A 54,869-nucleotide genomic window follows, 5' to 3' on the forward strand; every position below is an offset into this window, starting at 1 on the left:
GAAATATCCTACTGATGGGGAAGAATAATCTTCAGAAGCTTTCCTGCAAATTACACTTGGTTGAAAAACTACAAAATCGAATGTTTTTGATCGCTGTGTTATATGGTTAGAAAACATTAAAATAAACTCTTTCACATGAATGTATTTTTAAATTCCCAGAGGAACTGGCAGATTATTTTCCAGAAATGATTAGATCTTTCCGGAACTTTCGCGATGCTGAATGGCATCCAAACGGAAAGAATTCCGCGCGCGTATGTGTGTTTGTTTGTGGCATCACTCTCCTCCTGATGGATTCCCTTCTGGCCTAGGGTGCACAAACAGGCTCTTGGTGACACCGTTCATCCGCGCTTCCATGATGAACGAAGAGCTTCACCACAACAGCGACAACATGCTCCAATCGCTGTTCAATTAGAACTGAGTGGATTTCCGAGCGGCGCTCGCTTATATACCGATTGGTGATTTCAATAGCCTGTTTTGAAAGCAATTTTAAGACTATTGAAACAAGTTTTTGGATCAAAAAGTAACAAGTATAGAACGCGTAGACATTTTATCTTTCGAATGAAGTGTTTATCATACCATTTCGTTCAGTTGTTTAGGAGCTATTAACGCTCAAAATCTCGGTCTCCGGCGTAACGCTTGCGTTTTCGAAACTTTGATTTTACACCCCGGTATAGAAAATAATAACATTTTTCGCTCGGAGGTTTCAATATCAATCTAAAATCACATAACAACAGTTACGATTGGTTTTGCGGAGTTATTATTGACTGCTAGTGGTAAAAGTAGTGATGAAGATCGATTCCTTTTGAAACAATTCGCGGAACAATGTTCCGATCTTCAACTTCGTTTTTCTCGAGTTGATGTGAATGTTACATAGGACCTTTTCAAAAATTACGCGAGAAATGTCTGCCTCAAAAGAACATGCTGAAGAAAATTTGAAGAAATTCACTCCAGAAATGCTCGAAATGGCCCGACAGAGGCTTCGTGAGGGAGTCTCGAAGCGTCGGATTGCGACAGAGAAAGAAAAATAAACAATTGCTTAAAAATAATTCAAAATGAATTTCAAATAAAAAATATTTATTTTATTTTCACCATACATTCAATTCAATAACGGTTTTATAACGGTCGTTTATGTTTACGCAATATTTTGGTTTAGAGTTCTTTGGAAGTTGAGATATCTGACGTATGAAATTTCATACGCTGAGCCGATACAGTATCAAAAATGGAAATCATTTGAATATCGAACAAAATGGTTTTATTTCATAAAATTCAACTTCAACAACCATTTTCATGGTTTATTAACACTTTCGTGTGCTGCCGTTCTACGCATAATTGTCTCACGGTTCATAGGGATTGCATAGAACATAGTACAGTTATGCGTAGAACGGTAGTGTATCGGATTTAGTATTACTGAGTATGGTACCGGAAAAAGCACTCCGAAGGGTGCAAACCCACATCACTCTTCAAGCAAATATACGTCGTACATCGGTTGCAATACGCACACCATGAAATGATTTATTCCGTCAAACCTAACTTCCGATGACTTCGAGTGTTTAGGCTTGATCTGCATGAACTCGATCCTTGCTGGATTTATGTCACTTAGAATTCCTTCACAGATAGCTCTAACGAAATTAATCAAAGGTCCATTTCCATGATTCTTTCTGTAGATATGCCAAGATTGCTCTCGACATTCACTTGTTTGCCAAAACCGGAAGATCCGTCCTTCGAGTCACTATCTCTAGCATCCACATCGCTGTCTCCAGCGCTTGGGGGCACGATGACAAAGTCAATATCTTTTGTTGACACTAGATTTTCGAGAGCGTCTTCGTCCAAATCGATCAGATAATTGTACAGCTCCTCCGGATTATCGGCAAGCTTGTTACGAAATCTCCTCTACACATGTGCTTGTTGCCATCATGTGAGATGTTTCGTTCCTCACTTCTCACTCACATCATTCTGCCAGCTCGCAAGCCGCCATCATGCCGTAAAACATTCCGACGTATGTATTAAAATTACAAAAATGACACGCACACATGCACACTCTCTCACGCTCGCACTCACCTTTGTTAATGGTTGCTTAGTGGCTCCTCTCCAGTGGCTGGTGTGCCATCGGTCCCGCCGGTCTTCTCTTTCTATCCTATTCCAACTCCTGCTGCCGTACTCCTTTTCCTTCTTCGTTCTCTCCAAGACTCCTCGAGCTCTCCCACACAATTTCTCTTTCCGTTCACTTTCTCCTTTCCTTAACTTTCTCTTCTCACCGGAAACTGTCCGGCTCCGCACTACTTTTCTTCGCTCGCTCAGCGAGTGCCCACCATCTTGAATTCAATTAATTTTTCTTTTTCGCACTATTTCCTTTTTTTCTTTTTACACTTCTCTCATGCTTTTCACACCGGAAATTGCCAGTCACACTCGGCTCGGCGAGCCTACGCAATTTCGATGCTTTTTCCCGCACCGCATGTGCAGAAAGAAAAAAAACTTCCGGCGAATCACACCGCCAGCGGCACCTCTGCACAAAATTTTTCCCACAGAGAAGCGCACTAAAGCCCGTGGCTAACTAACATGCCTGCAACGCAGGCAGGGCTCAATCACCACAATTAACTGCACAATTCTGCTAAAGTCTTGTCCAGTTAGAATCCGTACGCGTTGCACATTTTACAGCGGCACAGTCAGTGGCCGCTGCAAGAAAGTTTTTACAGCGGTTTGTTTACAAATGTTTCCTCTTCTGGTGGTAAAAGTTTCAAATTTTTTCGTGCCGTAAGTCCGGAGTTATTCCACATGGAAGACAGAAGAAGAAAATTAATCTTGCACACCCACGTTGACAATCCAACGTGGTCGGGTGCGAAGATCGCGAAACAGTTGGATATCGCTAAAACTACCGTATGTGATGTGCTCAGACGATTCCGCGAGCGGAACAGCGTGGACCGGGCGGTTCAAAAGAAGCGTCGAAGCGGAACCTACGATCGTCAGCTGAATTGGAAGGTGTTGAGAACCGTCAGAGCAAACCCTGGACTTTCCGAACATGATATCGCTCAGAAATACGGTGCCGCTCGTAGTACCGTTCGACGAATCATTCACCGAGCTGGACTTCATTCCTACAAAGCAATCAAGCAAACAAATAGGACGATGAAGCAGAGTCTAGTGACGAAAACTCGCGCTCGTAAGTTGTATTATCAGGTACTAACGAAGTACCATGGATGCCTGCTCCAGGATGACGAAACTTATGTAAAAATGGACTTCGGCCAACTTCCGGGACAAAAATTTTATCTTTCCACGGCACGAGGCGATGTCCCCGCCAAATTCAAGTTCATGTTCATGGACAAATTTGCCAAGAAGATGATGATCTGGCAGGGTATATGCACCTGTGGTGCGAAGACGCCGGTTTTCATCACTACAAAGACCATGGATTCGAAATTGTACAAGGAAGAGTGCCTGAAGGAGCGTGTGTTGCCTTTCATAAAGGCACACAATGGTCCCGTTAAGTTTTGGCCTGACTTAGCGAGTTGCCACTATAGCCGGGAGGTTCTCCAGTGGTACCGCGACAACGGGGTGGATTTTATCGAGAAGGAGTTCAACCCACCAAACTGCCCCCAATTCCGCCCAATTGAAAAATATTGGGCGATTATGAAGCGGAAGCTAAAGAAGACCGGAAAAATGGCTCGGGACGCTGCAGGGATGACCAGATTCTGGAAAAAACTGGCCACAGAGGTCGACACTGCCGCTGTGCAACGTTTGATGGGAGGAATCACCAGAAAAGTGAGAAGTTTCATCAGAAATGAAGAAAAATAATTTTAAGGACATTTTTTTGTAAAAGTGCAAGAATATATCTTTCTTTTGGTTGATCACTCTTTTTTGTATGTCATTCTATCTCCGAGATATAAATGATTTCTTCCGTACGGATTCTAACTGGACAAGACTTTAATTCTTAGCGCAGAACACGCCCGCCATGAAAGCAGGGCCCATTCACCATACCGGATTCCGCACTAGAAACGTTCTCCCGACTCGGAGAAAAAAAACCAACTGCCAACAAAAAGCCCGTCCTTACGCGTCGATGGTAACTGTGCGAAGCCCCCGTTCTCGTCGAGCACGGCGCCGTGCCGTAGCAGCGGCACTTACGTTTTCGTTGTGTTGGTGCGAACGATGAATTCCTTTCTCGCTTATTTCGTCGTGTTCCTAAGCTTGTCTCGCCAGCGTGGTGCGGTTGGCGCATGAGAGATTTATCGAAAATGTTGCGTGCTTTTGCGTGTGACATTATGTATTGCAACAAAGTTGGCTAATAATGCTATCCTATTGAGAAAAAAATATACCTTAGTTGCACAGCGTAAGAAATTTCATACGCCCAAAAGTAAACATAGATTTTTTAATAATTTTCTTCGGATTTTTTGCTAGATATCATTTTTTACACTCGTCTAGTAGTGTTGTGTCACAGATTTGAGTAATTTAGAATCCTTTAAGAGGTAAAACTTTGATAAATATATGTTTACTTTTGCGACTCCATTAAACTCGAACTTTGCAAGCTTCAATACAGAACAAAACAACAAAAATGACAGATAAAATCACACTGACACAAAAAACACTCTTAAATTGTTATGTGGTATCATTTAGGGCGATTACACATTATCCGGTTTCTGCCGGACCGGTTTCAAAAAGCGCCGCTAGGTTTGGACGGATAACCGGATAACAATGTGAAAGACACTTCTCACTACACAAAACCGTACATCTCTCACAAACACATACATGCTTTTATTTATATAGTGGATTGACAGGTAAACATTGCTGCAAATATTCCTGCTACATGCAAGCTGTTTTCGATTTTGATTTTTGTTCTGAATATACAATCGTTCTAGGAAAAAGATTTATCCAAGAATAAGATTTGGAAGCGCAGGGATCAAAATGGGCGCAGAGTATGTACTAGGGGTACATGGGAACTGCTCACACGACAAGGTTCTGGTGGAGCTAACGGGAAAGGAGTAAACCGTTGTAACACCATAATAATTCCGCGCAGACTTCTCGCCAAACATTTTTTGTGGCACTCTTGGAGAAATTCAGCCATATACCGGGCGTGTTGACGAAACAATATCTTTTTTTTGATCTAATCTTTCCGTGGGATGTAAATTTGCAATGATAACCAAATATAAAAAACTTACTTAACAGAAAAACTTGGTTGTCGTAAACAGTATTATAAAAACTAACTCCAGTCCAGTTGCACTGTACTCATCCATATGCCAAATTATTTTATTCCCAAACATACACAAATATCATGATTCATTTCAAACGCTCTGATGCCATATATTTTTACAATAGATTTTTTGCCTACGATAGAATGTGTGCCCATTCATTTATTTTTGAGTGAATTTTTATTTCACTATTGCAGTAATAATCTAAACTAAACTAAAATTAACATCTAAATTTTCCTTCAAACACTATCTCATACTTCCGCAAATCCTCGTCCAGAAACGCGCTTAGCATAAGCCGCAATTTCTCGAGCACGTACTCCCGGGGCAAAAGTCGCTTTGTCAAGCGCATTTCACATGAACGCACAGCTGTTAATATGCAGATCCTGAGCGGAGAATGTCGAATGAGATATGCCAACCGCTGGATGGTTTCGCTCTGACAGAGCCGATGTTTCGGCGTCGGACAGGGAAACTTCTTGATGACTGAGCACAGATCGGATAGTTTGGGCTCGAGTTCCTCGGGTCGAGCCTCGGCCACATCGTCGTCGATAGCATCCCGGGTCAGATCAAACTGTGTGGAGATCCGAATAAAAATATTAGTAGAGAGAGCTATTTTTGGTGTGTCAAATCAACAAAAACTAACCTTCACATTCAGCTCGATAGTCGCTCAAAATCTGCCCTTTGATGAACTTTTTGAAGATTTGAAGTCATTCAGTAGCGATTCCAAATAAGGGAAGTTGACTGTGAACAAAGCATATCAATATGTCGAAAGACACCACCCACCGTTGATAACACAATCTGTGGCAATATGCTCCATGATGACCTCGTACGCCTGTGACCATTGATTCACTTTGAGCAGAAACTTGCATCGCTGAATTTGTTCCACAGCAGCGAAATAAAGAAGCAAAATTTCGGCATCCATTTCACATCCGACTTCTGAATTGATTTCAAAAACAACAAACAAACGTCAATAGCTCACACATATTAATCCATGGGACGATAAATTTTCTGAATTGTACTCATACTAACACACATGACAAACAACTGTCTATTCGAGTTGATGGTATGGAGCTTCGTGCTCCGCTTTTGGGAAATGATAATGATGATGGATTTTCAGGTGCAGTAAACTCGTATACAAAATAAAAATTATGAATGAAAATAAACATTTTCTTCAACAAATATGTTTTTATATAATAGAGCAATACGTTCTTCCGCAAGTAGTGAAAAAACCCTGAACAAGAATTGTGAGTGATAGCGATTTCAAATTATAATGATGAGTTTTGGTGAAAATATCAGGAAAGTTATACAAAAATAATTAAGTAAGTGTCAGTTCTACGTGTTTTGAGTAATCACATAATACGAAGTAAAAATTTTCATTCAAAGTTTGAACAACTTAAAACTGTCTCATGGTCTGAGAATGTTATAGATAATGGTTTGCTTTCCCAAACTGATGTCTCCAACAGATGTCGATACAATACTACTGTCATCGCGTATAATGTTTGTCCGGTCACCGGACATTGCAGTCGCAGTAGACAGCTGCATCACGACTCCGTAAAGAGATTGGTACGGTCGAAATTTGCCATTTGGGTTTCAAACCGGTCCGGCGGAAACCGGATAATGTGTAATCGGCCTTAGGCCATGTTCTCACTGCGGCGGGGCGTCAACGTGGCGTGAGCGGGGCGTGTTCACTTCTCGCCCCCTATATTATAATTCACTCACATTGCACCGTGTCTTTGGCGTATTTTATACAAATTGACAATGTGTGTTTTTGAATGAAAGAATGAAAATTGGTTTATTTTTAAATATTCCAACATCGTTGGACGTATCCGGGACAAAAATCGGACGGTGAAAAACGTAAAAATTTGAAAAACGCAAAAAAATTGAAATTATGTCACTACTACAAACAAACATATGTGTGTGGCATGAGCCACGCTATCGGATAATTGTACAGCATGTATAAGTCTAATGTGTGAGAGACAGCACACCATCCACTCAGCACTCAACCGTCGGTTTACTGCTCGGATTATAATGAACTCACTTCGTTGCTATATATCGCTCGGACTCGGGGCGACAACGATCGAGTGCAGCCATCATTCGAGTAGGTATCGTTTACGAGGCAAGTCGTGTGTGTCGTATTGCTGTATGTTGGGTGATTCCCAATAAATGGCTAGCACGCACAATATGCAAGAGAGAAGCGGAGAAGTACAAATATCGCCGGCGTGAAGTGTTTTCGTTTGCACGCCAGCCACACGTCAGCCTGGTGTAAACACATCGGTAAGAACACACACGATCAATCGTAAGGCCTTCAAATACGCATAACACTTGAGTTTCATCAAAAACAGTTTTTCAAGAACGGGCATATTTGCGTATTAAATTTCATACGCTGGGCACTAATGGGTTAACGAGAACGTTCGATAACTCTGCATGGATTGTCATAGGGCCCTATTCCAGAAGACGAGTGCTCATCTAGTTTATTTTCATATTCCAGAAGCCGAGCTAATGAATCAACCGAGTCGTCTAGTTTGTTTGGCTGTGTTTGTTCACCTTGTTGATTGAAAGCATCGGTATACCTTTGTTCCACTTTCATCTTCAGAAATTGTTATACGATTAAACTAGAATTGCATATACAATGTATGTTTTTAACTGCAACCATTAAATTTATAACATATTGAACAAAACAGAATGATTCTAAACTCATTTTCTGAGCAATTTTTGATAAAACATTGTTTTCCACTGATTTATATTATTACTAGCTGACCCGGCGAACTTTGTCCCGCCCAGAATTGATTTTTTATGAAAACATCCACGTTTTCTTACTAAGCGAACGTTTGAGGGTCCAATCGCAAAACTCTTTATTGATTGATTACCCTTTGCAAGGAGAAAAGAGTCTTGTTTGAGTTTGCTCGACTCGTCAGTGACTGAAGCCGAGACGAGACGAATTGTTCGTCTCGTGATTTAGAACAGGGCCCATAATTAGTTCTGCGATCCATCCAATCACTGTTCAGTCTTAAGGATGGGCCAACCTGTAGGTAAGAGATTCAGGATACTCAAGGGCCAGTTTTGATCACGTCAGGTATTTTCGTCCATCTTCTATGCTCCAGACCGCTTTTCTTAGTCTTAGTTAGCATCACTCCAATAATAGCATCGCAGGCCAGCCGTTGGGATTTAAATGACTTTTAAACACCCCTATTCCGGAACCCGATCGGGTTTAAAATTAGCACGATGTTGCATTCTGTAAACCGAACGAGATCGATTTGTAAACATTTTAAAATTCATCTGAGATATAAACCCAATCGATATATGCAAAATTGGCTCCATTGCCTTGAGATGATGCAAAATTATATCTGATAGTGATTTTATATTATTGAGAAGTTCTAGCGGAAATGTTAAAATAGTTAAAAATAGTTAAGTTAGGGTGAGAAATACGTGTACAAAGTCTTGGAATAATAGCAAATAATAATTTTCATTCATTTCATTCATATATAAAAAAATAAAACAAAATACGGATGAATTATTTTGACGTTTGTTTCACGTCAAGGCAATGCTGCCACTTTTTCATGTGTCGATTGGGTTTGAATCTCGGACGGATTTCAGAATGCAGGAGTAGTAGACTCCTTAGCATCCGGCCACGATACCAATAAGCAGTCTTCGGAAAGCAACGCGGTGCTGATGTGCAACTTTTTGTTTTGCACCCAGTTGAACTCTCACTCCTTGCGCACACCAGCGCCCGGAAGAATCAACGCGCACCGAAACAAAGTTGAAATGTTTAGTTTCAACACCGTTCGCTTTAAAGTTCGAACATCCTTTCTGCACCGTATCCTTACACCGGTGTATATGCCCAATTTTAAACCGCGCTCGAATCTTGTTTGTCTGCTTTGCTTTCTCTGTTGAGGCGGTGCGTATGGGGACGCGCTGAACGAACGAAGACAAAGCGGGCGCTAGAATTTGATGTGTATGTGTGTATATATAGAATGAGACGCGCATCACACAAGTGAGAAGAAATGTTTAGTATCTGAGTTCTGCGCCGGGTACATTTGGCGCTGTCCTGCTTATGAATTTTGTGCTCTTCGCACCAAGTGCACCAGCTTTCTGTCATGCATCGGTACGGATGGCAACACCTTGTTATTGGGGTTGCCTTTAGCAGTTGTAGAAAGCGTGAGCCTATTCACTCAAACGTTGCCTATTCATCCGGACTTACGAGCGGCAATAGGCCTGTAAGGTCAATCGAAAGGTTGAATAAAATAACGGATTCGGCTCGAAGCTCAAACACAGATGGGAGAAAACTTTAGTAACGCCTTAATAGATATGCACCCTCATCCTTGTATTCGAACACAAGCAAAACGTTCGGAAGTATGCCTCATTCTCATTCTTGGTTTTGTGCGAAACAAACCTGTCCATTCGAATTTTCGAACATCGTCCGATCCTCGTGTTTCTCATCTGTCTGTGAAATGCACCTGTTGAATTGATAATCAAATCAAGCGTAGCAGAATATTCAATCAAGGTTAATTTTTTGACATTCGCGCGATGAGCTGTGTGTACGAGTGATTACGAGAGTACGTGAAATGTTCTCAAAAAGTCCTGGTTTAGGTAGCTTACCATCAACACGAATGAACAGTCAGAAGTTCAATAAAGTACTTCAAAATCATTTACTTTTGTTTTTGCATCTAAAACACCGTGATAATTGGGTAATTTGGCATCAATTCATAAAATCCGGAAAGTCATGGCAGGGTTTAATAAATAAGGGCTTCAGATTCTGGGCTGTTCAGCTTGGTAACCAGATCAAAACCCTATCAAGAACTTATGAGGAGTGATCGTACGAATATTAGATGCAGCTTACAAGCAATATGAGTGATTTGAAGAGCTTAAACCAGAACTGCAATTTGTCACAGTCACTGCATATATTTGGGCTATTATGACGACCATTGCAACATTACCACCAAACGACGTGCAACAAAATATAAACTGACAAAACAAATTCCTCACTCTTTGATGCTAAATAGTTTGTCAGAGTGTTTTGTCCATCAAAGCATATCGCAAGTCAGCGCACTATGATCGTCATGACAAGAAATACCATGTCACCTGAGGTAATGGAAGTTTACACGTTTGCCAGGATGCATTTGTTCACGTTGCTACCTGAATACCATTCTTATATAAAATTTTAAAACTTCGAGGAGAACAAATGATATAAATGAGTCTAAACGGACTATCAAATGCGTGAATTTCGATACTTTACGTAAAACTTTACTTTACGGGCAGAAATTTCAACGAAAAGAGAACTTCTTCATTATTCCAGCATGTGGAGATTGTTCAAGCTTTGTTCAATTATATATTCCGTTGCCTAAATGGTTTGCAATCGCTCACACGTTATCGCGTGTTCGACATAGTCGACGGACGGAATGAAAACCGAAGCTTCCCAGCAAACATTAAATCGCATAACAAACGTATATATAACATCATATGCCCTAAAATTTGGTTGGCATATAATGCGCCTAACTGGCTTATGCATGCAAAAGTGAAGGCCATATACATACATGGCAAATGCTTACCGAATTTGTTTGGATGAATATGCAACTTTGACCGGCTATAATAGCGATTATGTTGAAATTGAATTGCGATCTAATATGAATATATTCATGAATTGTCAAAGCACCAAATACACAGGGGACTTCGACAAGACGACGGGCTCTCCTGTCTGCTCTTTAAACTGGTGCTGAAAAGTGTTGTGCGGAGAGTGGGCTTCAGCATGCTGGATTCGAACAAGTCCAGTCAGTTTATTTGCTTCTTCGGTGGCGTGGACGCTATCGGAAGAACACATGCGGCTGAAACACGCAGTATGACTAGTTGGGCTAATTGAGCGTCTAATACTTATGACAGACATACAGCTGTACTTGCGCTGTACTTCGAAAAATGTATGTCTGTCACCATGTACAGCGCTAGAACCATGCAAGCATCTCGGTACAATCGCTGTATCTGTACCGACCTGTTTCACCGTTGTACATGACTACAGTTGTACTGTGCGCAGCGCCACAAACGGTTAGTGGTGGGTGGCATGAACAAACTGAATCAAAACACTTGGTAAATATTCTTTTCATTGACTTTCTCTTGAGTTAATAACTCAGATTGGAAACTTGTTTGTTGTGTTTGATGGTTCAGACGCTAAATAACAAACTTTTTCATCGAAGCATGTGGTGAAAATTGATCGAATTTTTGATTGTCAGTTTGACATGCGGTGCAATGTACAGCCAAAGTATGTCTGTCATGCTTCGATGGTACCTGTACAACGCTGTACACGTACAACGCTAGTACAGCTGTATGTCTGTCCCTGGTATAAGACAAAATACATGTTAGCAGAAGGGGCTGATCCTTACAGAATCCTTCTTGGTAATAATGTTGTAATGGACAGCAACGAGCTCGAGGCTGTCGACGTGTGTATCTACCTTGGCTCATTGATAAAAACTTACGGCAACAATAGCCGTGAAATTCGAATACGCATAGTCAACTGATTCATTCGAGTCTCGCGGGAGCTTCGACAAGGTGATGGTCTCTCTTACCTACTGTTCAACATTGCGCTAGAGGGTGTTATGAGACGAGCGGCGTTTAACCTGCGTGGTACGATTTTCAATAGATCCAGTCAATTCATCTGTTTCGCTGATGACGCAGACAGTGTCGGCAAAACATTTGAGACGGTAGCTGAACATTACACCAGACTTAAGCACGAAGCAGATAGAATTGGACTGAAAATCAGTGCGTCTAAAACCAAATACATGCTGGCTTCCGGATCCGAACACGACAGGACCCGATTAGGTAGTAGCGTAACGATCGCCGGCGATGAGTTTGAGGTAGTGGATCAATTTGTCTACCTTGGCTCAATGGTAACGTCTGACAATGAAACCAGCCGCGAAATCCGGAGACGCATCATCAATGGGAGTCGTACCTACTATGGTCTCCACAAACACTTAAGGTCAAACAGACAGCAGTCGTGCGGAATGTTCTCTATACAAAACGCTCATAAGACCGGTTGTCCTCTACGGGCACGAAACATGGACAATACTCGAAGAGGACCTGCGAGCACTCGGAGTCTTTGAACAACGAGTGTTTTGGAATATGGGAGTGAGCCAAAGACCGAACTACTTCGTGTGACGGTTGTAACCAGAAAGAAAGAATTTATTCATTGTATTCTACAAGAGGTGTGTCAAGGTGACTGTGTATTCTACAAGGGGTGAGTAAAAGTGACATTACACACTGCTCGATATGTCGCATGTCCCTTCACTCCTGCTCGACCTTATTCGGCAGTAACCCTAATTGTTCTCTCAGAATTCTAATTCTACATTGCTGTAATGGTTTCGTTAGAATGGCTGCGAGCATTTCTTTTTTTTTTTTTTTTTTGTCTGTATTATAGTGACTTTCAACTCATTTGGCTGGTTCGTCACTTTTACTTCCATTTTTGGAAGAATGTCGGGAGTGAGAATTGAACTCGTGACCTTTAGCGTGAGAGGCATGGATGTTACCACTACGCCTGATCGGCTCCACGCGAGCATTTCTTCGGTTGGACAGTATTTTAACAAAATTTGTTTCTTCTCCTGGAGATCCCTAACATAGAAATATTTGGTCTCAATATGCTTCGAGCGCTTTTCGATCCTATCACTGTTGATGAGCTTGATGCAACTCTGGTTGTCTTCAAAGGTTGGTACCGGCTCCGAGACATCCACACCGAAATCAGTTAACAGCTTCTTCACCCAAGTCAGCTCTTGGCATGCTTCTGCCAACGACACGAATTCCGCCTCAGTGAAAGATAAAGCGACGCAGCTTTGCTTCCTGGATGCCCAGCTTGTGACGCCACCACCAAAACGAATCAGGAATCCTGTGTTTGACTTTCGATCACGATAGTTACCCGCCCAGTCAGCATCCGCGAACAGTTCCAATCCTGTGCTTTGCGACCCAAGATGCAATTTGTGGTCACATGTAGCCTTCAAATACCTCAGTACCCTTTTCGCTTCCTGATCCAACTGTGTGGGATAACTTGACTTCTGTGCCAAAATTGAAGTGCTAACTGCGATGTCTGGGCGCGAATGAACAGCCACATACAGTAGACCACCTATCAGACTGAGATACTGGGTGTTACTGGGCAGTCGATTCTCCTCCTCCTTCTGTTGTAGGTAGGCTGGGTCCAAAGGAATTTTGGACTGTTTGGCATTTTATAAATCATGCCTTTCAGCAAGCTTTAAAATGTAGCTTTGTTGGTTTAACTGAAATCCACCTGAATCACGCTCGATTTCAATTCCAAGGAAATGCTTAACATCACCCAGATTGGCAACTTCGAAATTCTTTTGCAGCTGACGGAAAATTGCCGCAAATTCGTCTGCAGTTTCAGTGACGATGAGCATGTCGTCGACGTAGAGTAAAACACACGTGGCTGATGTCCTTCGTCGAACGTACAGACACGAGTCCGCAATCGAAGCCACGAATCCCATTCTTCGGAATACATCGTCGATTCGTTGATTCCATACTCGAGCGGATTGCTTTAAACCGTATAAACTCTTTTTCAGCAAGCATACCGTGTCTGAGTTCCCAGTGGTGTAACCTTCAGGCTGCTTCATGTAGATGGGCTCTTCCAACTTTCCAACTTTCTTCACATCCACGTGTTTAACTAACATCCGAAACCGGCTTGCGATGGTCAGGAAGAACGTAGAGTGACTTGTTTGGCGACGGGAGCGAAAACTTCGTCGAAGTCTACCCCAAACTTTTGCGTAAATCCTTGCGCCACTAGCCTCGCTTTATGGCGCACAACGTTACCCTTCGCGTCCTCCTTCGTGTTGAATAGCCACTTACATCCAATGGCTTTCCGGTTCGGCGGCAGCTCGACCAGTTCCCAAGTATCGTTTCCAATTAAACTCCTCGTCCATTGCAGCTTTCCACTGATCGCCGTGTTGACTGTTGATTGCCTCGTATGGAGTTCGTGGATCACCAGTATGCTTCGAACGATTGGTGATCACAAGTCCCTGCTGCAAGCCACTTGTTTCAGCTTCAGGATCTTCAGTGGCGGACGATGCCACGTTGTTGTCAGCTCCATCTGAAAATCGATCGGAAGGCAATCCAGTGCTCATAAAAAATAAATCTTTTAACTTGTCTGTGAGGAAACGCTCCCTGCCGCTTCGCCTCAACGCATTGTCATCATAATCCGGATCCACGGTATCACCGTATACGCTGTCAGATTTGTCTTCGTCACTAAGTACGACTTCAGAATTATCGATGCCACCTTGCGCGGTGGGTGCCCTTTCGCAGGAAATCGGCTTCCACGGTAATTCACCATCAAGGTCCAGCTGAATGAACGTGCCACTGGTTTCTTGGTATTACAAAAAAGTTCCACTGCTCCTCCTTCATGGATGAAACTCACATCACGTCGCTTGATTATTTGCTTCGCTAACGGATCCCACAGACGATAAGCTTTAGCGTCTTCTTCAAAACCAGTAAGAATGCATTCGTGAGCCTTTGCATCCCACTTCTTACGTTTCGGTTTTGGTATGTGTGCCATCACAGGCGACCCGAAAACACGGACGTGTGCCAGACTTGGCTTCTTTCCGCTCCAGATCTCTTCCGGTGTCTGTCCGTGGCCCTTCGTCGGAGAACGATTTACCAAATAAACCACTGTTGCTGCTGCCTCCGCCCAAAAACTTTTTGGCAACTTTGCATCGAACAACATGCACCGTGCACGTTCTACTATGGTCCGGTTGGCACGCTCCGCCAGACCATTTTGTTCTGGCGTATAATCCACCGAAGTTTGATGACGGATGCCAAGACGTTTCAGATGATCACCCAGGAGTTTATTAAAAAACTCCTTTCCATTATCGGTACGTAGCACTTTTAATTTCTTACCAGTCTGCCTCTCAGCTGAGCGCCGGAAATATTCAAAGGCTTTAAACACGCTTTCCGCTGATTTCTCGATCAAAAAATAAACGCTGATTCTCCGCGACCTGTCATCGATGAATGTAAGATACTACCGACTTCCACCCAACGAATCCGCCTCCATTGGTCCGCACATGTCGGAATGTACCAGTTCCAAAAGCTCCGTTGCTCAACGGAGCCAACATTGTTGAAAGGCAAACGAGTTAGCTTACCAAGCGCACAAATCCTACAATTCTCACCCTTCTCGACTACATCGCTAAAATCTATGCCTGAGACTAGACCTCTCCTCATACGCTGCAGACTGTTGAAATTGATATGGCCCATCCTTCTGTGCCACACCGTCGGTGGCCACCGACGAGCAAGCCAATGCTTTTCTAGAAGACGATAATTGGTTCAACTTGAATAGACCATTCACTCGACTCCCTGTGGCGATGACCTGTTCCTCAGGATTTTTCACTGTGACGCCATCGATGTTGAACGTAACTGTGTGACCACGTTGAACAATCTGATTCACCTCCATCACCATTTTGATGGGAACTTCCTGATGTAGACATTTTTGAAAAAACTAACTCCGAAGAAAAAACAAAATGGCTAAATCACTGGGCCCATAACCTATTGGAATATGGAAGTGAGTCAAAGACCGAACTACTTTGTGTGACGGTTGTAACCAGAAAGAAAGAATTTATTCATTGTATTCTACAAGAGGTGTGTCAAGGTGACTGTGTATTCTACAAGGGGTGAGTCAAAGTGACATTACACACTGCTCGATATGTCGCATGTTCCTTCAGAGTGTTAAAAATCATCCTCGGTGGTGTACAGGAGGATGGCGTGTGGAGGCGAAGGATGAACCACGAGTTCACGCAACTGACCGGCGAACCCAGTGTCTAGAAAGCAATCGAAGATGGAAGGATAGGCTGGGCAGGACCTGTTGCAAGAATGTCGAACAACTATCCTGCAAAAATGGTGTTCATCGGGAATTCTGCTGGTACGAGACGACGAGGAGCACAACGAGCAAGGTGGTTAGACTAAGTAGAGCACGACATGGTAAATACGGGGTGCCCGGCGAATTGAAGGAGAGATAGCATGAACCGAGTTAATTGGAGAAAAATTGCAAATCAGGCCGTGTTGTAAAGACGTTGAGGCAATATAAATAAATAAAAAAGTCAACGGAAGTCGTGACTACTATAAAGTTCACAAATCCATAAAGTCTCAGACAGATTCCAACAAACTCCGACTCCGTACCAAGTGTACCATGTGCAAATCCATATTTCTACCGGTAATTTTTTTACAATCGGAAAGAAATTTTTACAGTCGGAACAATATCTGATAATAGGTAGGATAAAATCATCGCATCAAAGGGTTTGCGGTTCGTGTACTTTTTACGAAAACCTAACGAGTCTTTTCATCACGTTCATAATCACTTTATTTTATTAACGTACATGTTTGTGTCATTTTATAATCGCTGTTCATGCCTGAAAACTTTAACGAGCCAAAACATTCCCAACTTGCCATAATGCCTATACTTTAACTAAAGGACATGTCATCATTTTGAAATGCATCTTCGAGAATTCTATTAATCATTTGTAATGGGACAAGTCTTCAAACAATCATAAATAAACAAGTCTGAGAAAATATATAGTTAAAAAAAGGCGTAAAAACTGACAATAAAGAAGTTAAGATAAATGGTAAAACGAATTACATTTAGAGTGGAGTAGATCATTCGTTCTCCTCGAAATTTTCTTTGCGCTAAACAGGCTTCATTCACCTTGAATTATACTCTCCGTTCGAAGTATAGAGTACACGGTTGGAGGAATTTTGATTAGAATATTTCTGTCCGGAAAGTTAACACCTTATTTCAAAATGTCGAACTGCTGGAACCTGCTAGACTGGCGTTAGAAGACCCTACACTTTGCTGTTGCTGCAGTTGTCGTTCCCGGTCCTTTTTTGCTAGTCTTTCCTTCGCTTCCGCCAGATATTTCATTATCTCTCGCTTAGTAATTTCAGCCGCCTCATCACTCATTCGACTTAACACCAATTCCAGATCATCGAAGAACTCGGCGTTTTCTGATCGGAATTTTATATCCTGGGTCAGCTTTTCTGAAATTATCGCCAATCGATTGTAGAATATCATTTTCACCGCTCCCCGGGTTCTTGGTCTCGAGCGGATATCCTTGATGATTGAATTTATCGAACCGTCTTCCTCGTCAGGATCCGTATCTGAAAAAAACGTTTTTCTTTTCATTGAAGGCCGTTCCGAAACGGTGTTTACCGCAGAACATACCATTGCTGCCATTTTCCTGTGTGTCATCAACAGGTTCATTTGGTTCCCGTAGGCAATAAATTAGTTCATCATTCTCATCATTGGCAGCGCAAAGGTGATCCATTAGTGTACGAATTCGTGCCAGACGAACTGTCGTTTCCCAGATTTGGAAAGTATTCGTTGAGATATTATTTATTCGCTCGCCTGTTCGGAACCGTTGCTGGTCCATTCTGAAGGGACAGAAAGAAAAACAAAGGATAACCCAGTTGCAGATGATAATCAGAAGCAGATCTACATCAGCTATATCACATAATCTTCACATTTGAATTACCTGTTCAATTATCCGGACAGTGTGTAGTCTTAATGCAGAAATTAGGCAGGATAAGGTGCAAGTTCCACCTTTCTGCCAATGGAAACCGAAGTCTAATGCAGTGTAATTTGTTAATATCACAGTGAATACTAAAGCAGTGTCGAAAATAATTATGCTAAATGCAATTATAACAATTATTTTTTGGAAATTCTGAGATTGAAGATGTTCGGGAATCTCAGAAACCAAAAAGTAAACAGTTTATCAAAACGATAACTGCTAGAAACTATCGTGACACATATCTGACGTTTGAAAATATATCGTTTTATGGGAAACGCATCAATGGAAATCACCACTTGGGCGAAGGGAACGGATTCGCATCTTTGAAAGTACAATGTCGCTACCCACTCTACTTTGTTGTGCCTAATCGGTCCCAGAAAATGGTGTCGACAACGGTGCCGATATCGTGCCACTTTGCAATAATTTTGTCGATCTATCCTTTGTATTTGACATCTAATTACGTGCCAACACTGTGCCAATCTGGCACGACGTCGACCTATTGCAACACTGCTCGACCGGTACCGTTACATTGTATACAAAGGTGAAACATAAGAAAACAAAGTAAATAAACATTGAACCATTTTATTTTTAATTTTATTTGTACATATTTATACTGATACTATCACTATGCAATATGACTATACTATGATATACATAACTATACTACAGAATCAACGACTATACAATAAAATGTTATAGCATTAGTAAATTTCCTCTCAGCTCATGTTTGTATTGGTTCGAGAATTTACAGTATACTGATAAAACATTTCGAGCCATCATAATTCTATTCCAAGTGATTCCATCCAGTCCAATACTCGTGTAATGCTTTTCTGATTTAGACGAGGTAAATTCACACTGAAATATAAATGTATTCACAAATTGGTTCTAAAAAATTTTGTAAATAAATATTACATGTAATGCATTTGCTGAATTGGTGACACCGGCAACTGACGAAGCAGTTCAAATGTGAAAGTTAGGAAGTGGCAGAAACAATGCGGTATATTCTGAAATAAAATACACGTTAGTCCATCCTTTCATTGAATATATTTGATTGCTGTTACCATTGTTTTATGATTGTTGCCGATTCAACCTATTTTTTGTTTTCACATATGAAGAATATGTGTAACTGTTGCTTAGAGACAATCTGTTTTAGAAAAAAACATGCTATCAATGCAATCATTAGCATATTCTTAAATATACATACCTGATTAAAGACGCGCAACTCAAAGCCACCTTATTTGAATTATATAGTTTCCTTTAATTCTTTATCCTGAATGTATCCATAGTTCCGTACAAGACGCTCGAGGTGTAAAGCAGCACATTTTCACAGCGACATAGCCGGAATAGCAGTATCGTTACGGCAATCATTGGCAGCATTACATGAAAAATATCAAGTCTCCTTATTCCTTTTATTTCGTAGACACCAAATCACGAGTGGATAACCAAATGTTGTTTAGAATTCAGCTAAAATTCAAAAAGGCGTTAAAGACAGAATACTCTTGTTTATTGTGAAAATTACTTGCTTTTAATAATTTCCCGTCCGCTCCGCTCTCATTTGTTTATTCAAATGACAGTCCAGCGTGAAAGAGAAAAAGCAAACGCCAGTGATGCCGTTTCACTCAGTTAGAGTTATCTTCCAGTAATTATGGCTGAAACTTTAGGTAGTGCTATCTGCGGGGGACAAGGTGGGGTTGGATTCCATCACTTTTGTAGCACTTTTCGTCGCTCGGTCGACGTGGTGTCGATAACTACTCGAAAATAATTTAGAGCGGGTACCTACGATATTTGTGGCTTAGGCCGAAGACATAGTAAACGCGGTGCGGTTCGATGCGATGTGGAGCGATTAATTGCAGCTCATCGCGTGCAGACTGACTGATCACTTTAGATTGCGCGTTTTTTTATGTTTCATCCCACTTCATTCTGCATGTAAACAACCCAGCACAAGGGTGCCAGATATGGTAACATGTCTTCATTTGTAAACAATTAAAATGTGTGATATTTAATTTAGTAATAAATTGCGATATTTTTCTCAAAAAAGCATTTTTCTCCGTGGCTACTTGGTTACTTTTTCTCAAGTGCTGTGTTATTTTTTCATTGACTCAATCCACGGCAAGTTTCATTCTCATGTGCATGTTTTTTCCTGAATGCTTAATGATAAGCTACGGTCAACAATATTGAAGATCTTTTTTTTTATGTGAACATGGTAAATGGAAAGCCCTTAATGTAATATCTTCTTTACCAGAACTCATTGCAATAACGTTTTATAATTCAGAATAAAGTTTTATAATCCATCGAACAAAACGAAAATAATAATGTAAAAACCCAAATTTTATTTTCGTTCGATGAGTTCGATTGTGAAATAATTTATGAAAATCGTCTAGCAACCATCACTTGCGTTCACTCGCGACAAAACACTCCATTCATGTCAGGCCCGGGCGGTTTGCATTAGAGATAGGCAAAACAGTTCAGTTTGATCAACGGTTCAATCACTAACCGTTCATCTAAGTAAATCTGTTCTTTTGAACCATTCTTCCGTTCAGCGGTATTAAAAACAAACCTAGAATACTAGCTGGAACCCAACATCAATATATTCATTGAAATCTTTGGATTGGATGGGAGATTTTTTGATTCGTACGTATTTTTCAAATTTCGTGCTTCTGCTTTAAAAGTCGCAAACTGTATATGAAAATATGTTTATCGGCCGACAATAATATATGTAATAATTTGATGTGCAATTTTTCATTTTTCCTGTTAAGACAAAACAGACTCCATGTAAGATCATGTTTCATAATTATTCATTCAGAGAAAAAATCTAGCTGCGATTCTTTCCAATTTTCACTAACAATCAATCATACAAACAATCACGATAACACGTACACGCAATAGGCCAAACAATGGATTGAAGGAACGAAAAAACTTTTTTCTCAACTTGCCCTCACTAGAAGATTTTATGTTTACCATATTCATGAGTCGCCCCAACTTCCTCCTAATTTTTTTCTGATAATCAGGAACTATATGAATGTTACGCGGAATTGAAAAAATACATTAAATTGAAAATATACAGCTTTGCCTTTTATGCTACGAAAATCTAATTTCATGTTTAACCCAAAAATATACATCAACAAAATAAACCTTGCGTTACATACATTTTGCTCGTAAATGACAACATCGTTTTATTTTTCTTACAAGCGTTCTCGTTATATTTATCCATTCCTTCCAGCGCAAATCAGTTCATCTGCACTAGTTCGTTCGCAAACAGATCGCCCGCAAACACTTCGTTCTCAAACAGTTCGTTCCCAAACAGTTCACTCTCAATCAGTTCTTTCCCGTGCAGTTCACTCGCAAACAGTTCGTTCACAAACAGTTCACTCTCAATCAGTTCGTTCTCAAACAGTTCTTCTCCATACAGTTCACTCGCAAACAGTTCGTTCTGAATCAGTTCGTTCACGAACAGTTCATTCTCAATCTGATCGCTCTCAAACAGTTCACTCTCAAACAGTGCACTCTCAAACCGTTCTTTCGGAATCAGTTCGTTCTCAAAACGTTGGCTCGCAATCAGTTCGTGGGAAGAACTACCGTTCTTCGAAAAAAAACAACCGTTCGTTCACTCTTTTTGCGAGCTAGTTCTTTCGTACCGTTCGTGGACGGTTTGCCCATCTCTAGTTTGCATTTGATTCTCGCATTCGTGAATGAAAGAGCTTTCCCGCAAACGAGCCTGCGCCCGCATTGCATCGCTTCACTTTGTCCTCGGCCTTACAATGAAGTTAATTCTGAATTTTGAAAACATCAATGATTTTTTAGTCTAGAACACATCAAATAATAAATGAAATATTTTTCCCTTCTCCACTAAACCATTATTGTCCTATTTGGTTGTCCGAAAGATACTGCCATCACTGACGATAGATAAGGCCGCGGTGATATTGATTGTACGATTACTGACAAAAAGGAACAAACTACAGTAGAACACCGATTATCCGCGGAATAGTCGGGCTAGCTCACCGCGGATCACGAAAATCGCGGATAACACAACAAATGACTAAAAATGAGGTGCAAACGCAGAAACACAGATATTTCAGTATGAAAACAATGTTTTATCAATACAGGAATCATTGAACTATCCATCTGTAAGGTCGTGTACACCAGTAGTCAAATAATGTGAAAGTCATGACCAAAACAGAAGAACAAAAACCTACCACTCATTGTCAAATTTAGGGTAGGTTCATAGAATTACTATGGAACTCGCTTTCGCGGATAAACAGGCGATTTTGAACGAAGCGAGGGGAAGCAATTTAACCACTCCAATACAATTCTATCTAGTTGGTCACTTTTCACGAATGCATGCGTGTTCTGCAGCCACATTTTTGTATGAAGCTGCAAACAGGCCGCGCCTTAGCTGACCGTAGTACATCCAAATATATCTGAGTGCTTCAACAAGGTGCTGCGTGACCCACACAACTCATATAAATTCGCCAAACCTGAGGTCACCTTCCTCTTCCCGAAAGCCAGCAACACATTGAACCCATCATAGTACACACTACAAACAACATATAAACCTCGCATAAAAACAAAACGGAGGCAAGAAAATACGCATGGCCAGATCATCGTTACAAAGACCAGGCCTTTATCGCTGCGAAGACCAGACCATTGTCGAACAAACGATATACAATGAACGGAACCTCAGAATGACTTATATCGACTATAGGAAGGCTTATGATTCCACCTCACTCGTTTCTCGTCCGAGTAGTTGAGCTCTATAAAATTAATCCCGCCGTCGTTAGATTCCTGCAGCATGTCTCTGCACCTCAGTGATGGGGAAAATGTGTAGCAGCCTAGACCACTGCAAATAAAGCGTCCCTTTCACACCCGTTACATGGACGATATCAAGGTCCACGCTGATTCACGTCAACGTCGCCGAGTTGTCGAAGACATAAGCAGGAACATCTGTATGGAATTCGGTTTCGACAAGTGCTGCTGTGTTCATCTGATTAAAGGACCACTTATCACATCCGAAGGCTAAGAGGTCTACGATGGCGAGTTGATAAAAGATATGGTCCGTGGCGAATCTTATAAATATCTCGAATTCCGACAACTCACCGGGATTCGTCACCCCGACGGAGCTGAGAAACAATTTCTTCAGCCGCATCTAATCTGTGACTAACGCGTGGTTAACTTTCTTCAGTAGTAAAAGCCGACATGATAGCCATCCAGGACAGGCTAATGCCGACAAAAAACTGCAGGCGGTACGTTTCGCATCAAGACGTTGATTTGCCGGATGTCAACCCGGATGAAACATAGCAGCCTACACCGAGCATCACTACAACGTGGCCCGCATTGTCCATCGACAACTGGCACTCCAATGTGATCCGATGGAAGAAAAAAAAGCCTGAAAAATGACCGTTTCAAGTTGTACTAGGATCGCACTGTTCTGACCGACCACCTCTCGATCTAAAGTAGGTGCAATTGTAATTTCACATGTTTTGTATATTTCTTGTGTGCAGTACATGAAAAAGTGTTCCATTCTGTTTTATCTTTAGGAAAATGGGATGAACATAGAGAGAGTTGCTGCAAAGGTAAATGCCCTGGAGCTCTTCTTAGATGAACCGCCAGTAATTGGTAAATGAGTCCTAGGCCAACCAATTGTATCGATCTGGATATATCCATCGAAAAACGTGTCAGTTTCAAGAACAATTTTCTGAATGTTGCAGGAGGAAGCACAAGAGGCGACGTACGAATGTTTGGATAAGTTCAAAAGAGGACTTATCAATTTGAACTCATTGGGAACGGCAGAGCATTGTGATTTGCGCGAAGTACTTGATTTTGTCGTAGAGTGGTATGTCTCAGAAAAATTGCCGATTTGAGTGTTGTGTGTGAAATTGTTTCTAACGTTTTCTATCAAATCTGTTGCGTCTAATGAAAGAACTATTTGAAATTGTTGCAAATCTTGCCTGAACAAAGAGTTATTTATAATTTTGCCTCAATCAAGGCCCGCAGAGTACATTTCTACATTGTTTGTAATTGCTTTACAATATATGTTGAACATGTTTGTAGTGAAGTTTCGAATAAAACTGATTTTTTACTCATTTTTTCGCGCAATTTTGTTCGGTGGAGGCACCGCGTCGATTTTCATGCTGTCTGATGCAGAGTGCTTCTGTACTTTGATTGAGTATTAAGGTTGAGTATGAATGAATCATGCGTACGAATTCTTTATTGCATGTGTTATCAAATAGGTAACGGTGGTGAGACAACAAATATTATATCGCCTCGAGCAGCACTGTATTTAGCACTAGATGAATATTCACGATGCATACTGAATACACTGCGTGTATCGGCAATACAAATCTCGTATATTGTTCGCGCGAGAACAAGAATGAATAATGAAGCATCCATCTTCGACTGTTTCGTAAAACCACGTGAACCCATCGGTTCTTTTCAGGACCACCGAAACTTTCGCCTGAAGAGATATTTCGAAAATCTCGATGCATTCGAAAACAATATCCAAAGTAATCAAAAGCGATTTGATTCGCATAATTTTTTGTTGGAGAAGAGCTTCTGTGAGTTTAGAAATGTGTTCGGATTTATTGGTGTAATGATGATATTTCAAATTATAGAGGTTTTCTCAGACTTTCTCAGTTCGTTCACCTCTAATCTTGAAAAAATATCGACTAAAAACTCGACTCGAAAATAGCCATTTGGAAAGCTGTCGCTGCTGCTGTCAACTGGTCACTAGCAGGATGGCTGATATATAGTGAATGACTTAGTGGCATCAAAGTGCAGCGCTTTTCAAGTCGGATGTGAAGAAGGTATTTTTCAGCGATTGGAGTTGCATTCTTCGGTGGAAAACTGAAGGTGAAATTTTGTTCCGCAACGGTTCCTGTCGGCGCTGCCACTACAAACCCGATTCGATTCGGATTTTCTGTTGCAGTTGTTGTTCGGACGTTGTTTTTGGAAGCGTTGGAAATGTTATTTTGCTAAGAGATACTGAAAAACTACTTGGATATTTTGGAGACAACGAGCAATCAGTATATGTGCATTGTGAGAATTGTTTTGGAAATCGCGTTTTATTGCTTCGCGAAACGCTCACTCAATGGAAGCATTCATTCATCAGCCCATTTCTAGTTTGGCTTGGATACAACCCTTTTTTATTCTTTTGCTGTCCGCGACACTATGACTTACACGTGTTTGTGGCCCCTTTGAAAAAAAAAGTTGAAGTCGATTTTCCGGGCGAATCGCGACGTGGCGGTGGTGATGAACGACGAGACCTATCTCACTCAGGATGGCAACGACTGGCACGGCACTTCGTACGAAGGAAGTGAGCTCCGAAGTGAAGTTTATTTCACACACCAAGTTCCTCAAGAAGGTGCTGTTGTGGCTGACAATCAGTGAGAAGGGGTTGTCAAAGCCGCTCTTCTTCAGCTCCAGACTAGCCGTGAACGGGGAAATTTATAGTACGAAGTGCCTGTCGGAAGTTACGTCGTTCATCAAGAAATACCATAAGGGCGAAGACGCGGTGTTCTGGCCGGGTCTGGCGTCGGCCCACTACACGAAGCGATCGTTAGAGCGGCTGAATATCGATGTGGTACCCAAGTCGGTGAACCTGCCCAACGTCCCCCTGCTGCGTCCCATCCAGCCTTACTGGGAAATCCTGAAGTGTAAGATCTACTCCAACAATTTTTTCCCGAAAACTGAGAAGGAATTGATAAATAAAACGAAGAAAGAATTCAAAAACTTACCTATACGCATGTTTTCATCCGCCATGGCGAATGTTCCGATTAACTACCGGAAGGCCGCTTGCAAGGGCGTAGAATTTTTTTTGCAAGTAAGCTAATATGATTACCTTCCATGGAAAATTTATCAAACTCAATTATCGGTCTTAGTTTTTTTATAACCATTCGAAAAAAGTCAATTTTTTCAATGCAAACGCTAAGATGCCGGTTAAAAATTCTTGTTCATAGTACTGACACCGATGGGAAGTAAAGGACACGAAAATATGTTAAAAATGAACCGTGTTATGTGTTTTTTTTCTGGTTATTGTGCGGGAAATCATGGTATGTTTGTTATTTAAGATAATCATCAAATACAACTCACCTCACTAGCGTTTTATTTCAATATAGCTAATATGCATAAGTTTATAATATACTGTATATTCACCATGTGTATTACAACAACAAAATATTTCGTTCGCTTCTCTCTTTCTATTTCTCTTCATTCATTGTGTCTTTTTGCGTTTCACAAAACAAACAGAAGAATTGTAAATCTCTAAGCAGTGCAGTTTCTCATACGTACATCTTTAGGTTGCATGATTTTCCACTATCAGTAACACATCCTGACTATAAATATATTAATAGTTCTAATTCCGTCCTCGTAACTCTGCCAGCAAGACTGAATCTATTGCAAGTATTTTTGTTTGTTTGTTCATTTACACTAACTATTTAAGCTTTCAAAATGTAGGTTTCGTGCCGTATGAGTTCGGCACTCGTTAGGATAAATCTACTTTTACGATAGTGCATCAGAAAAAGGTTGTAACCTCTATTTTGATTTCAGAGTTTGCCATTTGAAAAATCAACACTACTTGACTTCTAATCTTCTACACTCTAACTGCGCTCCAGTGTCTAAAACATCTCCTCCTGCTAGGAATGCAAAACTGCACGAAATCAGTTGATGATGGAAATAATCACAAATAGAAGAAGACACAGAGTTTGTCCTTCGATTACTCGTACACGCGATCGTAAAATAGATCCAAAAACGCTGCCCAAACAAACAACTCAACCAAACGGTTGCACTTTTAGTGTGGTTTTCGTTTGCACCCGATTTGTTTCCCTATATCGTGGTTTTACTTATATTTACAGTTGATTCTTAGAAAATCAAATCGATTTCGAAAAGTAGAGGTGTGACGGAAAAGATGTCCAAAAGCGTATTATCACGTGATGACATAAAATACTACTCAAATTATTATTCGTATAATATGCTGTTGATATATCAGCTCCAAAATAGATACAATTGTTCAATTTGGAATATGGAATTTTGAAGACGCTATCGTCGATAAATAATTTAATTTCTGTGAGCTGAGAAACAACTGATTGTTTCGAGAAACACAGATTCCTGCACCAGAGCAGCGTCAGTGACATGGGACTTTTCCATACATGGATAATAATTTATATTAAATTAAAAAAAAAATCTTCCCTAGAAAGTATTCTTCGATAACAGTGGCATACACAACACAGAGTTAGGGTAAAAATTCCAGCAAAAGTGACTACAACCTTGATTTTTTGTTCGGACACATCTGGTATGGGCCGGATGGAAAGACAGCTGTGGGATCTCGATTTCTGCCCCCATTTGGAGCGAAGCTGCTGCGCCGACTATGGCTGTTGATGCTGTTTGAGCTTAAGCCTCCTACGCCAAACGATCGCCGTCCGTATGACTGCTGCGATTGCTGCTGATGGATGAGAGGAATCCGTGCATCTCGGTTCTGCTGGTGGTGAGCTGACGATGCCACGAGTACTGAGGCACCACTCTTCCGCTGATACTAGGTGACGACATTGGCACTGCTGGTGATCCCAAACACTGGACTGATGCGCAAAAATACCCGCCGCAGGACGGTCCGCAACTCCGGTTTCAGATCGAAGCACATCAAATCACACATTAGCACGTAGTAGCTGGAGATGTGGGCAGCAAACTGTGCGGGGGAGAGATGTAATGCAATGATTGTAGAAAGCAGTTTTGAATGAAGATACATAAGCTATAAGTCTTACGATAACAAAAAAATAACTTTTATATACTGTAAACATCCCAATCCAGTCTCCTTTAATAAGTGTTTGTGCGTTGCAAAAGTTTTTACCCGTCTGTGTTTATGTTTCGATCCCGTATCATATTTGCATTAACCTTTAACCCTTCCGCTACGAGCGTCGCCTATAGACGTCATCCACGCGATTACTTCAGGGTGATATTGCACATCGATCACACCAGCTTGATATGCACACTTTTCGACGCAGTTGTCCGTACAGCGGAATCACTCCGACAGAGCACACTGCCGTAGCGAAAGGGTTAAAAGCAAGCCAGCTACTTCGAACATCTCAGTTGGAGACATATCAATTCAATCACTAAAACACGCATTCTGATTGAACCGTTGAGTGCAAGTCAGGTGCACAATCAGCTACAAGCGTCTCCCATGTAGTATTAAGTCCGCTAGACATGCCACAATGTAAGCACATCATCTCATTATCTGAACCACGTGTTGAACTGAAACTGTTAGTGATGTGAACGGTGATTAAGCCACGAAGGACAGGAACCAAGCTACTAGCAGAACCTCAAAATCAGCAAGCCCAGACACACATCTGCGACCCAGTTTGACCTTAAATGAATCAGGAATAATTATTCGATCCCAGCTGACCCGGCAAACTTCGTCTCGCCCAAAATTTATTTTTAGTTATTACATCCACGTTTTCTTATTGAGCGCGCGTTCATGGGTCCAATCGCAGAACTGTTCATTGATTGATCTTCTAAGCTACCCTTTAGAATTACCTTTTACTATGAAATTCCTAGTACTTCTACCAAAACTCGACATTATAATATCAGATTATTTTCAGACACAACACATTCGGCGGTCTATTTTTATTTATGTAGATAGAAGACGATATAGAAGTGCGTTTTATCACATTAAAATCCATTTCCACTTTCGAACGAAGAAGTGCAAACATCAAATGGACGCTTGCAATTGTAGAACATATGCGAATTGAATTTTTCGAATTTTCCTTCAGAGTTTTCCGTCATGTTAGATTGGAATGTGTTTGATTGGAATATGTGTTTTATTTTTATGGGACCCTCCCTTCATTCCAGAGGAGGGAGGGGTGTAATATAATCATAGAAAAGTTTCTCATACACAAAAACCCTCACATCCCAAATTTGGCTCCATTTGCTTGATTAGCCTCGAGTTATGCGGAAGTTTGTGTTTCATTTGTATGGCAGCCCCCTTGCCCTTAAAGTGTCGAACCACCATATAAACATTTATTGCTTATTGCGTCTTAAAACCTCCATATGCAAATGTTGGTTCAATTCGTTTGATTAGTTCTCGAGTTATGCAAAAAAAACTCCACTTAGAGAGAAGGGAAAAGGGTATCTAACCCAGTGTTGTAAACGGTCGAAATTTCTCTCAACCATCCTATACTGCTCTTGCGCGAGAGTCACAGCTCAATATGTATTGCGAATGTGACCAAGAAAGCATTGCTCGGTTCCAACAGTCACCTCTGAAATAAACGCACAGCCGCAAACACGACAATCAACCGAACGTTTATATATTCTCTCTTCCTATCGAACGTACCCAGAAGAGCAGTGAAAATATGCTATTTCCATTCTACCATTCGTGCTCACAACCATCCTTTAATTCCGGCTACTTTGACTGTAGTCATTTGACATTAAAAATGCAGTGGTATACATTCTTTTTCTCTCTTTATTCTGCATCCAAGCGTAGCTGCACATATACATCCACTTCTCACTCAGCACTTCTCACTCACACATCCATACACGATGGATGATATTTAGATGGATTGTTCAGATCAAAGCAACCGACAAACTATTCCCTATCAAGTGCGAATGTGTTGAATGAACGTTTCAAGCGGTGAGCGTTCCCCGTGAACACTGTTGTTTAATTACGGGACGATGAACAGCTAATGAATAAGACGGAAAAAACCGAAATGTCATATGACATTTTCAGGTCGACGGTACTTTGACTGTTCATGTTATGATGTTCATTAATGACACAGCACATACGTCTCCATAATTAGTGATACGATGGTAACCATTAACAAGACTGATCTAACCAGCATAGAAACGTTTCGTGACCCCTAAAACCTCCAAATGCCAAATTTAGACCCCCATAGCTTTGAAATTGTATTGGAAACTATTGCTATTGAAATCACACAATCTGCATATCGGACGATCGCTCGGAAATCCATTTAATTGTTCATTCATTCATTCATTCATTAATTGAGAATGAAGGGACGAATGACCTTCGGGTTTAAGTCTCTTGAAAATATTCACAGAACATCATTGAGAATTGACTGGAATATGTTACCATCCGTGTTAAAACGTTCAACATCGGAAGCAATATTTAGGAGTTTATGAGTTGTTCCACGCCAAATCAATCAATCGAACAGCAAATTTTGAACCGACCCTCTCCGATTTGTTTTGGAACTTGGCACTTATGATTGAAGCTATACAAAATCACAGTTACTTTTCCTCAAGGGTTACGATTTAACAAAGCATTAACATTTCAAAAATTCATATATCCACGACACCGTTATACGTCAAACTTTGTTAAATTGAAAGAATTTTCCAATAAAAATAGGTAAAAGAATATTAAAGGGGTGCGTTTAGAAATAAGAAAGTTGTTAATATTAAATTCAGTGTCTATTTATTTGCAACGTCTCAAATGTTACAGAACAATTCCACAGACTGAATTTAAACTGTGTTAAACTGCTCTAAGTGTTTTAGTGTCCTGTGAAAAAAAAAAAATTAAAAAAAAAAGTGTCTGTCGAGTGAACTGTGTCCTGAGGACTTCCCTCAACGCGGGGAACAAAGTACGTGCGATCAACACATTCGCAATTCGCGGGCTGTCTGCGCCGCTGACAGAGGATACAGCGCTCTGCACTTGGCGTAAGCGGAGTACCAACTCAACTGCAGTCTGCAGACAGTGGAGGAGAAGATTGCAGCTTGGAAGCAGAAGGCAGTGCATGGTACCCACCCCTATCAACTGGACCGGCCACACGTTGAGAAGCCCGCATCAAATCTGTGGCTAACGCCTCGGGAACTCTCTTCAGTAGTAGACATGATAGCCATTCAGGACAGGATAGTGCCGACAAGAAACTGCAGCCTAAACATGACGCTATTCCACTGAACCAAAATCTGGAGGAGACCCACGGTCGCAAAATTTTAAAGTACCGACGATTGGCCGTGGAGTTCAAGGAACTGTGGGCAAGAATTGTTCCAGTCGTTCTCTCTGGAACTGGAATCGTCCCGAAGACACTTCTGCAAGCGCTGAAGGTGTTGAACATCGAGAAGGAATTGGCCGGCATCCAAAAGTCGGTCATCCTTAGCACCTGCGTGATAAAAAGCTCGAGCATGCAGATGAGTGTATTCCGCAGAGCGTAGTCCTCCTTTGGCATTCAAAAGCCCGGGGGCAGGTGAATATTCTGGCTAGGTTCGCCTTGTTAGTGAAGTGAGATAAGTTTGCCAAAAAAACTGATAAAACCTTAATCCTATTTTTGAACACATTTTTGTACATATCAAATTCGAACACAGCACAAACACTATTGAACAAACGAAAACAAACATCCAACGGGTTATTGAGGCTATAAGAGGTTGTGTGTCGTCTAATCAACAATAACTCAAGCTCACGAAGTTGACGGGAAGGCGCATAAAATGAAGCACTGGACAACAATGATGGACAGTCAATGTTTTCCGAAATCATATCGAAAACAAAAAGCCGTTGAAGATTTGAACGTCTGGAGGCAAGCGTTTCGAGAGCGATGAGTCTACAGGGTGTAACGAACGAAGCTGCGTTGAACTCTCTCCATTCGGGATGTTTGGGTAGCGTGAAATATAGCCCACACATATACGGCATACTCCAGAACACTACGAACCAATTAACAGTATAGTGTCTTCATAGCGTAAATATCCTGGAAGTTGCTGGTGCTACGTCGAACAAACACTAGGGCTGAGAATCGCAGCTTGTTGTCGATGATCACACCGAGATCGCGGATGGAAACAACACACTCCAGGGGTACGGGCCCGATTTGATATACGAACTCGATTCGAGATTGTCGGCGAGAGAATGCGATCAACTTACTTTCATACCGTTCTCAACTTTTTCAGTTTCATACCGTTCTCAAGGCACCATTTTTGCAGTTCATTAATATCCGCCTGAAGTGCACAGCAGTCGAGGTGGGAAGCGACAGATCGGTACATCTTCAGGTCGTCGGCGTAAAGCAGTTTTCGTGCCTTCAATCGAAAGCACAGATCGTTCACGAACAGCACGAAAATGAGTAACCCCAGCACGCTGCCCTGTAGCACACCAGATGTGATGGGGAATGTACGAGAATGCGACCCGCTGATATTGGCGTACGCCTTTTGCTCAGCCAGATAAGAATGCAGCCACTCGGTGATCCAGTGAGGGAAACCCAGGTGACGAAGTTTCATAACGGCGAGGTCATAAGGAACTTCGTCGAACGCTTTGGAGAAATCGAAATAAATGGCATCTATCTGATGCTTTTTCACGATTTCTGTTGAAATAAAACTGGTGAACGCCATGAGGTTTGTTGTGGTTGACCGCTTCCTCACAAATTCGTGTTAAAATTCGGAGATAGTTGTTTGAGATGCTGAATAGATGACGTTGTGGACGTTGTGGAATTGATCTATAGTAAAAAGTTCCTTAAACTTTTCCAAAAATAATCCAGTCGTTAATTAGCCATAGTGGGCAAACTTGTTGCTTTTGTTGCTAGCAATATTATATCAGTGCTGAGTCTGCAGGAACTCCACTGATTCGTCCAAGTTTGAAGGTTTGTTCAAAGATATATTTCCCAGGACTTCTTCAACTCTCTATAAAGCCGTGGAAACCGTGGAAGTAGTGGAATCGACTAACATTTCAGTAAAATATTATCCTTACATGAGTAAGAACTCATATTTACCTTTGATCAAAAATAAACTATTGAATCTGTTGAAAAAACTAAGGACAAATAGCAATTAAAAAGAAGTACTTGGTTGGGAAAATAATAAAGCAATATTTCTAGTGCAGCGAAAAAGGATGAGGATTTCAGTTTGAGGATGGTAATATAATTTCCAGAGCTTTATAAAGGGAAAATTGTTAAATTCGAATTTATTCATCAAGTACACCATTTATTTTATTGAAAGATGACTGACACAGTAGGTGCTAAATAGAACATTTCTAATTAAAAACTTACTAATTTGTTGGATCACCATTTAAACAGAATTTTCTGTAGGCGTTCTGAAACCGTGGTTTGCTTACATGAAAATGGCTCTCAAATTAATATCGTACAGTATTTTATCGGTATTAATTATTCTACGCTTTCTTTATCTGATGTTTGAGAACATGCGAAGAACATTGACGTTATGTAATGCTTTATCACCTCCTTCTCTTCTTCATCCAAAAATCAGACATTCAGATCTATTTGCAGCTTCATTCAAATACTCTGCCAAATACCAGCAAAAACAGTGCGAATGAAGAATCCGTCTACTTTTATGCTGTAAATAACTTCACCAACAGACAAAAGCAAACAACATATTGAAAAACCTGCAGGATGTAAAACTAGTCAAATACATTTTTTGTATCATTAACTTTCCAATTAATGCAATAATCAAAATTATAACGGGCGTAATTGTATTTTTCTCTGATCACGAAATTACGAAATTCCCAGATATTCCCTGATTTTCAAGGTTTTTCTAGGTAGTCGACACGCTGATATACCACTTCTTTGGTCAATGCCTTATAATCTGGTCGAGCATCTTCGCAAGAAAAAGCAAAAATAGGAAGAATATTTTTAACTCTAAATCCGTATGGATCTGAAAGTCTCAACTGATGGAAAATACATGTAGGGTAGATAGGAGCAATATGACCAGGCGAGGCGAAATATTATTGAACCAATGCCACTTGTTTTCTAACAATTGTGTTAAAAATACACTCATTAAGTATCCCCGTGAAAACCGTATCCAAATTCAATTGTAGTCAACAAAATAAGCTCTATACGCTTCATACTGAAATTTATGACTCTGCTCTTTATATCAATTCGTACTAGTATTATTTCTGTACATTCCCACTGATTCATAGCGCTGCTTTGCCGTTGCATGTTAAAGATCGGTTCATTTTCATTGAGCGTAAGTTTACGGACGGAATGGCCATACCTGCTTGGGGCAGTATGACCAGGTATTTTTTCAACATAACATGTAAGTTGTCAACATTTGTAAATATAGTTGAAAATAGCTAGATATGGAATCATGGTGCGAAATTATACCAGAACATCCGATCGTAAAAAGTGGCCACAGACTAGCTTGAACGCGGCAGCCTTAGTGCATTATGTCCCGCGGAAAACACTTAAACGTTATTTACGTTGTGCAGATCCTTAGCAACTCACGCAGCTCGGGTCATTTAGTAATGTTTTAACAACGGAGCAAAAGAACGAGCTTGTACATTATTCTCTCTCCACGGAACAACGGTTCTACGGTGTTACGACAGAAGAAATCCGGGAGCTGGCGTATGATTTGGCCGAAAAAATTGTATTCTTCACCCTTTCAATAGCCAAAAGTAATTAGCCGGAATAGATTAGTTGGCTGGTTTTGGAAAGTGCCACCCACAACTCTCACTTCGGACACCAGAAGCAATCTCCGCCACCAGGGCACACGGATTCAATCGCGTTTTAGTCGGGAAATTCTACGATTTACTGGAGGACGTACAGCAGAAATACAACATTCCACCAGTAAGGCAATTTAACATCGATATCAGTGATTCCAGTAACTATGTTTTATCAATAGGAGAAAGAAGTAAACTAAAAATTATTATAATCATTCAACAGGTGCAGACCAAAAATTCCAAAATCCTAGCCATACGCAAATGAGTGCTATAACTTCAGCTGAGCGCTGGGTGCTGAGCACGGAATAATGATTATAGCATATATGTTGCAACTGTGGGGCACAATTCAGTTCCTCTAAGGACAGTGATGGATGAAACCAATGCTATCGATGCCACCCGTGTAACTGTACAGATACTCTCTGTTCCTGCTTTGAGTAACGTAAAAGTGTATTCTAATCGCTTTGATCACATTGTTACTTTTTGTACATGCAAACTGAATGAAATCCAATTAAATATACGTGATAGTTGCAAAAAAGAATAAACTTCCGTTTTATGAAATTGTTGCGTTATTTCCTAGTAAAACATGCTTAAAAGATTGAACCAACTAACATGGTTATATTGCCCCGCATGGTGGCTCATTTTGCCCCGTAGTGTTCGACGGAAATGGAGCACATTTTTAAAAGTGTAAATTTTCCACACAAATCTCTCATATTTATACAATCTCGCATATTTGTACAATGTGCATCAATCAATGAGGTATCAACTCGTGTGGTTTTAACCGGTAAAATAATTTGAAATGTTCCTACATGATGTAAGGCGTTTCGTTCTTAGGGGACCATATTGCCCCTATCTACCCTACCAATTTCTCTGAATGAAATTTAAAAGTTTCAAAGAGTACTCGAAAAATATTTATGAACTCACCCTCGAGTCCGGCATCTTGAGCAACCGGGTCATCACCAGCAGCAGCAACGATGTCCACGCGTCCCTGTGAGGTTCACTCTGCAGCGACAGGAAGTAGTCCAGTGCCTCGGTGCACACTCCGATCAGTCGTTTCTCGATATCCTGCCAGTCCCTTCGGCGACTCTCGTCGCTGTACATCTTGAACAGAATCCTCAGTACGCACGCCAACGATTGAGTTTCCTGCTTCAACAAATTCGGTTTGATGGAACCCTTGAAGCCTGCCTTCCAGAGCACATTTCGCTGCTCGTGGTTGGAGTTGAACTTCTTCGCGAACCTGTGGCTCTGCAGAAGGCAATCGATCAGCTGCAGCAGATGGGGTGTGTTCAAGTAGCTGTACATTCCCTGTTCCTCCCTTTGGCATTCTTCGGTTGAAATCGAGTGATTCAGCACGGAACTGGAATTAGAGCAAGTGCTGTGCGACAGCTCAGCCGCTGCCTGGGCAAGTGTTTCGGCATCTTCTTTGCGAGACGTCGCTGGAAAGAATATGATGTTGTCGATGGTTTGAATCAGCTCCAGCTGGACAACGCACTTTATCAGAAGGTTGGAGAACAGAATGGAAGTGTGATTCATGTCGTTTACTTTGGCAGATGGATCCTGCAACTCGTGCTGACTGTAGACCGAATGCTGCGAAGGTGAGCGCTTGAGGATTCCATGCCGGGGTAGATCACCGTTCAAACTCTGCGAATACTGAGCTGTGGGATTCATAGTTTGAGGAAGTGGATCAGGTTTCCATGATAGCAACTCATTTGGCAACGTACTATTGAATATGTCCAGCATACACTGGCAGGTTTTATCCCATGTGTCCTCGTTAAATTTAAGTCCATTGGAAATCACCAAGTTTTCCAAACAATTCGTTCCGGAGCGGGCGAGTTGCTCGTTATTTTGCTGTACACACCAATGCAGCTGGCAATATAAATCCTTCAGCAGCATCGGGCCGAGAATGTCAAAGTATTGTGTAAACACGTCAATTATAGCGTACAGAGCGTGGTTGCAAGTGGTAGTCATCCATTCAGCTTTCTCGGTGTAATGTTCGGGGAGCTTCATGTTGTCGAATATACGGAATAGAATATTGAAGAGATCACGCCACCAGTTTGGCTTAAAAGCGTCTCCGTGAGTTTTAACAATCTCGAAAAGCACTGTTAGCCCTCGGGTTCTCACGTCCAACTTACATCTGTTCACAACGCATGACAGGGAAAACAACATGGGGAACCATCCTCGGACCCAAACTCTGTCTTCCTCGGAAACCGAAACATCGTTCTCCATGCCAGCATGCTCGGCAAATAAATTTGGCGCATCGTTCACACAGAGAGCGCACGTCCTCACCAGTCTTATCGCCTCCATACTGGTATCGGGAAATTTGGCATTACAGGCAAACTCTGATAAACATTTCACCGCATCCTGGAACGAATCTATCATGATGGGAAACTGTGTCTGGTACAACTCGGTGATAATTTTCCCGGTAGTCAAGAACGCCAACTCTACGATCGCTTCGTCGTTGTCTCCAGCTGCCAAATGGAACACAGAGAATATATTTTTCCAGCCGGATTTTACATTGTGTGCCTGCGAATTGACCATCTGTGCAACGCAGCGCACAACCATATCGCGAATCGCCGGGGAACAGTTTTTCTTCATTATGTGCTCGAATGGTCGCAGGAAATCCTTCTGAAAGCGGAAATTCGTAAACTCTCCCTTCTCGATGAACTTCATCGAGAGTTGCCGGAGGGAATCCAGCGCGAAGAAGGCAATTTCTTCGTTGGTGTTGCAGCCCACGGCGTTGAAGTGCTCGCCAAGTATCTGCCAAATACGGGACCACTGCAACCGGATACGGCCCATGTTGTAGTAGGAAATTTCGACAATTTTTTGCAGCGAAAACATCCGTGGTTGAGGTCGCGTTAGCTCATCCAACGAAACCTGACACAGTGCTTTCACAAAATCCACAATGGCATCACCGTCGAGTCGGATTGATCCGGTGAAGATACGATCCACCGCTACCACAATACTTTGTGAGCTGGTTTCACCAATGTGTTCCTTAGCGCTCGGATCCAACGCATCTCGATGAGATGCCGGCCCGGAAAGGAACTCTGGCCGAACGCCTGTGCCAATGAGTTGAGCAAGCTCCAAGTGAGAAATACATTTGACGATATCCAGCCAGCTAGAGCCAAGATAGTTTCCGTCCGTGTGTGCCACCATGATGAGCGTCTTGATGGTGTCAATGTTTTTGGCCTTCATCTCGTTGATAGGTGAGTTGGCGGTTAGCAGCGTAAAGCGGGCCAGCGCTTGCACATACGCATCCCGCTCGAGCGTCATGTGGAAAATGCACGCAATTCGGACCGCACAACGAATGCCATCCAAGCAAAGACTCGCTATTTCCGGATCGTCACAGTCCTGGAGACCAACCGAGAATGCGGCCAGGAATGAGGTCCATGCCATCTTGAACATGGGTCTTACGTGCTCTAGATGTTTGGCTGATGTGAAGGAAGCCTTCACGTGCGAAACGGATTCCATCAAGTTCTTCGCCGTCGTCGAGAGGGCTTCCATTTCTACGTTCCACAAAAGTTTTCGCTTCTTTTCGTTCACTATAATCTGCTTGCCCGGTTTGCTCGCGATGGTATTCTTCATTTTAATCTCATGACCTGCGATCTCATCGTAAATCTGCGACAGATATTCCTCCGGCAGGTCCTTGTTATCGCTGATGCCTCGGTTCATCCTGATGTACTGCTCTTTCGTCATTTTGTGCTTCACTTGGGGAGAATGTAAATCCGTCGTGAGCATAATAACCGAAAACGCCAGCACATAAACAGTGTCTGCCGAAGCAAACAAGGTGTTATTAGGATTACAATCGCAGTATCGACTAGCAAACTTTTCCATCAAACGATCAATCTTCTGTGCTTCGCCCGGAAGACGGAATCCCTCCAAAAAGTACCTCAAAGCAGCCACAATATCCAATTCCGCGAAATTCATAGCATCGATATAGGCGCACATCACAGCTTTGCTTTGCTCATCATTCTCACCGAGATAGTCCCCAACTTGGGTTTTATCCAGGCGATCATCTTCATGCAACCATTTCGCCACGTTCTCAAAACTTTTCTCCAGCAAACCCCGTTCCTGCAAAAACTGAATCCCCTTTTTCGGCTTGCGATTGAACATGTCTATTCCGGTTTCCATGATTTCTTTCCGTTGCTTCCGTTCTTCCAGTTCCTCCGGGAGGTCCAACACTTCGCGATTACCTCCGGAGGTATTAGTACTCCCAACCGAGTTAATGCTCACACTGGATCCCCCGTGGGACTTCAGCGGATCCGGAGCATCGTCCGGATTGCGACCGCTCGTAACCGCCGCAACCGGTGCCGGATCTCCGAGGGTCGTTTGCGAGTTCGGATTCACGTACAGATCCTTGCTCCACTCAACCATACACTTCAAAATTGACACCAAACACTCCAGCCCACGTATTCGCATCGATTTCTCCTGATTCACAGACGTTCCCAAATCGAGGGCTTGCCTTCCTTGCCCAATTTTGGACAAATCGTTCACTAACCGTTCGAACAGATTCGCAGCAGAGAAATCACAATCATAGTTGACGTAGATGTCAACCACACTTTGCGCATCCGCGCAGATCCGCGTCAACGCTTGGATCACCATCCATTTGTGCTCGAAGGATGAGCTCGGAGCCTCCAAAATATTCAGGAAAATTTCCTTGAAAAACACCTCGATCTGCTTCTTCAAGTGCATCTTGAAATTTGACAGCAGTGCAACAAATATTGAGAGCGACAGCTCGAATACTTCCGGGACTGAGCTTCCGCCATTTTTGGACAACGCCACGCACAGATATTGCTTGATAGCCATGACGAACATCTCGTTCGAACGAAACACGGGTCCTGCGTTCTGCAGAATAGATAGCAGGAGATGCAGGGAGAGAATCTTCGAGCGCAGCTCGTGCGACTTCGGATCTGGATGCCCCTCTGGCAATGGCTTCATGGAAAGCTTGCAGAGAGCACGAAAGACCAGGAAGGCGTCTTTCTGCAGAATGTGGGTGAATTTCGCCGTCACGATGCTGTCGTTCTCACTTGTCACTTCCATGCTTTCCTGTGAAGGAACTCTTGCGATCGAAGCACTATCCGTCCCACCATTCGAAACTCCTCCGATGCTTCTCGTTTCAGCATCGACCTCGGTCGGTGTATTTTTAACACCTTCTTCGACAATTGCCGCCGCAGCGGCTATCACATTGTCCACAATTTCGTCTACCACTCCTCGCACCATATCGTAGTCCGGATGTTTCTCCTCTGTCACCGTCGAAGCGGAAGCCATCACTGCAGACGTAGCTTCCGTTGCCACCGTCGCCACACTGGGGACACTCTCATAAGCTTGATTTTCCATGCGCGTGAAAATAACGTTCAACATCTGCGTCAACGTTGCTCGTGCCGTGGTTTGATTGATCAAATTTTTACTTGACAGATAGATATCGTAGCAGGTTCGCACACCCTGCAGAACCGTCCCTTCGTGAACCTCCACGTACTGCGAGGTCACCACCGTCAGCAGCGCCTTGATAATCTGCAACTGAACCCCCTCGTCCGTCTGAGGTCCCATGAAGCAGTTGCAGATGGTCGTGACAATCCGATCGATCAGGAACCTTCCCGGGTTGGAGGAGTCCGCAATGTTGCCCGTAAGGTGTCCATAGGCGATCAACTTTTGCAGACAGTCCAGTGCCGTCACCACGATACGGGGTGTCTTGCTCTGGCATGCCAGCTCGAACGGCAGGAAATACTTCTCCGCGTTGATGGTGTTGGCCGAGTCGTTTTTCGGCAGCGGTAGGGCTGCCGATGGGACCGGAACCTCACCATTGTGTTCGCTCTGGCCGGCTTCCTTCAGCTCCTCCCGGATGTCCTCTGTGATACGGAAGAAGAAAAACAATGAAAAGCGTTGAGAGACAGTTATAAAAATTCACAAAATGATGTGTTGAATTATGTAAGGTGAAATCGCTGATCCTTATTGATTGATAACCGAAAGTAATAATTTTTTTATGGTTTCTAAACTCAGCTGATACTTTTTTGCATATGTTAGCAGTTACTAGAAGGACCCTCTAGTCAATTTTTTTTAGAATATTGCTTATTGTAGTTTATATTTCGTTCCATTGAATCCTTGTTTACTTTTCTTCAGAGGGTGATCATGATGTCCAAAACACGACCGTATTATTAATGAAAGGCTACAAAATTATAAACGCCGAGAAACAAACATTATAGAAATTCATCAATGAAACTCTTTAGTACAAATATTTGGTAACACTGACATGAGCCGATATGAAAGCTATCACTGAGTGAGATATGCGATCGTTTTCAGAGCAATAAAATGCCAATTTTAGCAGATTTTCATATTAACTCTCATTATTGATATTATTCCAACGCTCCAAAGAACAATCAGAACGGCAACAGAAAATCCGAAGGAAATCGGGTGTGTAGTGGGGTGCGGCGTCAATAGAGAAGCAGCTGCGGGATAAATGTTCATTTTCAGTTTTCCACCGAAGCACGCAGCTATCACCGCTGAAAAATACCCTCTTCACATCCGGCTTGAAATGCGCTGCACTTTGGCGCCACTTTTAACCCGGAAACTCTGCTCGAATTCACGAAAATGAATTGAACGATCGGAAAAAGTCACCAATAAGTCATTTATGATTTATCAGTCATACTGCTAGCGACCTGGTGGAATCGGCATCAAGGCTTTGTAAATTACCTTTTCTCTAGACCGAATGTTTAGTTTAGTTAGTCTGAGAAAGCCTCTATAATTCAAAACTTCATTATCATTATACCAATAAATCCGTACACACTTCATATGAATATACGACTTATTATGGACATAGAAAAAAAAACAAATGGCGAAAAATATTTACGTCAACTGTAATTATAACCTCACGAATCGTCATTTGTGTGTATGAGAATATTTATGGAATACTAGCTGACCCGGCAAACTGCGTCCCGCCCAAAATGTCGTTATCAATACCTTCAAACATTCATGTTTTCTTACTAAGCGCAAGTTCATGAGTCCAATAACAGAACTGTTCATTGATTGAATTTTTAATCGGCCCTGTTGAATTTACCTTTTACTGTGAAATTCCTAGTACTTCTACCAAAACTCATCATTATAATATCAGATTATTTTCAGACACAATTCTCGTTCAAGATTTTTCAACCACTTGCAAATAACATCTTTCTCCGTTACATGGAATAAAACAGAACAGAACAGTAAATATGATAGAATATAGACAGACCTCTCCTCTCTTCTGCCCATAGAGAGGTGGAAGGAGTGTCTATTCACTACAGAAACGTTTCGTGTCCCCTAAAATCTTCACATGCCAACTTTGGCTCCATTTTCTTGATTAGTTTTCGAGTTATGCAGAAATTTGTTCTTCGTTTGTATGACAACCCACCCTAAGAGAGGGGGGAAGAGTGTGGAACCATAGAAACATTTATTGCATCCTAAAACCTTCACATGCCAAATATCGTTTCATTTCCTGATTAATTCTCGAGTAATGTAGAAATTACCCCCTTAGAGAGGGGGGAGGGATCTCAAAATTATCACGAAAACCTTCCCTGGCCACAAAAACCCCTACATACCAATTTTCATGTTGATCTCTGTAGTTTCCGAGTCCATAGGAATCATACAGACAGACAGAAATCCATTTTTATATATATATATATATATATATATAGATAAATGATGTATCGGGAGGTTGTAAAAGTTTTCACCCATCTGTGTGTTGGTGGTTCCGTACGAACTAAAGCATGATGGGTGTATGACTGAAGGTGTCGGTGTTACCCCGAATGGGCTCGAAATTTTGAAAAATTGATTTCGAGAATTGACATTGAACAATGATCTACGATGAATTAAGCTCATAAAAGTATCGAATTTTCCACAATTCCTTCATTTCCCGTACTAGAAATTCTAGTAATCTAGACTAGTATTCTAGTCTAGAAATTCTACTCAGAAATTCTCAAGTTCTACTGAACCGATTTATTTCAAATTTGATATGAACATTTTTATACATCTCTCTACCGCATGAACAACTAAAAATATATTTTTCAATTTCAGTATTTAAAAAACATCGCAAACGAGTTCATATTTTCATTTTTTGGACCTTCCTGAGTTTATACGTTTGTAACTATATAAATTTTGAATAATACCTTTTTTGTTCAATCAGTTGTGTTCTTAAAAGATCATAAATAAATAATAAAATAAAGGATAGTTAAAATATTAAGGTTTGTCCGATTTTGGGTGTTTCCACGCAACTAACAAATTTAAATCGATTTTTCGTCATGAAAATCACAGGTAATCAAGACGAGTTCGGGTTTGTTGAAAAGCCCCAAGTTTCTAGTTGTTAATAATACTATTGTTAATCATTTTATGTTTTTCAACGATTTTCTTCAAAGAGAAATTATGATCATGGTTTGTCCACCTCTGATCATGGTTTGTTCGAAAAATGATTATGGTAGGCCTGGTTTTAGAAATCCACTTTTTTCAATGAACAAATTCGATTTTTCAAGTAGATGTTGCATTTCTCATTGTCGAGTTTACTGTCATCATATTAATCCATTCGTAATTCAGGCTTTCTTCGGAATATTGCCTTTCCTTAGACATTTTGAAAGTGAACAGCACTAAACACAGATAAACTCTATTTCTGCAACACGCAAAAAACAGTGTGATAATATGAAAGCAACTTTAACTGTGTCATGAAATTATAGTTCAACTGTGTAATATAAAAGCAACTTTAACTGTGTTATGAAAGGTCATTGGAGAATTGCAGAAAACAACACATTGGTGCGTTTATTCCGAACGGCATTGGAAGATATGCCTTTTGACGATCGCAAAATCATTATCACTGCGAATAAATCGTCCGACAGGCAATCATGAGCTTCAACTTAATGCCCCCAACATTAAAGAAGCATTCAAGTGGAAGGGGTCTTAAACGTCATCAACTTAGGTGGCATTAAATTGACTTTCAGTAGAACGTTTATCCGAAACAGGTGATGAATTACGATCAGTCAGACTTATTTATTACATTTACTTACAACAAAAAGCGTAATTAGTAATCAATGCTTTGCATAAATCACACCAAACCAAGAAGAGTAAATTTCGTTGAGCCAAATATATTGGACTCCATATTGGTATTGTGTTTCCGTATGCATGCATGTATGCATGCAACACTAATTATCGAAATCATCATATTTATGAGTCAAATTCATATGATAATTACAACATTTCATTCCTGTAAAATTTCAATTGAAAATGACTATTTATTTAGACACTTTTGACGGTACTTACGTATTAACGCCACCGGAGCCGAAATACAATAGTGTGCAATTTTATTGTTCGCACTCAGTTATCTTTTGTATTGTTGTTTGCAGTGTTTTGTTATTTTTTAGTAATACGAAAATGCGTATTTGGGATTTGCAGTATTTGCGTATGAACGCCAACAGAGCGCAGTTTTAATTATAAATTTATTTTTAGTGACGAATTTTTTTTTTTTTGAGGTCAATGTTAAGGGGGAAATACTCATCTAACGAGGATAAGGAACCGAGGCGGCCCTGAGCTGCCGAGGTGAGGTAATCCGAGTCGGCCGCCGACCCGCCGTCGGAAGCGGCGACTTTTTGCAAGCAAACCTTTGTTCTACCGATTGTCCGGTTACTTTTAAACAAAGGAGACGATCCTTTAGTTTACGCGACATACGTTTACCTGGTGCATTACGTTTGCCCGGTTAAAATTTTTGCTTCAAGATATGAGTTATATACCGCAAATTACTTCAAACAACAATTTATAAGATAACGAAGTGCCCGTACGAGCGATGAAATTGCTATCCGTTGTATTTCGGCGCCTTAATATGTAAGTATCCTTTGGAATTTTAACAAGGGTACCAAGACAGAAAATATGTCACGTTTTTGTTAAATATTTTTGACGTTAATGACTATTTTTGAGACAAGAAATGTAGCGTCCATTGTGTCCATTGTAAGGCGAATGATGTTTGCAGGGGAGACGAGTGAAGCTTTCGCACTCGGGGTGGAAGAGTCGATTTGCACACTGCACTACTGGTTTGTCCAATGCGCTGATGTTGGTTTGTCGACATGATTACTATGGCAACCGTTTGGCGCGCTGCAGTTTGTTTATGTTGTCCTTCGTGCATAGCAAAAATAAAGTTTCTCTGTGTTGAGTGCTGTTCACCTTTAAAATGCCCAATAGAAGGCAGTACTCTGAGAAAGCCTGAATAAACTCAAGCAATGAGAAATGCAACATCAACTTGAAAATTCGAATTTTTTTCATTTAAAAATGGTGATTTCTAACAAACCATGATCATATTTTTTTTGCAGAAAATCGTTGAAAAATAGAAAAATTTGGATAATTTGAATGCATTATGGTGTTATATTTTTTCAATTCTTAATAGTCTTGATCAGTGCTGAAAATATTCACATTCACGACATTCAAATTCGGCGAATTTCTGCCTTCCTTGTATTGATAACCTACTGCTCAAGCAAGAGTCGATAAATATGGAACAACATTATCAATGAACCTCAGTGGAATGAACATCAACATCAGCTTGCCATGAAGTTCATTTTTCATTTGCATCTTCTTTTTCGTCATGGTATTCGTAAAGTCGAAAATGAAGATCATTGCGTGTTAGTGAAAATCAAAGCATAAAATTCAGCGTCACCAATTGAGAGTAAAACCAATTAATGGTAAAGGATGGCAATTCATCACACAAAATTCTTGTTTTTGGCGACTTTGGCAATGGAATGTATAGAATAACTCTGGCTACGTTTTATGAATCTACTCACGATTGCCCGGAAATGACATACACCACCATTTATATGTGCAATGGGTAACACTTTTTCAATAAAAATTCACTGCAAGTGATGAAGATCAACTTAACGTTCGTGATAATCACCTAAAATTATTGACAGTAACGAAAGTGCCTGAATGCAGGCTTTTCGAAATTCGTTCATGCTGTTTTCGATCAATATACCAGACAAAGTTTACGCGTCTCGACTCTTGTGTTATACTCATTATGCCAGATATGGAGTTGAGTTTTAACAGAAGAGAATTCACCCGACACTGGGAAAAATCTAATTCCTCCATTCGTGAATAAATTTTGATAATTTATGGCACTGGTCTTGATTTCTATGTGATTTTAATTTGATAAGTTGATGAAATTTGAAATCACTCCAATTTTTTCAAATATTTATTCTATGCATTACTGTGCTTTCGTTCCCACGTAGTCGATAACGAGCAACTAATACGGGGGCGGAGTCTATTTTTCATCTACCTCTACCATTGTGAAGCTGATTCCGAAACGAGAAGGGAAATATTGAATCTAGGCAGTATTCTAGCCAGTGGCGTCGAGTGAAGCTTTCGCAGAAGTTTTCGGAAATGGAGTCAGGAATTGAAATCGAAGCAGAAGAAGATGCTCAGATCAGATGTTCTGGTCTCTCTTCTATTGTTGAATTACATTAAGACGGCGTACTCTTTCTAGAAACGTTAAACCCATTGTAGGAAAAGGTAATGATGATGACGTCGCTTTAAATCTGTTCAGGCGTATGACAGATTAGAATTTTACGCTCATTATACATACTTCTTTCTTTCTTTGTTTTTAAGAGGCTTTAAACTTTGAAGTTCATTCGCCTCTAAGTATTATACATATCGATTGTTTCGTATGTCTTCCGGATTTTTTTTTTAGGCTAACAAAGTATACGTTACATAGTAACATAGTGCAGCCGGATGGCTACAAAGGTCAATGCGTTCCAGAAGCCTGGCCTGGGCATCGCATCTGCTTGAATAAACGTTATGTGAAAATACAACAGCAACGAGATGGAGAACATAATATAAAATTTCCAAGTATTTATAGATTCGATGATGCACAGAGCTACATGTAATACTGCAAAAATAACTAAACTTAATTTTATGGGTTATTTGACCAATTCTCTCATGAAGTACTAAATAAAATATATTAGGCCAAAAAATCTTGAGAAATCATGAAAAAGTCGCATTGTTTGAATCCCCTGTAGCAGCTGAAATGGGATTGTATTCTGGAATCATTCCGCTATTATTTGAATTTGCTTACTTATGTGACCATGACCATCGCTTATGAGGATAGATATGTTCGAAAAGCCACTCTAAACTAATGAGGCAGCTGAAGGGCATAATACTTATAGTTCAGCTGAAATTGGTGGATATTTGAGTGCGTCATGAGCTATCATTTTCTCAAAAAGCCTTTCTAAGTGGCGTTTCCAACAAATACGAGAATGGAAACTGGGACTCGAAGGACGCTTATTTCAGATGTAACAATAATGCACATATTCATCTGGATAAATTTCTGGAATTCATTTGGACGAATCTCTTCACATATGTGATTGATCTCAGTCATATTATGATGTGAACGATATTGACGATAGTTCCAACTACAAATGAACTCAAACACTAATATTTTTCTCTATCTTCCATCTCCTATCCTTAAATTTCTTATTGGATTGGAAAATCATCTACATCTACTCTCACACTTGGATATCATGAATGGAAGCAAAAGTGATTTGTTATGCAAACATAGTAAAAAACATGCTGATATAAACAAGCAATGCTCGCGAAAAAGAAATTCATTCGTCGAGATAGATATTTCCGAGAAATTGCATATCGTGCATAAAAACACTTACATGCGCTTTCCGATACGTCATATCAAATCTACAAGAACAGCCAATATTTCACCGAAGAATTGCAGAGTAAACACAAAAAATCGATAAACCTGTCTATTATTTAATAATAGGCGCCCCGATTACTACCGACTCCTCATTCACGCTCGTAATAATAATGTGCATATGGGACACACTCGCTCACCTAAAGCCGCATCGCAGGCCCGTTTTAGCTGTGAATGGTGGGACCGCTTGATGTCCTTGTCGCTGAGAATCTTCTCCAGAGCCCGCACGATAAACATTTCCTTCGTTTTGGTGCTGCCACTGCTCTTACTGTTACTGATGCTGGCGCTAATGGCTGGTGTTGGCATAATTTTTCCAGACTCCACTCGTTTACAGTCCTAGAGACCACCTTATTTCTAGACGATGAGGGGATTTTTCTCTTCTGATGTGTTCAAGTTCTTTCTCTTCCACTGGACCTTCTCTTGGTTTGAGTATTCCTCAAAATGTATTACCAAGATAGTTCTGTTCAAACTAATTGCCATCGCGTAACACACAGCACATCACACCGTTCACCAATCCATTATCGTGCAAAGCCGAAGGTGACAAACAGAAAAGAACTATATTCGAGGGCACACACTAATCGAAACGGTAAAGTACTGGATTAGAGCATAGGTGGGGCAGCGGAATTAGTCGCTTCTGTAGACGCCGAATAACACTAATATCTTCCTCAAATTTCGTAAAACTTAACCCAACTAAAACATAGCTGAAGACGGGCTACTAAATGACCACAAGTCGAGTACGGATCGGGAGATTATAATCGCGAAAATCGCAGTTTTTTACTCGTCAAAAGTTGAGACGTTAAAAGAGATTTTCACTTGTCGTTTTTTTCCTTTGATTATGTGGGCACGTAATGGAAATATGTCAAAATTATTTAGTACAAGGATGATGGAATTCTGTTCGGCAAAAACCAGAGTCGTAATCAGGAGACACGTAAGGGATTGAGTATAAAAAAAATGATAAATGTTTGATGTGAAAATGCCAAAATGATCGACTTTTTTTTTTTTTTTTTTTTTTATAAATTCGTTTATTTTTACAGGCTCAGTTACATAAGTTTAAAGGAGCCGAAATCTTAAATATATTTTTAAAACTATATATATGAACAATTTTCTTAAATCTATGGTTAGTAATGTGGGAAACCGATTACTCGTGGTGGACTCGAGATTAAAAGGGTGACATTTTCTCAGGAAAAGGATGGGGTATAAGGAAATTATTACAATGTTGATAATCACACACACTCAATTCTTAAATCTATTCGTACATCAGTTGTGAATTTACATTTCATTCTTCTGTTTATAGCAAGCGGACCAATTACTCACAAAGGAAGAAATGGAGGGTATAAGGATATAAGGATAATCACACACGAACATCGATAGATTTAAGGAAAACATATATTTGGGACATGTAATCAAGGTCTAACCGAGCCAACACATCTCTCACCGGCACATTGGGCTGCCTTCCTCTAGCCCGAAGGGAGTTCTCTAAATTCGATCTGGCAACAAGATACACCTCACACGACCAAACAACGTGTTCGATGTCGTGGTAACCTCGGCCACAAACGCAGATATTGCTGCCGGCCAGATTGAAACGAAAGAGTAGCGCGTCTAACGAACAGTGATTGGACATGAGTCGGGAGAAGGTGCGAATAAAGTCCCGACTCAAGTCCAGACTTTTGAACCATGGTTTGAGGCTAACCTTAGGGATAATCGAGTGAAGCCACCGGCCCAATTCATCTTCGTTCCATTTGCGTTGCCAGTTAGCGATGGTATTTTTACGGACTAAAGAGTAAAATTCATTGAAGGCGATTTGACGCTGATAAATATCGCCTTCAATCGCACCTACCTTTGCTAATGAGTCAGCCCTCTCATTACCCGGAATTGAGCAATGAGAAGGGACCCACACAAAGGTAATGACATAACAGCGTCTGGATAAAGCACTCAAAATTTTTCGTATTCTCTCAAGGAAGTACGGCGAGTGCTTTTCCGGCCTCACTGAACGGATAGCTTCGACAGAGCTAAGACTATCCGTTACAATGTAATAGTGTTCAACAGGTCGTGAGGCGACGCTGTCCAGCGCCCAATGAATTGCTGCCAATTCAGCAATATACACTGAGCAAGGATTCTGAAGACTGTGTGAGGTGATAAAAAATTCGTTGAACACTCCAAATCCTGTGGACTCATTTATAGTGGACCCATCAGTAAAGTACATATTATCACAATTGATATCCCTATATTTTTCATCGAAGATCGTTGGAGCGATCCTCGATCGTTGGTAATCTGAATATCCATGGATATCTTGCTTCATGGACAGATCAAAATGCACAGAGGAATTGATGTAGTCAGGGAAACAAACACGGTTGGGAATATACGAAGAAGAATCAACCTGCATGGAGATGAATTCATGATATGAACTCATGAATCCAGAATGAAAATTTAGCTCGATCAGCCGCTCAAAATTTCCGATCACCAATAGGTTCATGACCTTACACCGGATGAAGAACCGAAGAGATAATAAATTGAAGCGATCTTTTAGTGGGAGTAGGCCTGCCAAAACCTCGAGACTCATGGTATGCGTTGAGGGCATACATCCCAACGCAATACGGAGACAAAGATACTGAATTCGCTCGAGTTTAATTAAGTGTGTTTTGGCAGCTGATTGAAAACAGAAACTGCCATACTCCATCACTGAGAGAATAGTTGTTCTATACAACATTATAAGATCTTCGGGATGGGCTCCCCACCAGGTGCCGGTAATTGTACGGAGAAAGTTTATTCTTTGTTGACATTTTTTACTCAGATACCTAATATGGGCCCCCCAAGTACATTTGGAGTCGAACCAGACCCCAAGATACTTGAATGACATAGCATGAGTGATCGGTTTACCCAAAAGTTGAAGCTTTGGTTTTGCTGGTCTATGCTTCCTAGAAAAAACCACCATCTCTGTTTTCTCCGTGGAGAATTCGATCCCTAGCCCAATGGCCCAGGTTGAAAAATTGTTCAAAGTATCTTGTAAGGGTTCTTGTAGGTCGGATTCTGTTGATCCTACGACAGAGACCACTCCATCATCTGCAAGTTGTCTTAGGCTGCAATTTTGTGTAAGGCAATTGTCGATGTCGCTTACATAGAAGTTGTACAAAAGGGGGCTTAAACATGAGCCCTGGGGGAGGCCCATGTAAGAGACCCGACTTACTGCCGAATCTCCGTGAGAAAAGTTCAAATGCTTCTCACAAAGCAAGGTATATAACATATTATTCAATAGAGGCGGCAGACCCCGAGAGTGTAATTTGTCTGTCAAAACCTCTATTGAAACAGAATCAAAGGCCCCCTTTATGTCCAAGAATACTGAAGCCATTTGTTTTTTTTCGGCGTAAGCCATTTGAATTTCTGAAGAAAGCAACGCAAGACAATCATTCGTCCCCTTGCCCCTGCGGAACCCATATTGTGTATCTGAGAGTAGGCCATTCGTTTCAACCCATCGATCAAGGCGAAACAAGATCATTTTCTCCAACAATTTCCGTATACAAGACAGCATTGCTATTGGGCGGTACGAATTGAAGTCGGACGCGGGTTTTCCGGGTTTTTGAATAGCTATAACTCGTACTTGTCTCCAATCATCTGGAACAATATTATTCTCCAGAAACCGATTGAATAAATTCAACAAGCGATGTTTCGCCACATCAGGGAGGTTTTTCAGCAAGTTGAACTTAATTCTATCCGATCCCGGAGCAGAATTGTTACATGAAAGCAGAGCAAGAGAGAATTCTACCATCGAAAACTCGGAATCAAGATCGCACCTATCTTGTGGTATATCTCGAACAATTTTTTGCACAGGAGCGGAATCAGGACAAACCTTCCGTGCAAAATTCAAAATCCATCGATGTGAATATTCCTCGCTTTCATTGGATGAAGAGCGATTTCTCATGTTTCGAGCCACTTTCCATAATTTTTTCATTGACGTTTCTCGTGACAAACCTCCCACGAAATTTCGCCAATAAGCACGTTTTTTCCCTTTGATCAAGTTTTTAAATTGATTTTCAAGGTCCAAATACGTCTGAAAATTTTCAGGGGTTCCACGTTTCCGAAAAGCTTTGAATGCGTTCGATTTATCCTGATAAAGCTTGGAACATTGGCTATCCCACCATGGATTGGGAGGCCTTCGACGAATAGTAATGATCGACTTTAGCTTGGCTCAATTTCCACGAAAGAGACATATCATTTCGATTCCATTCTAAATCCAAATATAACCTTTGGATGGGTGTCAAATGTGAGTCTGCTGCAAGCTGCAACGTTATGAATGGTTCGAAATGTATGAAAATGGAAATTTTGATGTGAGGAACGTGGAACATAGAAATTCACCGAAAATGTTTGAAAACGCCAAATTGCACACATTGTTGGACGAATACCAAACGTAACAACAATTCGCAGAATAACTGGATGTTAAGCAATCAACTGTTTCCCAGCGTCTAATAACCAAGGGAAAAATGTTGAAGCCTGGAAGGTTTGACCGCAAGGCTTTATCGCTTCGGAAAGGCGAGAATGTTGTGTATTTTCTGAAAACTAGTGAGGTGTAATGTAGTGCGACCTTCTGAAAACCAGTGAAACTGTTAAAAGTGAACAATATAAAAAACAATTGAACTAATTGGACCGTACTATACTCCAAAAATGATCGGAATATCAGAAAAGACAACAGTTTTTTTTTCTTGATAATAATATCCCGTCACATCGGGGGAAACGGTTGAGTCGGTTAGGATCAACTACAGCATACGGTTTATTCAGTCTTGGCCTCTTCTGGTTACTGTAGAGAATGAGAGAATGGAAGAGGAAAAATAAAAATAGACAGTGCGGACAGTGAACACAGAAAACGGACAGAAGAGAGGATGGAAAATGACTGGACAATATTGACCGGATGGTAGTCCACTACTACCACTACATACTAATTACCATTCGTTTTCATCGATGAGACACGCACTCACGCTAGGCACCATTTCAATTCGAAAGAAAATGTGCAAAAATGTCGCGAAGGCTGGTTTGGTTAAAAAAATGAAGATTTGTTTCCGAGGTAGTTATAAATAGCCAAAGAGAGGCAAAATTCAGCTTCCAATGATCATTTCTTTGAATATGTTTTTAAACCATAAGGCCCAGAATAAGGGTGTATTTTTAATGCAAAAATCCGGTTTCATATGCAAATAGGAGTAGGTTGGCAATGAAAATTCCGGATTGAACACTCCTTCATTAGCTGAACCAAAATGTGGTACAACGACAATGGCGTCACTCTGGTTCTCAAGAAGGAATAGTGGTGAAAGGTAACCTGAGAAAGAAAGGTGGCACTGTTCAAGTGAAAAGGAATTTGACTGCTGAGAAAGGGAAAAACAACTGATGCAAAGGATTATAGGCCGTATTCGGGTTTCAAGCGATGGACTATGGTAAGAAGTAAGGCTGAAAAGACGATCTTATAATAAACATAAAATCAAATGATGTATGGTTTAGGGAAATAAAACTAAAAAGCTCATTTTGCAAGAAAAAAATGTTGGTTTTTATAAAAGTAACAAACGTTTTACTCAATACGTAGTTCAGTTAGTAAGACACCATTTCATATTTTCAACAACAACAAAATAAATAAACAAAAATGAATGCAAACAAATATTTAGTAGATAATATGACCACCATTGGTTTCCATTGGTACGAATTGCAAACGCTTCGGCATGCTATCAACGAAGGTTCGGAGGTGAAATGGGGCCCAAATCGTCCCAAATCTTTTACAGAGCTGCGAAGTAGGTTTGTTTGTTTGTCATACCTGTTTTGTTCACCTTGTTGTCGAGAATTGCTCAAAAAAATTTAATTGTGTTGGAAACGGTTTTTTCACCGTAGTTTTTGAATCGTTAGCCTACTGGAAGGTGTAATCATCTTCTAGTTCCAATTTCAGAATCGATTCTTCAAAGTTTTCGCATATTCTGCCTTCATAATCCCATAATATTCCCACCATAATTCATTGTTGGATGGATATCATCGCTAATCGCTCAAATTCTTAGTCAACGTTTCTTAATGAACAGTTCGAACTTTGACCCGTCCGACCAGATGACACCTTTCAAGAAGAGTTCTTGGTGATATGAAAAACGGCGTGGATCTTTTTTGATCTCACGGATGATCAGATTGTTCGTCCATGTACACTTTTGTGTTTTGATATCTATCATCCACGGCACGGCTCTACGGCTACTCCATACTTCTCAAACATCAACAGTTGAGATTCATTATGTTTGAAATCAGGCACAATAAGATTTCGGATCTACTAGAGGTCACAAGAAGTTCACAATTCTAATAGGTGTATAGGTGTAGTGAGAGTTCTCCCTTGGCCGAGTGGTTAGCGTCATAACTAACATGCCGGGTGTTCGGGTTCGATTTCCGTTCTGGTCGGGGGAATTTTTCGTCAAAGAAATTTCCTCCGACTTGCACTGTGATCACGCGTATTCTAGAGCTTGCCACTCAGAATGCATTCGAAGCGTGTTATTTGGCATAGAAATCTCAACTAAGTACTAATAAAAATTACGCAAGTAATACTACGTTGAGACGGCGAAGTTCCTCTAGGAACGTTAGTACCATTGAAGAAGAAGAATAGGTGTAGTGAGAGGTGTAGCACTGAAAGATAGGTGTAGCACTGAAATGACAAAACAGAGAAGTGCACCAATGATAAATTCATAATAGAATATCCTACGATAGTTATTTTTATTTTGCCATTACATGCAAACTACTGTTTGAAGAACAAAATTCATAATTTTCATTTTTGAACAAGAAAACAACGATATTTTTATTGAAGAATTAGCTTCGGAGTTTTATTCTTCTATATCATTAATTAAGATCAAGAATATTTTAAAAACATATAAGTTTCGTTCAAATTTTGATTTATATTGAAGGTGGATTTTTCTTCAAGCCGGTCACTGTAGCTTCGTCATTGCAATAACTAGAAAATAAACTCTCGACAGTTCTAATAATATAAAAAAACGACGCATCGAAGCCCTGAAAATGAGAGGGAACCATTAATGGGTTTCAGGCATCTGATTTTTATCCACCATTCGCGCAAATTAATGTTTCCTGTAACAGTGGTGTCATTGCGGAACAATATTACTTTTAGGGCACAGTATTCGTTTTCCAACTCTTCCAAAAAACAAAACATTACGATGGGAAACTAGAAACGCTTCCAATACTTGTTAGATTGACAAATTTTCTGGAAGTTTACATTTCATCAGTCTCATACTTATGACAGACATACAGCTGTACTACCGTTGTACTTCGAAAATTGTATGTCTGTCACCATGTACAGCGCTAGAACCATGCAAGCAACTCGGTACAATCGCTGTACCTGTACCGACCTGTTTTACCGCTGTACATGGCTACAGTTGTACTGTGCGCAGCGCCATAGACGGTTAGGGGTAGCATGAACAAGCAGAATCAAATCACTTGATAAACGTTCTTTTCATTGACTTTCTCTTGAGTTATTAACCCAGATTTTAAACTAGTTTGTTATGTTTGAAAGTTTGAACGCTAAATAAAAACCTTTTTCATTGAAATATGTGGTGAAAATCGGAAAAAATCTGATTGTCAGTTTGACATGTGGTACAGTGTACAACCAAAGTATGTCTGTCATGGTACGATGGTACCTGTACAACGCTGTACACGTACAACGCTAGTACAGCTGTATGTCTGTCCATGATATCAGATCGAATCATTAAAATCGGATATCTTTCTCATCAATAATCAGCGCCACAAGTCACAAATTGTACACCTAAAAATATGTACATATCTGTACCTTAGGACAAAAATTTGTAATCTGTGCCCTACAGAATATGTACCAAGAAATCGAAAAAATCTTTACCTTCTCAGATGAATCTGCACGTTTGGCAAGACTACTTAGAATACGTTGTCCAGTCATTTACCCAATTATTTCATGTTGAAGTATTTCCGCTAAATTTTATCATTATCATACATAGTTTTAGGTCAATTTTATTTTCAACGCTTGCAGAAAATGTGTTAGGCGTCGGGCAAAAATTACGTAACTCTAAAAATCCGGATTATAGACCCTCCCCTACGTTACGCAATTTCCTATCTCTAATACACAGTAAGTAACCCCCCCCCCTTCACCCTTTTCG

At 40.9% G+C, this 54,869-nt stretch overlaps 3 protein-coding genes across 3 annotated transcripts; all 3 read right to left on the reverse strand.

Annotated features, from left to right (window-relative positions):
* Positions 1 to 9,362: 9,362 nt before the first annotated feature.
* LOC129773324 (uncharacterized) lies at positions 9,363 to 15,597 on the reverse strand. The gene is made up of 6 exons (XM_055776925.1): positions 15,365 to 15,597; positions 14,563 to 15,139; positions 13,998 to 14,488; positions 13,426 to 13,832; positions 12,677 to 13,329; positions 9,363 to 9,380 (listed from the first exon to the last, which is right to left on the reverse strand). The coding sequence occupies exons 1-6, from the start codon at positions 15,595 to 15,597 to the stop codon at positions 9,363 to 9,365; spliced, it is 2,379 nt and encodes a 792-aa protein (XP_055632900.1).
* Positions 15,598 to 16,639: 1,042 nt separating this feature from the next.
* LOC129776692 (uncharacterized) lies at positions 16,640 to 17,931 on the reverse strand. Its single transcript, XM_055782485.1, has 3 exons — positions 17,663 to 17,931; positions 17,353 to 17,561; positions 16,640 to 17,288 (listed from the first exon to the last, which is right to left on the reverse strand). The coding sequence occupies exons 2-3, from the start codon at positions 17,558 to 17,560 to the stop codon at positions 16,927 to 16,929; spliced, it is 570 nt and encodes a 189-aa protein (XP_055638460.1). The 5' UTR covers position 17,561; positions 17,663 to 17,931; the 3' UTR covers positions 16,640 to 16,926.
* Positions 17,932 to 25,755: 7,824 nt separating this feature from the next.
* Positions 25,756 to 47,574, reverse strand: LOC129775949 (brefeldin A-inhibited guanine nucleotide-exchange protein 1). Its single transcript, XM_055781235.1, has 3 exons — positions 46,875 to 47,574; positions 34,974 to 39,892; positions 25,756 to 27,371 (listed from the first exon to the last, which is right to left on the reverse strand). The coding sequence occupies exons 1-3, from the start codon at positions 47,038 to 47,040 to the stop codon at positions 27,222 to 27,224; spliced, it is 5,235 nt and encodes a 1,744-aa protein (XP_055637210.1). The 5' UTR covers positions 47,041 to 47,574; the 3' UTR covers positions 25,756 to 27,221.
* Positions 47,575 to 54,869: the final 7,295 nt, after the last annotated feature.

Source organism: Toxorhynchites rutilus, chromosome 3 (assembly GCF_029784135.1).
Source record: "Toxorhynchites rutilus septentrionalis strain SRP chromosome 3, ASM2978413v1, whole genome shotgun sequence".
NCBI lineage: Eukaryota > Metazoa > Arthropoda > Insecta > Diptera > Culicidae > Toxorhynchites > Toxorhynchites rutilus.

Coding starts and splice junctions, on each gene's coding strand:
- LOC129776692 (XM_055782485.1), bottom strand. CDS start 17,560: ATGGACCAGCAACGGTTCCGAACAGGCGAGCGAATAAATAATATCTCA. Junction 17,289..17,352: donor ACAGGAAAATGGCAGCAATG/GTATGTTCTGCG, acceptor CGTTTTTTTCAG/ATACGGATCCTGACGAGGAA.
- LOC129773324 (XM_055776925.1), bottom strand. CDS start 15,597: ATGGTGATGGAGGTGAATCAGATTGTTCAACGTGGTCACACAGTTACG. Junction 13,833..13,997: donor GAACCGGAAAGCCATTGGAT/GTAAGTGGCTAT, acceptor GACCATCGCAAG/CCGGTTTCGGATGTTAGTTA. Junction 13,330..13,425: donor TGAAATCGAGCGTGATTCAG/GTGGATTTCAGT, acceptor CTTTGGACCCAG/CCTACCTACAACAGAAGGAG.
- LOC129775949 (XM_055781235.1), bottom strand. CDS start 47,040: ATGCCAACACCAGCCATTAGCGCCAGCATCAGTAACAGTAAGAGCAGT. Junction 39,893..46,874: donor GGCCTGCGATGCGGCTTTAG/GTGAGCGAGTGT, acceptor TCCGTATCACAG/AGGACATCCGGGAGGAGCTG. Junction 27,372..34,973: donor TCAAGATGCCGGACTCGAGG/GTGAGTTCATAA, acceptor TCCCCCGCACAG/TTTGCTGCCCACATCTCCAG.